General features: G+C 42.5%; 3 protein-coding genes across 3 annotated transcripts; all 3 read right to left on the reverse strand.

The window, feature by feature from the left end:
• Positions 1 to 12,741: 12,741 nt before the first annotated feature.
• On the reverse strand, positions 12,742 to 32,818 carry LOC308292824 (palmitoyltransferase ZDHHC18-B-like; the record flags this gene model as incomplete). The annotated part of the gene is made up of 10 exons (XM_080735245.1): positions 12,742 to 13,203; positions 17,864 to 17,966; positions 18,371 to 18,483; positions 19,767 to 19,859; positions 20,103 to 20,179; positions 20,962 to 21,099; positions 23,614 to 23,763; positions 28,517 to 28,677; positions 30,494 to 30,702; positions 32,678 to 32,818. 10 exons carry the CDS (start codon positions 32,816 to 32,818, stop codon positions 12,742 to 12,744), a joined length of 1,647 nt encoding a protein of 548 aa, XP_080591371.1.
• Positions 32,819 to 37,834: 5,016 nt separating this feature from the next.
• On the reverse strand, positions 37,835 to 47,012 carry LOC308292825 (fMet-Leu-Phe receptor-like; the record flags this gene model as incomplete). The annotated part of the gene is made up of 2 exons (XM_080735246.1): positions 37,835 to 38,660; positions 46,741 to 47,012. 2 exons carry the CDS (start codon positions 47,010 to 47,012, stop codon positions 37,835 to 37,837), a joined length of 1,098 nt encoding a protein of 365 aa, XP_080591372.1.
• A 7,372-nt stretch (positions 47,013 to 54,384) lies between these two features.
• Positions 54,385 to 55,563, reverse strand: LOC308292827 (chemerin-like receptor 1; the record flags this gene model as incomplete). Its single annotated transcript, XM_080735249.1, has 1 exon — positions 54,385 to 55,563. The coding sequence occupies one exon, from the start codon at positions 55,561 to 55,563 to the stop codon at positions 54,385 to 54,387; it is 1,179 nt and encodes a 392-aa protein (XP_080591375.1).
• Positions 55,564 to 63,678: the final 8,115 nt, after the last annotated feature.

Here is a 63,678-nt window from a genome sequence, read left to right on the forward strand (position 1 = left end):
TGGAATTGATCACGCTTTACTTTACAGTACAAACCAACAGTAACTACTGGGTAATTTCCCTGTAAATACTTTTTGGAGTTATTGGGTAAATACCAGGTAAGTACCTTTGTATATGCACAGATTATAATGGGTTACCTATCAAGGTAAGGACCAGGTAAATAACATGATAGTTAACATGAAATTAAACAGTAATTACCTAGTAATTTCTAAGAAAATACATAGGAATTACCTAGACATTAATAGGTATATCACATGGTAGTTACCATGTAATTATATAGTAATTGCATAAGCAACTACTCATAAATTCCTGGTAGTATCAAAGAAAATACCTGGTAAATACCAGGCAATATAACTTGTAATTACTATGTGTATTACCAGGTAGTTACACTATAATTACATGCTAAATACATAATAGAATACTTATAATTACCTAATAATTACCTTGTAGTATACAAGAAAATACCAGGTAACTCCGGGTAATAAACATAGTAATTGCTAAGTGTATTACCAGGTAGTTACAGTATAATTACATGCTAAATACATAATAAAATACTTATAATTACCTAATAATTACCTTGTAGTATCTAAGAAAATACCAGGGAACTACCGGGTAATAAACTAAGTAATTGCTAAGTGTATTACCAGGTAGTTACTATGGAATTACCAGGTACATGCTTTAAATTACCTAGTAATTACCTGGTAGTTCTCAGGAATGTATCTGGGAATTACCAGGTAACACCAGGTAATTACTATGTAAAATACATTGTAATTACCTTGTAATTACCTAGTTATTACTCAGTAAATACGGGGTGGTTACCAAGTAATTACCATGTAATTACTGTACCGGAAAGTAAAGGGTTACCATTACGTTTCACTTCAGTGTTCGCATCAGCCTGGGAAGTCACGGCCTTCTCTAGGATGGTCTCTGTATCACGTTTCAGTTCATTGATCGCCCCGGTCAGAGACCCCACAGCCCTACCAAGGTCAATTAGCATTGCGGGCAGCTTGTTGGCTCCTTGAAGTGCTGCCGTCTTGCGAATCTCACGATAAACCAGGGTAATGCCCGTGCCAATCAGCAAAAAACCTGTTATCAAAAGTCAGAAAATGTACAAGTCTTCAATATCTTCAACGGTCAAGACCGCCAGACACAGGACTTTGAAGTTGTTCAGATAATCTTGAGTGTACCCCGCGGCGTATGTCCCGTCCGGGCATGTGGGCTCCCCCGAGCCAGATTTTCTTGATGACCATAAGTAATCGAAAGCATTCAGGGACCAGGTAATCATATCCATATTAGTTGTTTGGTTTCGAAGACAGTGTAAAAGAAAAACTCTCCGTAAAGCAGCGGGTGGACACACAAGGGAGGGAGAGAGATAGAGAGAGAGAGAGAGCAGATTAGGTGCGACCGCCTTGTTTGAGAGCTGGAGCAAGAAGCAAGAAATGTCATGGGTTTACGAAAAGGTACTGTGGACATGGGAGCTGGACCCCAGAATTCAAACCTCCCAATAAGAAGTATTGACAAGAAAAAGTAACAAGAAACACAATACTTGTGTTGCAACTTTATTGAATACAATGGGTCATATTTTATGACTTTGTACCGTGACTTGTTTCTGAGAACTTATTCAGCGGCTTCTTTTCCCTGTAATGATAGGAAAACAATGTCAGATATTTAACACAAATCTTATTCTAAGAGTCATGAACCTCCATATTGAACATGTACCGGTATTACACCTTTAACCATTAAGACCATTTCATTATTTAATACTTTAGCTATTGAAAAATAGCTGATATACAAGCTCATAGCGCAGCACCAAGTGCCACGCTATGAGCTTGTAGAAATGCTATTTTTGAAAAGTTGTGAAAAGTGTGCAAATCTTATCTGTACAGTATTTTTAAAGCGAACATTTGTAACTCAAATGTTGCTTCTGGGGGTCCCTGGAACTAAATATTTTGAGATGGGGGTCTGTGTCCGTGCATCACTGACATAGAAACAGGTTTCATATAAATAGGTTTATCAGAAAATAGCAGATCTACAAGCTTGCAAGTGCGGCTCTCGGTGCCGTCCTGTGAGCTTGTAGATCTGCTAGTCAACATAATGAACCTTCGTAGTGAACATGAATTGTTAAAGAGAGTCAACATAATGAACCTTCATGTATTGTGTGTAACATGTATTACTGTATGTAACATGTATTACTGTATGTAACATGTATTACTGTATGTAACATGTATTACTGTATGTAACATGTATTATACCTTGGGGTCACGAGTTTTAGCTCTCATCTTGTTGACCTGGCCCTCAGCCATGTCTGCACGCTCTTCAGCCTCATCCAGTTCGTTCTGAATCTTTCTGCACTTGGACAGGTGAGCGTTGGCTGCTTCCTCCTACAACACGACAGAGATGGTTCACAGCCGCAGTATTTGAAAAGAGCATCTTATGATTACAGTCTACGTCCAAACAAGACAATTTCAGGAAATTGCAATGTGCAGTAATTAGCCTTGACATGTTTCAAATATATGATTTTAGTCGACTAAATCTACAGTTATGTTAGTTGACCAAAATGTATTTTTGGCAGGCCTTGATGGCGTCGTAATGGCAGATTTTACATGCTGAAAATAGCAAATCTAACACATTTTTGTTTAGTTTTTATTTTGTTTTCGTCAGGGGAAAAGATTTAGCCGACAAATATTTTTCATCATAGTTTTAGTCGACGAAATCACGATCGCTATTCTCTCATACTAGGACATGTCGTTTTGCAGGCGGAAGCATTCATGTTTTGTTTGTTTGCGGAAGCATTGCGACAACGAGGAAAACGCTAGACTCCGAGACAAGTTTGAGTAAACATTCATTTATTGGAAACATAATGGACTAACACAGTGGTTCTCAACCTTTTCAGGCCACAACCCCCAAAATAATCATATCTTAACTGAGGACCCCCTCCCACCTTGACACTCACTAAGAGTTGAGGCATTACATTTTGTATAACACGTGAAAACAGCAGATCTACATGCTCATGAGCATGTAGATCTCCTGTTTTCACAATTTCTGCCTCTAATATTTGACAAATTGGCCAATTTGTCATTTTAGATGTATTTAAGTCCTTAAATTGTCACTTAAGAAATGTGCAGATACCCTCCGCCCACTTAGACGTCATGCTGGTTTGTTTACTGTTGAGTGAGAAAACAATGTTGCACATTAAGGTAATCATCTGGGGACAACCCCCAACAAAAATTGGGGACCCCCCTGGGGGTCCCGACCCACATGTTGAGAACCACTGGACTAACACATGGCGAGGAGTTTGCGGGTCGGTAGAAACAGTTTGGACAATGCAGTGAGCACCGTATAATTGAATTTGTACATGTTTGGACAGAAGGGCTCTTCCAGCAAGAGCTTCCGCGATCGCTGTTAAAACTCTTGAAAAATAGGAGAATATAGGAACATCAACTCGTCTCGAAAGGTAAGATTAAGACATCATGCTTTATATAAACCCTATTATATTAAGCCTAAATGGTTCTGTCGCCGTGTAGAACCGTTTTTAACCGTTTTATTACTATATATGACGGGCCTGCCACCACATCTAAACCTGCATATTTCTCTTACCGCTTCCTCCGCCTGCCTCTTGTAGCGCTTCACCTTCAGCTGCAGCTTGCCCACCAGGTCATGAAGCTTGGCAAGGCTCTTCTTGTCCTCTTCAGTCTGAAGAGACAGTGAATTCATAACATCAGTTGTATGTCCATCATGCAGTCTATTCATTTAGTCAGTGTTATGATGGCTATTGAGGTGAACATGATAGATAGTATACCTGGTAGGACAGCTCCTTCACTCTCCTCTCGTACTTGCGGACGCCTTTGACAGCGTCCCCTCCGGCTCTCGTTTTCAACCTCGGCCTCCAGTTCACGCACCTTCACAATGGAATGATTTCATTGTGAAATTAATTTCTTCATATAGATAGATAGATACCTTTATTATCCCAAGGGGGAAATTTAGTTGTCCAGTAGTAGCACAGCAGTATACAGTTATTTACAAAGTTACAGAGACGTAAGAAAGATAGATAAGAGGGAAAAAAACAAAACAAAGACAAGAGCAGTACAGTACCAATAAGGAGAAGGTGCATCAATAGAGGGGTCGAATAATATATAAGAATATATAACAAGTATCTCACTGTCAATGTTAAACAAAGCAAAAAAATACTCAGAAACTACCAACACTAACAACCTAATAGTGCAGTGTCAAAAATCAGTGCGAAAAAAAGAAGAAACTAGGAAGCGTGTCACCGCAAGGCGCACATGAGCACTCTTCCTGGAAGGTCCTTAGAGGTCAAAGTCAATACAGCAATTGTTCCTTAGAGGTCAAAGTCAATACAGCAATGGTTCCGTAAGTCTAAGTTAGGAAGGGAGACCTTTTCAAGCGTCCGTTATGTGTCTCGTTGTACAGCTTAAGGGCAGCCGGTACAAAAGATTTTCCTAATCTCTCACATCTCCGTGCTGGGTAGGCAAAGCGGTCGTTTCCTCTCTTACTCCAGTAACTGGTGATCTCTAGATGGAGGGGGTGGGAGGAGTTCTCCAAGATGGAATCTAGCTTCTTCGCAGTGCGCACCCTGGTTACTTCCTTCACCCCCTGCAGAGAGGACCCAACGACAGAGCCTGCTTTCTTCACCAGTCTGTTTAGGTTAAACGTGTCACCTGCTCTGTTGTTGCCACCCCAGCATGTTATGCCAAAAAAGAGGACACTTGCCATGACAGACTGATAGAACATCTGTAGCATCCTATTGCACACCCCAAACGATCTCAGTCTTCTCAGGAGGAATAGCCTGCTTTTCCCCTTGCTGTGAATCGCCTGCGCGTTGTCCGACCAGTCCAGTGAACTATTCAGGTGTACTCCGAGGAATTTGTAGTTATCCACGAGCTCAACCACCTCACCGTTAATGGTGCTTGGCACCGGGGGGACTCTCTTGGAGGTGCGGAAGTCCACCACCATCTCCTTAGTCTTGCTTGCGTTGAGCTTGAGATGGTTGTCCTCGCTCCACTGCACAAAGTCCCTAACCACACCATCGTGCTCAGCCGTGTTGTCACCCGAGATCTTGCTGATCACTACGGTATCATCTGAGAACCTCTGCAGATGACAGGTCTTGGAGTTGAAGCGGAAGTCCGATGTATAGAGAGTGAACAGGAAGGGTGAGAGCACAGTTCCTTGAGGGGCCCCGTGTTGCTCACCAGCACATCGGACCGACAGCCCTGCAGTCTCACAGACTGTGGTCAGGGACGGACTGGGACTAAAATTCAGCCCTGGCATCTTGGCCAGACCAGCCCCCACAACCAACACGCGCGAAGATACTCTACCGGTCGAGGGCGGCACATATAAATACACAAGTGTTTAATACCACAACTTTTACAGACAACAAACTACACAACTACACAATCCATAAATTGTATAGCATACAGTTCTCACCACCAAACAGCGGAGTATGAACATGATTAGTGCCAAAATGTGTCAGAACTTTGGCTATTTTCTTTCTTTTTTCTTTTTACACCAGCCCCCCCAGCCCCCTAGCCTACCAGCCCACCGGGCAAATGCCCTGTATGCCAGATGGCCAGCCCGCCCCTGACTGTGGTCTTTCTGAAAGGTAGTCTGTGATCCATGCCACAAAGCCCTTGTCCACCCCCAGCGTAAGCTTCTCCGCAAGCAGAGACGGTTGGATAGTGTTGAAAGCACTGGAGAAGTCAAAAAACATAATTCTGACTGTGCTGCCCAGATCTTCCAGATGGGTGAGAGACTTATGGAGCATGTAGGTGATGGCGTCATCAACCCCAATATCAGCCTGGTAGGCAAACTGAAGGGGGTCCAGGTGATCTTTTATTTCATTGACTATAAAATAAATAATGGTTCTCAAAGTGGATTCCAGGGACCCTGTGGGTTCCTTTAGGGCAGGGGTCTTCAACAGGGGGTCCAGGACCCCTAGGGGGTCCTCAGAGTTACCATAGGGGGTCCTCCAAATCTTTGTGTGATAGAATATTTTTTTTCTCCTTTTTTATATTAACCACTTGAACCCTAGCGTCCCTCAGAAAGCAACTTCTCTGCTCCTATGCTCTGCTCCCACAGGGCTACTGGGCTAGCGCTAAAGCTAAAGCTAAAGACACAAATTTATATATAAATCTGTGCATATAAAAATTAGATTTCCACCCAAATCTGGTTGTTACTTCGCCATTGTTCATGTGAATATGCTTGTTTATGTTTAATTGTTGAATTGGCGGATTCGCTAAAATTCACCGAGAGGGGGTGTTGCCTCTCGCCGGGAGGCGGGGCTCTATAAATGCGGGGGGCTTGTCACATTTTCCCCCGCTGCCCGTAGCCCCCGTTAGCTGTCCTCACACACTTGTTGAGTCGCCTCGCACAGCGCCACACACACACGCCGTGTTTATCTTCCTACGGATTCAATAAGCTCCCCGGCTGGTATTGCGGGCAGTGGAGGGGTCTACGCTGCGGGCGATGGGAAATTTTGATTCAGAGTGTTTTCAAATAGACCATGTGACCTACTGTATCATACTATTATAATTTCGGGGCTGACAGCGGGCCTTTAACTAAATAATATTTAGGCCTCAGAGTTTCCGTTAGCCAGTATTTGCCGGCCATTGACCGTTAATTGGACGGTTATTCTATGGATCATCTGGGGACCCCCCAAAATGATCGGGGGGTCGTGTGTTGTGATGTGATGACGTCATCAAACGATAAAGTCGACTTCAACTCAACTTTTTACTGAGTCGAGTCGAATTGCAAAAAATCACAAGTCGTTAATGCCCCAATAAATACTGTACGTGGAATACAGACATACTGTACATACGTACGTACACAGAGTTGGTGCATTTATTGTAAGACAAAACACAGCTGAATTCAGCGATTGACCAATCAGAATCAAGCATTCAACCAAGCTGTGTTATAATTACACTTAACCCATGTACAACGACAATGGTGGAATGTATCTAAGTACATATCGTTGCATGTCTATTCTGGGGTAATAACCAAAAATAGCAGATCTGCAAGCTCACAACGCACCACAATATGGCACGTTGTGGGTTGGTAACAACACTGAGCTTGTGACAAGTGTTGTACTTTTGACTTCACAACAATTATTTGACAAGCTTTGGTTACCAGTTACTTTGCCGATTTAGATTATTATACAAAACATTCATTAACCAATTAAGCTTTATTTTACCCGATCTACAAAAATAGCAGCTCTACCAGCATGTACTGTAGATCTGCATATTTAAAACAAATGTAGTACTTTTACTGTGCTACTGCAAGTATATTTTGATGCCAATACTTTTGTACTTTTACTCAAGTCAGATTGCAAAGACAGGCCTTTTACTTGTCACAGAGTATTGTTTATTTATGTTGTTTATGGTATTGATACTTTTACTTACGGTAAAGTAAAACAAATCTGAGTACTTCTTTCACCACTGTGCAACCAACCACAAATAAGAGGTGGGATCAAATCAATCCAAAATGCCGCTCTCCAAACATAACGTCAGTGTCGGGCAGAAACCTCGTATCTCCAAGTTTCAAATGTGTACATTATTTCGCAAAGCATTTCTGCTTCATCATACAAGGCCGTCGCACAAAAGTAGTGAAAACAGCAGATCTACAAGCACACAACGCCTCGCACCGTTGTGTGCTTGTAGATCGGCTGTTTTCACTAGTTTAAATCATTTTTAAAATGATAAATACAAAACAAACGGCTTTGGACATACAAGGTTTCCACCCGACAACGACGATAAATAACATTCCTTTTGGATTAAGAGGGCGTGAGAGGAGCTCTGAGGTATATCAGGTGTCGTGAATGAATGCAAATTAAACTAGATCTCCACCAGGCCGGGTTGCTTACCCAGGCGCTGTGAAAATTGGTGGGCAGGTGTGTCGCACCAAATTCTGGGCCCTGGGTACAAGGATTCACTACGGGCTCCCAATGAATGTTCTTCATAAGGGGAGAGGTTTTAACCCATTTAGACTGGGAACGCATTATTACATGTTATTTTGTGCTTTGACTATTGAAAAATAGCAGATACACAAGCTCAGTGAGCTTGTTGATCTGCTATTTTTGAAAAATCCTTTCCCATCTTAAAATATTTAGTTCCAAGGACCCCCAGAAGCAACATTTGAGTTACAAATGTTTGCTTAAAAAATACATATATTCAAAATAATATTTGCACACATTTTCACAACTTCAAAAATAGCAGATCTACAAGCTCGCAGCGCTGCACTTAGTGCCGCGCTCGCACTGTGAGCTTGTATATCTGCTATTTTTCAATAGAATTAAGGCCCCTCCACCTTGGGCTCTAGTAACTCAGTCCCACTCCCCCCCCCCCCTTGTGACACCCTGTTGGTGGGTGGGTGGATGCAGCTGGCACTATCAAGGGTTGGATTGGGTGCAAGTCCCTGCGACAGGGGATGTAAGCTGCCTGCCTCACGCTACAGAAACAGCGAGATAGGCTCCTTCCTGGCCAGTGTGGGCCTCATGGCTCGGCAAGGCTTACTTACAGTATTTATCCACCTGTTTCCGCCAGAATTTACTGAAGAATTACGCGCGGGACACGTCCGGTAAACAGCAGACATACAAGCTCACGTCGCGTCGCAGATGCAACCGCTGTGAGCTTGTAGATCACACTCGGCTGCGACGCCGGAAATGCGGGAGTGTGTCGCTGTTACTACATGTCATCTTTTTGACACCCGACTCTTACCCTCACCCTAACCCTAACCTCCGTGGAGTGAGTCGCTAAACCTCCGGTCGAAATGATGGTCGTTCGAAAGAGCGCGATTTTCCCCGGAAATGCTGCACGCCTTCTGCGCAATGCACGATGGAACGTTGGAAATTTGTGGATATTTAATTGCAGGCAAATGGTATCAAAACCCTGCTTCGAGGGCATAGCAACACGAGAGCATCTGTGCCAATAGTTTGGTGGGAGTCCCGGCCGATCCGACCTGAGGGAGATCAAAAGAAATGCATGTTTTTGAACCATACAACACAACAATTCCGGTCAATACGGCATGCAGTTTGTGAATGTACCATGGATGGACATCCTCCTTGCTCTAGAGCTACTCCTCAAAGTGCAAAATAAAATCATCATTTATACAGAGAATGTGGGGGGGAAAAAAATAAACAAAAACTAAAAGGGATACAATTGTAAACATGCCCTTGTACCTGTACTTTTGTATGAATTCCACTAATATTAAAATATTGAAACGAAACAAAACAAAAAGTGCAGGGGAAAAAACTCAATGAAGTGTAACACACTGTACTCATTACAAAATGTCCTGCTTTACGCAAATTCAACCAGTCCCCTGCTTTGCAGGTGAATACAGTACAAGTGTTGGCCTTTTGGCCCTTCAGTGAAGACTTTTGAAGTGCGATACTGACGATTGCATAATCCCAGAGTTTGTCCCATCTACTAATTATGACAAAGCTACTGTTTTTTGCTACTTTTTTTGGTGATTCTGGCATGCTGGTAAATCGTGTTTTTACGTGAGATTTTATTCATCAGAAGACGATCAAATCCACTCGGCTCCTAAAAGGAATTGTTGTTTTGCGTGATGTGTGTGTTCCCTTGATGTTGAAAGTCTGCTTTCACCGCAAATGAATCAAGCAGTCATACTTTGTGTCGCGTGTCGAAAATAGTAGACCTACAACGTAACTCCGAAAGAAGGAAACACTGATAAATGGGTTTAAAAGTGACTAATTGTATATCTGTTTTTGATGTACTGTAATTGTTTATCCCCCAAAATCACGAAGGCCAATTTGAGCTTTGGGATACACAAATGAGTCGGCGTGACCAAAAACGAAGTTACTGAACTTTGTCTTCGTAGGGCAGTGTAGGTCTGCTATTTTCGGTACGCGCAAGCATAGATTAGCCTTAGCATCACCTTTATGCTGCGTTCACTCTTGCAGCGACAAGCGCTGTGAAAACGACCCCCAAGCGTGGCGGTTCTTCCACGCGTGAACGTCACCCCTTCCCAGCATGCCTTGCTCATAATGGTCACACCACTGTCACTGGGGTCCGGCACTTCCATTGGACTAACGGACACTTGTATCAAATGCAGCGGTGAGTTCAATCATGCGCTGCATCACAGCGTGCGCGCATCAAACTGTCCATTGTTCACTGAGGAATAATACTGTCCTTTACGCCAAAGGGCTTTTTGTCAAGGACCTCCAGATTGTTTCGTATTTGGCCGCAGAGCCCCGTTTGTAGATGTGTCGTACCCTGAGGAGGGTTAGGTCAAAAATAGAAGAAACATTAAAGGAGCGCTTTCACCCACTATATTCATATAATTGGTCCACACAGCATTTCTGTCTACTCAGTCTGTGTCTTTCTCTTCTTGGAAAGGTACAGTAGCATGCTGAAATAGAAACCATCAGTGGTGGAAAAAGTACTCACATTTTATACTTAAGTTAAAGTACCAGTAAGACTCCCTAATCGGGAGATAAGCGACCGTTGGTCGCTTATCTCCACAAATATCACAACCTCCACCTCTCACGTCATACGGGCAGCCATAGTTACACCTGGAATGTTGAATCTCCATATATGGAGATAACCTACGCATCACACAAAGTCTGACCTCACCAGCCCATACTTGGGCATGGACGACTTATATCTCCATATACGGAGATGGCCATATATGGAGATACGATGACATCACAGAGTCCACAGCTGATGATGTGGCGTGATGTCATACAATACACAAACAAGCCCTATATAAAGGGGCAATTCTCACCAGGGAAGAGAGCATTCCTCGACTCAGACCTTATCGCTAGGATCAACTAAGCTTATAGCTTATCATCACATCCAACCATCTTAAGATACTCAGCTAGTGGGGAATGCTCTCTTCCCTGGTGAGAAGAGAATTGCCCCTTTATATAGGGCTTGTTTGTGTATTGTATGACATCACGCCACATCATCAGCTGTGGACTCTGTGATGTCATCGTATCTCCATATATGGCCATCTCCGTATATGGAGATATAAGTCGTCCATGCCCAAGTATGGGCTGGTGAGGTCAGACTTTGTGTGATGCGTAGGTTATCTCCATATATGGAGATTCAACATTCCAGGTGTAACTATGGCTGCCCGTATGACGTGAGAGGTGGAGGTTGTGGATTGGCAGGCAAGGAGTGTGTGTGCAAAGTTTGGCATGTCTTGGGGCAACGGTGGCGGAGATATGAGTTGGGGAAAAGTGTGACATGACGGACAGACTGACAGACAGCCGGTGGAGGTTTTGGTAGTAAATGCGACCTGACGGTCGCAATCAATACTGCAATCTGGAAATACTCAGTTAGGGGTGCCCTCAGACCAAAATACCTATGAGAGTGGAATCCGCGTTCCTCCAATGCATTTGAATGAGAGTGAAGCGGTTTCATGCCAGCAAAGGATTTCTGCAAAAAACGCTCCCTTATAATTGAAATGCATTGGCGGAACGCGGATTCCACTCTCATAGGTATTTTGGTCTGAGGGCACCCTTACGTAAAAGTCCGGAATTCAAAATTTACTCGAGTAAAAGTACGAGTGTTGGCATCAAAATGTATTTAAAGTACCAAAAGTAGAAGTACAAAATGTTTGAAAATAGCAGAGAATAGCAGAGCTTGTAGATCGGCTATTTTCAAACAGCCAACATATATAATAGGGCTAAAGTGGTTTATGTATGTTTTATAATACTATAATTTATATCTGCAAAGTAACTAGTAAGTAGAGTTTTCAAATAATTGTATTGGAGTAAAAGTAAAATATTTAGATCCGAGATGTAGATGTAGTGGAGTAGTACCTCAAAAGTGTACTTATGTACAATACTTACAGAGAAAGTAGACAGAAGATGCCATTTTATAATTAGTGAGGACCAGTTGAAAATGGGCAAAGTGCTTCTTCAAGCGTTTAAACCAGTGGTTTGGAACCCTTTTCATATCAAGGTCTATTATGTTTTCAGCATTTGAGCCACGGACTACCATTTGATGAGATTTAGCCTCTCAGAACCAAGACTTTGACTATAATTTGTCGTCCATTCCATGCTGTATTGGTGTGGTGCCATAGGAGAGATAACAGGCAAACGTTGATCAAAATCAAATAACAATTCTTCTACATTCTCTAATTTGTGTAGACTTATGTAAATGATGTAACACAGATGTTTGACAGTAATTTAACTCTCATCTATAAACCTTTGCACACAGGACAGTTGCGTTTTTTTTCGTTTGCTGCATGAATAAAACGCATTGGATTTGGTGTGCAATGCTGTGCGGAATCGGCGCTGCGGATCCCAAAAGGAGTCATAAAAGGAGTGATGCGTTTTTTACCGCATGCGACAAGACGCACAAATCGAACTGGGTTCGATAGAGAAAAAAAAAACGCACGGCCGCAGCCACTCGTCGCACGGCTAATTTGGATCCGGCGTGCATGAGGTCGTAGAGAATCATTGTTTGAAATTGTCCGTTTTATCCGTGCGGATAAACACGCCTGTGTGCAAAGACCTTAAGGGTCCATTTGGTGACCAACTCTCCCTTTAGCTTGGGACCACCTGGAACCCCCCCTCCCAAGGACCACCGATGGTTCTCGGACCACTGCTTTAAACTGTTCCTCATTTTGCCCCCTGGAAACCCCCCTCAACGACCCCCCCACCCTCCCCTCCCCCCCTGGAGGTCCCAGACTCCCCGGACCCCAACTTTGACAACCAGTTGTGCAGTTCAAATCAGCACAGAAGGAGAAGGAGAGGTGTGTCAGGGTACGAAGCGGGCGGTCTTGTGTCCCCTGCCCTTGTACCCGCTGCCCGGGTGCGGGGTGTGTGGGGGGCGGGGCGGGGAGTCGGGGGAGGTGGGAGAGACGGGCGGCGGGGGGGACGACGCCGAAGCGGGGAGGTAAGCGGGGGGTCCCGGGGCGCGGAGCGCCGCCGCCCGCTTGCTCCGCCGCGGCGGACGGCTCTTCCTGTTGGCGCGTCGAGGGGAGGAAGGCGGGGCTTCGTCCGGGGAGCTGATGATGACGCCGGCGGTGTTCGGAGTGCGGCCGGCCGCCGGGAGGTCAGAGTTCACGGCCAGGCTGTTGGGCCCCGGGGGATGAGGAGCAGGGGGAGGGGCCTCCGGGGCGGCGGCGGGGGGGCGGGGCTTCCCCTGAGGACAGGAGGCGGAGACCAGGAGAGGCGAGCGAGCGGCCGACTCCAGCAGGCCTTTGGTTCCCTGTGTGCACTGAGATGAACACACACCACATGCACGTAAACACACTGTGTGCACTGTCACATACATGCACATACTGGCATGCACACACACACACACACACACACACACGCACACACACTTGCACACATGCACATGCACAAACTATAATACAAATACATATACTAGTAAGACACCTGAGGGTGGAATGCGACCTCAGGGTGACATTGACTATCTGGCCAACCACAGCGTTTCTCTGACGATTCTAGTTGTTATCATTCTGGGGGGTGTTTGTTCATGTTTTTGTGAGGGTATCAACCCTAGGAGACACGGGGAGAACATGTAAACTCCACACAGAAAGGCCCTATCGCCAACCCCACCTAGGGTGTGAGCGATAGGGCCTAAACATGGAGATGTGGAGAACACTATATATGGAGATAGTCCAGTCCATCATGTCATATGGGACTACCGTCATAGACAGTAGCCATTGTTAGGCCGGAGTCAATGGCTGTCTGTCTGTCTGACTGTCTGTACAGGAAGTGATGTGACATGACATACTTTTTATGCCCATATATGAGTCATTCTGTACCACATCTCCATGTTTAGGCCAAACAGGTTTGCTCCATTTCTCCATGTATAGGTCCAAATGACCTCGCCCTAAAGGGCGAGGTCGCGCCAATTCTTGACCATCTGGCCAACCACAGCGTTTCTCTGACGATTCTAGTTGTTGTCATTCTGGGGGGAGTTTGTTCATGTTTTTGTGAGGGTATCAACCCTAGGAGACACGGGGAGAGGTTGGGTTGGCGATAGGGCCTTTCTGTGGGGAGTTTGCCTAAACATGGAGATGTGGTACAGAAGGACTCATATATGGGCATAAAAAGTATGTCATGTGACATCACTTCCTGTACAGACAGTCAGACAGACAGCCATTGACTCCGACCTAAAAATAGCTACTGTCTATGACGGTAGTTCCATATGACATATTGGACTAGACTATCTCCATATATAGTGTTATCAACATCTCCATGTTAGGACTCATATATGGGCATAAAAAGTATGTCATGTGACATCACTTCCTGTACAGACAGTCAGCCATTGTCTCCGGATTAACAATGGCTACTGTCTATGACGGTAGTCCCATATGACATATTGGACTAGACTATCTCCATATATAGTGTTATCCACATCTTTATGTTTAGACAGCCAACGACTCCGGCCTAACAATGGCTACTTTCTATGACATTAGTCCCATATGACATGATGGACTGGACTATCTCCATATATAGTGTTATCCACATTTCGTGTAGCCGCCCTGTACAGTAAGTGATGTCACAACTCGCTGACATCACACTGACATCACAGAGGATACGGACGGTCACGAGGATACGGAAGGAAGGACACTCAAGCGACACGGTTCTTCAGAGTATATGCGACCTTCGGTCGCAACAACAAGAAAAACACAACCAACGGGAGGTCCAACAGTTAATCCAACTATCCCATTTAATATGTATTTTTGGTATTTTAAAATACAGTAGAAAAAGATACTGAAGATAGTAGATCTACAAGCACCCCAAAGTATAAACTGGTATTGTGTAGAAAACAGAGTAAGGAGTGCATTTGTTTGGCTGTAGAGTAAAAATCTCCCACGCAAGGTGCTCTTTGGTGGAAAGGTGACAAAAAATAGATGCAAAAAAAGTAAGACCAAGGCACTCTTGGGGGAAAGTTAAAAGCCTTTATTGCAGGGCTAATGCATATAGCAATCCTGCTATGCATTAGTCCTGAAATAAAGGCTTGTTAACTTTCCCACCTGGTCTAACTTTTTTTTGCATAAACTGGTATTATTGGATTCATCAAAATGGTTGCAGCACTAGACCACCAGAGGTCAGAGTTGAGGAGAGGATTGGAGAGGAGAGGAGATCAGTGAACAGCTGTGCGGTGGAACCAAGGCTCTGTGTGATGTAAACGGTTTGATCCTCTTATAGGGGAGATTAGATTGTAAAGACCAGGGGCGTCACAATGGGGTAGAAGTGGGACTGAGTTACCAGGGCCCAAGGTGGAGGGTCCTTAAATTATTTGATACTTTAGCTATTGAAAAAATAGCAGATATACAAGCTCACAGCGCGGCACTCTGTGAGCCTGTATATCTGCTATTTTGAAAAGCCATGGAAATGTGTGCAAATCTTTGAATATATGTTTTTTTTAAGCAAAAATTTGCAGCTCAAATTTTGCTTCATGGGGGATCCCTGGGACTAAATATTTTGAGATGGGGGTCCGTGGCCAAATACCTATCATTTTAGGGGTCCTTCACATGGAAAAAGTTTGAGCACCACTGACATAGAAACATAGGTTTTTTCAAAAAATATTCAAAGACTTGAATTTTCACGATTTTTCAAAAATAGCAGATCTACAAGTTCGCAACGCGGCACTCGGTGCCGCGCTGTGAGCTTGTATCTGCTATTTTTCAAGCGTTGAAGCACAAAATGTGACTGAATCCTTGTACCCAGGGCCCAGAGTTTGGTGCGACACCCCTGTTAAAGGCTATTGTCCAAGGTCCAGTGAAGAGCACTCACTGAGTCAACCACGTTTCTGTTCTACATATCAGTTAGAGCAGAACGTGGTTCTCAAACCTTTTCCCGACAGCTATTTCCAATAGAGTACAGTATAGGTTTAAATGTAACTTTTTTGTTCATGCTAAATTACATATTCTTTTCTGGGGACCCCCTGGATTCCCCTCAAGGAACCCTGGTGGTTCCCCCGGTCCCCACTTTGAGAACCACTATGTGTCATGACGTGACTAAGAAAATGGGGGTCCCCACATGTAGCTCGCTGGCATGTACAGTAGCTCGCTGACATCCTTCAAAGCTGCCCTGAAAACTCACCTTTCGGGAGGCCAGAGTAGGAGGTAGTTATCACTACTCCCATAGACATGCGAGAAGTGAGACAAATTATTGTTTTAGGAATGAGACTAAAACTAAAAAATATTATTGAATTCAAGTTTCCATGATGTGAGTAATTAATAGAAAAAAAGTCATTTTGGGGATGAACTACTCCTTTTAAGATCTCTGACTAAAACCAAGAACATTAGCCAATGGAGGACAGAGCGAAGTCCAGACATGTCTCTCCTGGTGGCTGATGGAAGAATAGCATGTGCGCACACGCACGCACACATGTACACAAACATATTACTATACTGTACTACCATACTGGCCATTTTAACCCTTTAATCCTAAAGCCACAAATGGCCAATCTACAAGTATGTGAAACCAGTGCACAACTAAGCATAAATCACACATAACTCCTCCAACCCCAAAAGAAAACTATGCTCTAAATGTCTAATCCTAACCCCAACCTGAATCTTTTCCTAACACCTATCTCCCCTTAGCAACGACGACCTCGCAGGCCAGAGTAATGTCAGAAACCTCCCGTTTAAATGGTGACCGATTAAGCTGATAACCTGATATGAGAGACTGTCCTTTAATGCCTCCATTACGTCAGCCGTTAACCCCCGTTAAGTGCATCCAGGGTTACGTTAGATATTAGATGTTCGGTTACATCATTTCTGCATAATGTTCAGATGCCTGTCATAAGGTATAGATGCTGCATTGCGTGTCAGTGTGACTGTGGACCGGACCTCTCCATGGAGCACTATACTGTAATACCACTATACTATAAATATATTAAACATTCTTATACTATGCCATCTACCGTTGTTCCCTATTGAGATTGGCACATTTCCTGGGGCAAGCTACCCAGATCACACATGTCACACGTGTCCTCTTATTTTTTCACTCTCAAAAAACACCTACAATGCAGTGCACATCATGGGGTGATCACTTCTTGCCTCCTGTGAATTGTTTAATTATTATATTTTCTGTTTTTTTTGTTGCTTAGTGAGGTCAGCAAACAATGTGACGGGAGTGAGATGAAAAAACCTGGGTGAAATGTGCCAATCTCAACAGGAAACATCGGTATATACTGTACTATCTAACATTATTGTTATACTGGTATTATATTGATAATATACTATCTTACACTATATGTATTGTGGGCTCGCTTTCCCAGTGTATTATCTGGGTAATGAATTTTGTCTTACCATTTATATTACTGCCACCCACATTGTTTGGTACTTACCGTAACACTAGTCCACATGCATGTTTTGAGCTATAAATTCCGTTCAAACTTCAACTTGTTCAGCTTTACACAGTTATGTGTGCTTGTATTTTTATCGTTACAATCTTTTATACTTTTTGAGATTTGTGAAAAAAAGAAAAGAAAAAACACTTTCCCAGTGAATTGGGAAAAAGATTTTGTCTTACCATTTAGTATATTACTGCCTTTGTGCCTGATCCAAACATTACCATGAAGGTTTTGGTGCCATGGCATTGGTCCGAAGGTTCATTAGTCCGAATCTGTTAAGAATACTATGCCTAACTCTAACTCTAACCCTAAACCCAACCTCAGTAACCCTAACTAAATTCGGACTAATGAACCTTCGGACTTATGGGCAGTCCCCGAAGGTTTTATGGTTTTGTAAGTTAGACTTCCATCAGTTGCAAATGTAACAGCTCTGCATGTGTACACACCATTTCTATTCCATTTCAATTGCACATACATTGTTTTATTTTGTATTGTATTGTTCCACTTTCGCTTTTGTCAATGTTAACGTATGTTTTCTCATGCTGATGCCTCTTACCACATTGGTGTGTTTTTTGGCGTCCAGATCGGGGGGTTGGGTCTCCGTGGTGCTGGTCTGGACGGCGGCGTCCGTGGGCAGCAGGCCTCGCCTGTCAATCAAACTGCAACACAAACACAGTGGCAAGCACTCCATGCTGAGCAGTCAAACATATTTTTTTTTTGATGCGATAGGCATGTTGAAAAATGTTCATATATTTTCAAACATTTTCAAAAATAGTGGAAATAGCAGATCGGCTATTTCCACTATCAATGTTCTTTTTTAGTATAAAGTATAAAGTTGTCAAATATGTCGATCATTTCTTTGTATAGTCTGTTTAGGTTATGTGTCATATCTGCCAAGTGCAAGTTCAAAGCATATAAGCCAAACAGAAATGTAATTGTCATTTGTCAACGACAAAAACACAATTAAATTGTTAATCGCAATTATATTTGAGTGACAATTAATCGTCATGTAAAATGTCCTAATCGTGACAGCCTTACATACTGGGAGCATGTAAGAACTGACCTGGGGGGCATGGGGGAACACAGTATGGATCCACAGTTGTAGAAGATGTTAGTGTGACTGTAGGGGTTGGTGGTGTCTTCAGAGCCACTCTTCCCCGACCAGGAGCCTTTGATCTGTCAACACACAACGCAGCAAAAACCCACAAAACAACACCAGTAAGACTGACTCAATGTGTCCATATATGGGCATTCCCAGATATGGGCTTAACACATCGGACGCCCACGTGGTGTCAACGCGCCAAACTCTTTGATGTTTACGTGCGCCCACGACGCGTTCGACGCGTTGTACAGTAAACTATACTGTACTGTAGCTACTGCACTTGGCTACCGCGGTGATGAAACAAACTCCATTTCCCAACATGCAGCGCACAATTACGTCACCCGGACGTGCTGTCTGTCTCGTTGACTTCCTGTTTAGCGGCTGCACAAAAATGCTGTTTACTCCGGATTCTCTTCCTTTTTTCATTTTTTTCTCAAAACGGCAGCCTCTTCTACCTGCCGTAACACAAACACTGTGGCTTAGAATTGATAAAAAACGGTCCTGACTGAAAGAAAAGATTTTCGCGAAATAAACAGGACATACTCGGATTACATTTACTCGGATTACTTTTCTCGCTAGTACTCTCGCCGGTAGGTAAAATGACGCGTTGCCATGGGCACCAGCAAATTAAAACGTCAAAACCACGTGGGCGTTTAATGTGTTAATATTGATGACATCAGGGATCTCCATATAATAAGAGTATAATTGGGTCAAGGACAGCATTTATTTTCAAGTGTGACTCACGTTGCGGTTGGTTGTTTAACTTGGCCAAAATGTGTCCATATTTTCCCAAATATGGAGATGACTGACGTCAGACATCTATGATGTCATAGACCTGAGGCGTGACGCTGAGGCTGAGGCGTGACGCACGCACGCACAGGATCTGCAGGCTTTCATACTAAACTAGTCCTGTGCCCGGGGGTGTGTAATTTGTATTTGAGGGAATGAATGTACGTTGGGCACCATCGATGTCCAGTTATGCAATACCCGTTGTATCCGTCTGTCTGGCTGGCACTCATTTATGCACATATATGGTTTTCCAGGTCCAGGCCAGTCTGTGATGTCATCTCCAAATTTGGGCACTGTAGTGATGTCAGTCAGTGATGTCAGTTGGGCTTTGTTGGGTATTGTTACCATGGTGGCGACACTGTTTAGTATCAGTGATGTCAGCACGCAGACAGACGGACGGCGGACAGACATTTGGTAAATTAATAGTTAGATGCAACCTATGTGGTCGTAATTACAGCAGCTTTCCTGGATTTAAAGGTATGATGATAACCTATAAGCCTTCCAGGTCTAAATGTTCAAGAAATGCGTTCAAGTTCAAAGCTCTTTGGGCCGTCAAGGCAGTACTCACATCTTCGTTGGTGGTGAGGTTGGAAGCCACCAGGTACGTGTGGAACCCTGACAGGCCCAGGATGGACCACACTGAGAAGAAGCAGATCGCCAGCTCCACCGCAGTGCACCGCAAGGACGTCAAGGACAACCACTGGGTAAGAGAACCCTCCACAAACACAGCCTCATCTTCCCAAATATCACACACACATGCATGCACAATCTCTCAGACACGAACATGCACACACACACACACACACACACACACACACACACACACACGCACGCACGCACGCACACGCACACGCACACGCACACGCACACGCACACACACAGGCGCGCGTGCGCACGCACACACACAGAATCCCGATGAAAAAGGATATCTGCCTGGACTCTCCTGAAGAGCAAACACCAAACCTTTTCCATCTTGAGCCCCTGAAGGAAGAAAGAAGACTAAGTCAAACAACCTCACTAAATGAATTAAGTTCTCAATACAAATGACACATGAAGGTTAAGGTACAGGCAGGGTCAATGAGGGTTGACATAGAGTAGGTGCTCACCAATAATATAAAAAAAAAACATACTGTATGTTTGTTTCTACATGGTGCTCAAACTTCTTTTAATGCCAAGGACCCCTAGAATTATATGTATTTGACTGCGGACCCCCATTTCAAAATAATTTGTTCCAGGGACCCTGAGAAAGAAATATTTGAGTTACAAATGTTCACTTTAGAAAATATATATTCAAAGATTTGCTAAAGTTTTCCAAATCTTTGCAAACAGTTAAAGCAAAAAATAATGGTTGAAATAATAATTAATTCCAGGTCTTCGAGTCTCTCCAGCTCTTTAGCAAAATCAATAAAAGGGACCCATAAAAAGGTGTCCAACATAATTAATGTCCACTGCTGCACTCTTTTCCACCGGCAAAGAACCGGTTCTGGTTCTTTCTCCCGCCTATGGGATGAACCAGAGGTGAGCTTTTCCACAGAGAACCGAGTTGGTTTCAAACCATAAAAGTTGGTTTGCGGCCCGTTCGCAAGAACGAGCCAAGGTTCCAAGAAGGTTGCCATCCCATAGGCGGGAGAAAGAACCCGAACCGTTTTTTTGCCGGTGGAAAAGACCCCTATAGTGTGGGTGCAGAATAAACAAGGGAAATGTATATTATGTGAATATAGGTAGTGGCATAGGTGTACAGTATGTTATGTAGAGATACTCACTCAGTGCTATGTGAGCCGTCACACAGCCGAAGATGAAGGCGGTGAGGAAGGACAGCGACACGATGAAGGTGTAGAAGAAACGATAGTTACGCTTCCCCACGCAGTTCCCCACCCACGGACAGTGATGGTCGAAACGCTCTGCAACGAGACACAAAAACACTCATAACACCTCCACCCAGGGACAGTGATGGTCGAAACGCTCTGCAACGAGACACAAAAACACTCATAACACCTCCACCCAGGGACAGTGATGGTCGAAACGCTCTGCAACGAGACACAAAAACACTCATTCATTCTAATGAAGGCTCTGTTCCATTTAGTTTAGCACAGCGGTTCTCAAATCCTTTTAATTTCGAGGACCCACATAACTGAAAGTGTACAAATAGAAACAAATGGACCAAATGGTTCCATTTATACACTCTTCGAGTAACACGCCCTTAAGGAACCATGAGGGTCCCTGGACCCCACTTTGAGACCCACTGGTGTACGTGTAGCAGAGTGTTTCCAGTGAGCCAACACGCACAATACCAACACCCTGACTCTGTTCAGTATTAGTATCATTGGTGAGACCTTTGAAGGAAGTATCCTTACTTGAGGCCCAGTTTATTAATAATATGGCTGAAAATATGACTACACGTCACGATTATTGTAAATGTCATGAAATAATTGCGATTAACGATATTATCGTATGCTTAAAACTTAAAATGGCAATATTTTGGCAAGGTATCCCTATAGAGCAGTGTTGTTTTTGACAACAAATTTTGATTTAGTTTTAGTCTTTTGAGTCTTAGTCTTTTGAATAAAATGTCTTTTAGTTTTAGTTCATAATTTTAGTCACCCAAACAGTTTTAGTTTTAGTCTAATTTTAGTCGACTAAATATCATAAGATTTTTGTTCGACTAAATCCACTGTTGATAGTCAACTGTAGAATTGTATTTTGGCAGGCCTTGATGGCATCATAATGACTGATTTTACACTTGGTTGCATGCTGAAAAATAGCCGATCTACAAGCTCACAACGGGTCACGCTGCGACGCGTTGTGAGCTTGTGGATCTGCTATTTTCAGCATGCAACACCTGAGAGCAACCAAACATAAAATGACTCTCTTCTCCTAGTCCCTCCCTAACGTTTTAGTCTAGTTTTTATTTTGTTGACGAAATTGTCAATATATTTAGTCTTAGTTTTAGTCATCACAGCTTAGTTTTTGTTTTGTTTTTATTTCGGTTTTGTCAGTGAAAAAAACGCAGTCGACAAACATTTTTCGCCTTAGTTTTAGTCGACGAAATCAACACTGCTATAGAGGGTATGTGCGTGACATCATCATCATACCCGGAGGTTATTTGGGAACACCTACTGAGTGGCAAAAAAACTACTTTATGGCCTTGGCAGCCCATGGAGAGGCACATCCAAACAGAAAAGTCCTATCTGATTTCATTAAACAACGTCAAGCTCACTTTGCCACTAAATTTGCCACTCGATTTGCCACTCGATTTGCCATTCATTTTATACATGCGCATACCCTATATTCCGGGGGGAACGTTCGCCCAAAAAATAGCTGACCTACAAGCTCACAACGCGTTGCTTGTAGATCTGCTATTTTTGGCGAATCGATTTATGTAGTGAAACAAGAGCGAACCAAATGTGCTCTTCACAGGTCTGTTTTTTTATGTGGTGCTGAATTTGCAGCTCAACAAAAGCAAATTCACCCTAGCGTACGGCAGTGGACAATTTTGTGATGAATTCAAATCTCTACGATTATTTCAAGCTTTTTTGGGGGAGGTTATTTTGCGATAAACGATAATACCGATTCGTTATTTGAAACGCCTCGTTTCAATCACCATGATATGCTTTTTGTGAAAATATGGTCCAATTTATTATGTTATATTTGTATAACATAATAAATTTTAAAGCAGTGTATGCTGTAGGAGGGGCTTGTGATCATAGCTCAACACCACATTCTCCCAAGTATCCCTGCGGTTGCATGTGACCATTGGCAGCCAATAGCATTTCTACCAATGAACGTTGATTTCTACAATGATGGCGGCACCCGTACAAGGGACAAAATAAGCGTCATTTTAGCAGCATAGAAACCAATGGCTTAACAGCGTCCATATTGTTTTTACATTCTATGTGACTCACCCACACAGTTGTCACACAGGCTGCAGTGGGAGGTGGAGCCCCCTAGTGGTGACTCACCCACACAGTTGTCACACAGGCTGCAGTGGGAGGTGGAGCCCCCTAGTGGTGACTCACCCACACAGTTGTCACACAGGCTGCAGTGGGAGGTGGAGCCCCCTAGTGGTGACTCACCCACACAGTTGTCACACAGGCTGCAGTGGGAGGTGGAGCCCCCTAGTGGTGACTCACCCACACAGTTGTCACACAGGCTGCAGTGGGAGGTGGAGCCCCCTAGTGGTGACTCACCCACACAGTTGTCACACAGGCTGCAGTGGGAGGTGGAGCCCCCTAGTGGTGACTCACCCACACAGTTGTCACACAGGCTGCAGTGGGAGGTGGAGCCCCCTAGTGGTGACTCACCCACACAGTTGTCACACAGGCTGCAGTGGGAGGTGGAGCCCCCTAGTGGTGACTCACCCACACAGTTGTCACACAGGCTGCAGTGGGAGGTGGAGCCCCCTAGTGGTGACTCACCCACACAGTTGTCACACAGGCTGCAGTGGGAGGTGCGCGGCGGTCTGAACATCTTGCAGGTGAAGCAGTACTTCAGCTTGACCACCTGCTGGTTGATCAGAACCTCCTTGGTGCGCGGCGGGGGGCGGTAGGACGAGTTACCTACGCTGTCTGCACGAGAGAGAGAGGGGGAGAGAGAGAGAGAGAGAGAGAGAGAGAGAGAGAGAGAGAGAGAGAGAGAGTTGATTGATTGATTGATTGATTGATTGATTGATTGATTGATTGATTGATTGATTGAAGAACTTATTGGAAGGTTGCATAGGGAAAAGATACAGTTTCATGACAGTACAAATCACTGGTACGAGGTCAGCTAAACGGAGATCCTAGTAAGCTTTTTGGCTCATTTACACAGGAACCACTTCATGTATCTCATATAACATTGAAAGACAGACGGATAGAACAGAGTACTTTGCGGATATCATCATCAGTAACAAAAGGGAAAAAAGCATTCAAAGACAGAGACTGAGAGAGCGCTCTGTTTACACAATTCTTTATTCCCTTTTAATCGTACACAATTTCTGACTTTTTTGCTGTTTTTATTTGACACTAGCTTTGACAATGTAAACGTTATGTTCTCTCTCACACCAATAAAGCTCTTTTGAAATTCAATGAGAGAGAGAGAGAGAGAGAGAGAGAGAGAGAGAGAGAGAGAGAGAGATGAGGAGATTTGGAGAGTGTGTGTGTGCCTGCATGTTAACTTGATACATGAAACCTGTTACACTCCTTTCACTTGTACATATTTTGTTCTAATTGTATTGTATTGTACACTTCTGCTTTGGCCATGTAAACGTATGTTTTCTCAGGGCCAATAAAGCCCTTTGAATTGAACTGAATTGTGCGTGCGTGCGTGCGTGTGTGCGTGTGCATGCGTGCGTGTGCGAGCAACAAGTAGTAGTGCTGACAATTTCCGAACAGCCAAAGTATAGAATAGGGCTTAAATTACTGTGTGTAAAGTCTTTGATGTGTTAAACACCACAACATGACACACATCAGCGTGGGACACAGCAAACACCAGTATCACTGTCGGCTATTTGAGAACGTTGTTTATGTTTCCCAGGATGTCAGGGAATTTAATAACCAGCTAAAACACCAGCCTCTCTGCTCTCCGGAAGGAGGCTGTAACAATGCATCACTGTCAGGCAGAAACCTGGTATCTCCATATTTAAACCTTTTGTTTTATAAAAAAGATATTGGACTTTTTTTTGCGACCAAGTTACTATGAAAAGCTCCACCAGCTGTCCCTCCCTCCCTCCCTCCCTCCCTCCATCCGTCAGTCAGTCCCTCCGTCTGTCCGTCACGCAATGTCACACTTTTCGTGACATTGCCCCTATCCATGCCAAACTTTGCCCCTATGCATGCCAAACTTTGCTCCTATCCATGCCAAACTTTGCTCCTATCCATGCCAAACTTTGCACCTATCCATGCCAAACTTTGCACACACACTCCTTGGCTGCCAAACCACAACCTCCGCCCCTCATTTCTCACATGGCCCTCTTCTAGCGCCACCATGAGGCCAATTCTTGCAAAACATATTTTTTGGACACTGCTCCTACAGATTTTGGCCTAAAATCAAAGCTGTACACAGTATCTCTACAGTCATGTCATCAACATGGATCTGTCCCATTTCCCATATTCCCTCCTGATTGGCTACGATTGCCTTCTAACGTTTGTGTATGCGACGGTCGCTTATCTCCCGATTAGGGAGTCTTGCTGGTAAATAAACTAGTAAGACACCCAAGGGTGGAATGCGACCTCAGGGTGACATGCAACCTCGCCCTAAAGGGCGAGGTCGCGCCAATTCTTGACAATCTGGCCAACCACAGCGTTTCTGACGATTCTAGTTGTTGTCATTCTGGGGGGAGTTTGTTCATGTTTTTGTGAGGGTATCAACCCTAGGAGCTCAGCACACTCACAGAATCATGGCACACTCACAGAATCAATGTTATGCCCATACATGGAGTTCCCTGACTATGTTATGTCAAAACATGCCCATATGTGGACATTACCAAATATGGGCATTTCCAGATATGTCCTTAATATTGATAACATTGGGACAGGGATCTCCATATATGGGCATGAAACATATGTTAATTAGTAAAGCCAAGCTTAGGTTTGATGCCTTGGGATTTCTATATTTGGACATAAGTGTGTACCCAATAGGTCATCATCTGGAAAGGTAGGGTGTAAATCAGAGTAAAGCAGGCTTTTGAGCTAGTTAGGGCCAGAGATTGATGACATCAGAAATCCCCATATATGGGCATAAAGGGATTTTGCTTTTGGGAATGCCCATCTATGGCATTTTTATTTTATTTTATCCTTTATTAATAAAAATACATGTATGTATCCATATACATATGGAGTTCAATATTGATGTTTTTGGAGAAGGTATGTTGTAAATGTATGCTACTTAGTAAGGGGCCTCGGGTTAGATACTCTTTGTATGGCCTCTGGAGGTCCTTGGCGTCGGTTAGTAGTATGCCCAGCACATAAGATGTGGGACGTCACAAAGCCTGCGGCCATGTATCATTTTCCATCAGGCCTGTTGGTTTTCACGCTCCAGTGCGGCGTTCATGCGCTGCAAGTCAATGGCAGACTTGGCAGTCAGACAGACAGCCATTGACTCCGGCCTAACAATGGCTACTTTCTATGACGGTAGTCCCATATGACATGATGGACTGGACTATCTCCATATATAGTGTTATCCACATTTCGTGTAGCTGCCCTGTACAGGAAGTGATGTCACAACTCGCTGACATCACACTGACATCACAGAGGCTTCGGAAGGACGGTCACGAGGCTTCGGACACTCAAGCGACACGATTCTTCAGAGTATATGCGACCTTCGGTCGCAATAAATGCCCTATTTCGTCATAAAGAATTGTCACAAAAAAGTAGCAAATACAAAGGCACATCAACCAGCGATGGGCCACATAGTGAGCTTGTACATAAGCTTTTTTTAGAGAGAGAGACAGAGAGAGAGAGAGAGAGAGAGAGAGAGAGAGATAGAGATAGAGATAGAGAGAAACAGATGAGGAGATTTGGAGAGAGTGTGTGTGCCTGCATGTTAACTTGATACATGAAACCTGTTTCACTCCTTTCAACCAGCGATGGGCCACATAGTGAGCTTGTACATAAGCTTTTTTTTTTTGCATTTGTGTCTGTGAGTTTTAGACTTAACCAATAACCAATAAGTTAATAACCATTGCATTTCCTGAAAAGTGATGATTTTGGACAAAGATAAGATTTTAGTCAAAGGTTTCCACTTGAGAGTGAGGACATTGCTCTTTGAAGAGAGTTACAGAGCATGTGTAACCGTTATGACAGACTCTTCCTCTGTAATTGACACCGCGTGTCCAGTTTAATTATTCACACAATCAAAACGGCATAGCAGTCGACTCGTGCCCAGAGGCGGGCTGGGCTGGCACCGTGCCAACGAGCTTCTAAGCATCCTTAATGAGGAGAGGCACCAGGCCACGTGACGTTACAGCTAGATGTTCATGCGCGTTATAGACAAAACTAGACCAGTTGTGCAATACCCGTTCATGCCCATACACTATATGGAGATCTCTTGTTTCTGTCTGGCTGGCTCTGTTTATGCCCATATATGGTGTTCCATGTCCGGGCCAGTCTGTGCCTAGGGCTGTCACGATTATGACATTATTATGTCAAATAATTGCGATTAGACGATTATGTAATAATTGTGACTGGCCTATCTGTGACTCAGTACTGTGACGTCAGAGCCTATAAAGAGACAAATCCCCCTGTCCTGTCCTGTCCTGTCCTGTCCTGTCCTGTCCTGTCCTGTCCTGTCCTGTCCTGTCCTGTTCATTCATTCAAGAGCCTATAAAGAGACAAATCCCCCTGTCCTGTCCTGTCCTGTCCTGTCCTGTCCTGTCCTGTCCTATTTAAAAGGATCCCTGGCCAATAAGCCTTATACTGTATGCCTTAATACATTATAATTGCCCTCGATAACTAAAATTACAATAAAAACACCTAACATTTTACAAAGAGTTCATCTTTTACTTGTAAGGGCGATAACACCCATGACAGATTGATGAGGTAATGCGTCCATGTGTGGTCCAGCAATAAACATCGTACTTAACCTAAACATACTGTAACTAAAAGCCAACTTAATACTTCCTGAAGTTAATACGATCATCAACATATTCTTTGGATCGTTTATACAGTATGTTTTACTGACTAGAACAGTGGTTCTTAAACATTTCAGGCCGTGACCCCCAAAATAATCATATTTGAACTGGGGACCCCCACCCTGACGAGCACTAAGAGTCGAGGCATTACATTTTGTATAAGATGGTTCTATTGTGAAAACAGCAGATCTACATGCTCACAATTGTGAGCATGTAGATCGGCTATTTTCACAATGTCTGCCTCTAATATTTGATCATTTGGCCAATGATTCATTTGTCATTTTAGAAGTATTAAAAAGTCCAATTGTCACTTAAGTAATGTGCATATACGCACTATACACTTAAACTTTATGTTGGTTTGTTTACTGTTGAGTGAAAAAACAATGTTGCACGTTAACATTTAACAAAATTAACAAGACAGCTTGAATTAAATTAACAAGAAATTTAACAAAGAATTACAAAAAGATTAACAAAGAAAATTAACAAGAAATCGAATTAACAAGAAAACAATGTTGCACATCATTTGGGGACCCCCCTGACCCACAGGTTGAGAACCACTGGACTAGAACATGCATTCCATACAGCTGTGTGTGTGTGTGTGTGTGTGTGTGTGTGTGTGTGTGTGTGTGTGTGTGTGTGTGTGTGTGTGCGCGTGCGTGCGTGCGTGCGTGCGTGCGTGCGTGCGTGCATGTGCGTGCATCTCTTCTGGTTACCGATCTGCCTCTCGATGTGCGCGGCCTCGTCGGGCGTGGCGCGGGGCAGGATGCCCGGGTCCGACAGGCTGGTCTGGAGCAGCGTGATGATGACGAACACGAACAGCACTGCACCAATGGCAGGGATGCATCTGGTCAGGTGACGCACCAGGAAGGGACAGCTGCCGCACCACGCCACGGTCCAAGCACAGAGACACCACAGAGACAGAAACGTTCATTTTTTTTGGTCCATATATACAGTATTTTCTCTCAATCTCAATTGCTACGTTCATCGTAGCCTATCTGCTGTCCTATAGTTTCAAGCTGGCTGGATCAAAAAGTCTAGTTTTTGACCGTGACCTGTCGTTTCAAATGTACAGTGTTATTTACAGTAGATAGCCCTGGTCGCCCCCTGGGGAAGAGTGTCTGCTAAATCAGGGGTTTTCAAACTTTATTGACTCAGGTCACCCTTGTGAATAATGTTTTCATTCATGGCACCCCTGAATTACACTGTTTTTAAAGCTTACATCATATTTAACCATTCCTATTCTAGGGGGGAAGGTTCACCAAAGATAGCCGATCTACAAGCTCACAAAGCGGCACAACATGACGTGTTGTGAGCTTGTAGATCTGCTATTTTTGGTGAAGAGAGTTGGCCGTAGATGGAAAAAATAACACATCAAGTGCAGTGCAAATCAAGTCTGTTTTACTAAGCATAGTGAAGTGATATTGATGAAGTGATATTGATGAACAAATGTTATACAATTATTCTGCAGCACCCCTGGACTGGCATTATGGCACCCTAGGGTGCCACAGCGCCCACTTTGGGAAACTCTGTGCTAAATGCCTACAGTTCACTTCTACCAGCAGAGGGTGCTGTAGGACTTCTGTACCCCACTGACTCTTGGGCAGTAGACTAGGGCAGCAACCAATATTGTTAGCTATCATTCTATGCCTTTTTTGATTCATTGAATAATTGAGAATTGTGTTTTTGTAACCAAATTTTTGTACCACCCGAATTTAGAACAGACATGGGACAATTCTACTACTCTGCAAACAAGATATGGAATATGCCCTGATGCACCATCCATTAAAAAGACGTGTACAGTATCACATGGTTTATTTCAAAATTGGTCTGAAAAAACATCTATCAGGGGAGCACAAGGGGACGTAAATGTAATTTACCCATCTCCTTTGTAGGCTACATGATAGTGTTTGTATTCGTTGATTATGTGTATTATTGTCCCCAGGACTTTTTGTTTTATCCTTTTTGCCTAAATGTATTACTTTACCACTCAATCAATTATGTCATATATATCACGATATGTAAGGGATAATGAATGGCTAAGCGGGGAATGACGATATATAACAGGCCGAAGGGATGTTATATATCGTTATTCACCAAGGAGCCATTCATTATCCTGCTTATTACCCGACTACTAAATACAATTAATAATTTGACTAAAAACTAAAAACAAATTTCCTTGTTTACAGACGGCTGGAAGTGTTCCACAAGTTTTGCGCTGGGCGTCCTCCCAGCGCGACACGGTCGCCTTGGAAAACAAGGAAGTGCTGATTAGATAAGGTCCATTTTCTGATATTATGTTGTCTATTTTTTGCTTAAAATATTTTTAAAAACATTCTTGAGAGCAACGTTTAGTTGTAAATGTCGCTGTGTGGTTGTTTACATGGCTGACATGTTGGATACAGCACAAGATTCACGCAGTGCAGTCTTTGATTAGGCAGCGGTCTGTTAAAGAGTGGAGCGGTCTGTTATCGGGGAATATCAGACCTCTGATTTCAGCGATTGACCAATCAGAATCAAGCATTCAAACAAGCCGGGTAATGAATCATAATATATCACAATTTCCAAAATCCAAGACTTGATCTAGCCTCGTACACAATAACATGATATCGATAACATCAATAAATGGCCCTGTCGGATTTCACGTCGGGCACACAAAATAAACATAGACGTTAGGAAAAACGTGAACTTACTCAAAAATAAAGAACAGTCCGCTGGTGACCAGGATCAGGCCGAGGGTGAGGGGCAGTACGCCGCTCTGTCTGGCCACCATGACGCGTCCATCGCAGTAGAAGCGGTTCTTCCCCGGGAACACCTCCCACTTTCTCCTGGGCGTTCTGCTGCTGCTCTTTGGGTCGTTGTGGTTGTGGTTCCTCTCAACGTCCCTCTCAGGGTTCACAACCTTATCCACAACCAGTGGAGGACAACACATGTATTCAAGTAAATACTTCAATTCAAAAGTACAATATTTTGCTGTATTTAGAAAGTGTGGGGTAGGGGGGATTCTAAAATAGAGAAAATAGCAGATCTACAAGCTTGTAGGCTACTGTAGATTTTAACTAGATTTGAAACAGCTAGGCTTCAGGCCAAGGACCCCTTAGTTGAGAGAGAGATGAAGCAGGGACCCCCACAACCTGTTCATAGATTCCATATAGTTTCATTGTTTGACAGCACAATGTCAGTATTTTGGATTCATGTCAATTTGTGTTTTCAGATGTTTAACCACTTGAATCGTCAATACTTAATAAACTTGGCCTTTCACTCTGTACTTAGTCTGCTCTTTTTACCCTCTACACCAAACCTCTTAGCCGATCTACAAGCTCACAACGCCTCGCAGTGCGAGGCGTTGTGAGCTTGTAGATCGGGTATTTTTGGCTAAAGTTCTCAGAATATGGACATTAAGGTTCAATTGGTTAATATAAAAAAGGAGAAAAAATGTTCTATCACACAACGATTTGGAGGACCCCCTGTAGTAACTCTGAGGACCCCCTGTTGAAGACCCCTGAGCCAGGGCTTAAGTGGTTATTCAATGTACTTTCCCTCCTTCCTAGAAATGTAGTGGAGTCAATATTTATATTGAAAAATGTAGTGTTTTGCGAGCACATGTGCTTGACAAATATCAGAATATATAGAGCTATTTAACACTTATTTTAAACAAACCAAAAGTCACTTAATGCACCAACAGTTAATGGTCAAGTTTAATCTCATGCCGGTCGTGACAGAACCAGAATCACTTCACTTTAAATCAATGTCCTATACTTACATATAGGCTGCATTAAGAATAATGAAATACCGTTTTCCCCTCAGCCATTTGCAATGCAACATTAAACTTCAAACCATCAACCGTGATAAAAGAAAAAGAAAAAAAACACAATAAAAAGGGCAAATCTATGACACACATTAATAGAAAAAAACAACGTAGCTAAAACAGTGGTTCTCACAGTGGTCTGCGGACCACCAGTCACTGGTCCGTGAGGGGGTTCCAGGTGGTCCCCAGCTAAATGATGGAGAGTTGGTAACCAAATGGACCCTTTATTAGACCTTTAACTCTTGAGAGCGTAAAATGAAACCAATAAGGGTCCATTTGGTTTCATTTTACACTCTCAAGACTTAAATTATCGTTTAACATCTGCAATTGTTACTTAATTATTAAGTACGCAATTAGAGAATGTAGAAGAATTGATATTTTGATAAGCGTTTGCAGTTTGCCTGTTCTCTCTCCCAGTGGCGTCAGTTCAGAAAAAGCTAAGGTATGGCAACATGACTGGTGTGGTGTCCAACAGGCATGATATATTTATTTTAAGAAGTACATTTTATTTCATTTCTATTTTTTTCGGTTGTTCAAGTGCAGCTAAACTTGGCATGTTAGTAAACGTGCCACAATTAACAATAATGCATTGCACCTGTGCAGCTGACCTGCGGAACCTGGGAATATACCATTCTGTCAAGATGGGGAGAATATAAGTGTGGAGTATATAATACCTTGTTAAAGTGACCATTTTGTTAAATTTGGCATGTGTAGTTATTTTACTGTAATTTAACAGCATAATAACCAGCACAGATAGACAAAGAGACATTAATGGATTTATATTTCTCTGGACCCAGGGTATGGCAGCTGCATACCCCTGCCATACCCAATTGACTCCCCTGCTCTCTCCTGTATGGCACCACACATCAATACAGCATGGCATTGTGGACAAAACAAAATCGTATGCAATGACAACAAAACATTCCAAGCTTTGGGTCTGAGAGGCTAAATGTCATCAAACGGTGGTCCGTGGCTCAAATGAATGCCCAATAATTATAGGCTAACGGACCTTGACAAGGAAAAGGGTTGAAAGCCAGTGCATGTTAAAATCATCCCTATACTACTATACCTGCTCAGGCTCAGCATCTCCTCCTCTGGTCTGCTGCTGATGCTGATGGTGCTGATGCTGTGCTTGAGGTGGGGGGGTGGGGGTGGGGGGTGTAGGTGAGACTGCCTGCGGTCCAATCTGCTGATACTCGCAGCTTTTCATCTTTTATTGTGGCGTCCGTTTGTTGTTGTTGATGTTTTTGTTGATGTTGATCTTCTGGTTCTCCTGGTCTGGAGCAGCATTATGATGTGAGGAGGAGGAGGAGGCAGCGGGCAGCATCACAGCGCAGCGGACAGACAGACGGACAGACTAGACGGACCGGCGGTGTGTCAGATGGATGTCTGTCTGTCCGTCCGGTGGTTGCGTCAAGAAGGCTGTGTTCAGCACAGCAGCACTAAGACCGTTGGTAGCCGATCTCTTCAGAATAAGAGTATCGTTGGAAATTAATCTCCTATTTCTCTTTATTAGGTGGCCTAATAATAATAATTAGTATAACTAGGCCTACTATTATTTATTTTTCCCTTTGTTATGTTATATTCTTTATTCTTTATGACTGCTATTTACCCTTTTGTTATAATTTCCTATGTTCTATATAATAATATAATTAATTATAATATAATTTCCTATGTTCTATCCGTGTTATATGAGATCAATCAATCAATCAATCAATCAATCAATCAATCAATCAATCCATAAAGTGGTTCCTGTGCAAATAAGTAGATAAGCTTAGCTCACTATAGGATCTCCTTTTAGTTGACCTTTTACTGTCACGAAACTGTTCTTTTTCTCAACCTTCTAAATAATATAGTAGAAGTAGCTACAGAAGTAGGCCTAAAAAGATGCAAGTGAATGTATTACTATTATTTTGAAGCGCTGGCGGAAGTCAAATTGGATTTAATTGAACCTGTCTTGATGCCAATTTGTCCGTTTTTGTCGTTCCATCAGCTGCAAACTGACCACTACACATGAATATGATCTATTAGCCTCGGAAACCCAGGCGTTTATTTTATACATCTATTTATACACACATATTAGGTTACATCTATTTCATATGCACACATAATATACGGCTCAAACTCAAAGTCGTGTTGTTCAAGGAACACAATAAGAGCCATGTTTCTGCACAGGCTAGCTTTCCCCGGACCAGCTGATGTTGATACCAAGGATGGTACAATGACGTCACGAACAATCGGAAGTGTGTGCAGCCTTCAGCTGAAGCACTCGCGCTTGAAGCTAACGTGACATCACGTTTTATTCCTTTTTTTTTCACCTAGAATCTAGATTTTCTGGCCAAACTGATTTCATAAGCTACAGTCCCACAGTATGCTACACCAGTGTTGCTTGCCGGACCCCAAACCTGCGTCCTGCCGGGGGGGGGGGGGGGGGGGCGGAGATAAAATAATAATCATTAGCCTACTTGACTGGCTACACATAATAGCAATGTGTTGTTCAGTAGGGGTCGCTCTTTAGCATACCAATTATATCAGGAGAGATAAAGTCAAGATACAGGAGGATAGACAAGTGAAATCAATCAGAAGTCATGAAGCAAAACAAAACAAAAAATAACCTAGGTTATAAATGTTTGTGTTTCTGCAGTAGGCAATAACATGGGAAGGCCTACTGTAAAATATAGCCTATGTTTGTTTTACACCTAAAATAAAAAAGTATGACATGATTTCATATTAAAGGAGTAGTTCACCCCCAAAATGACTTTTTTTCTATTGATTAGTCACGCCATGGAGACTAGAGTTCAATAATATTTTTTGGTTTTTGTCACATTCCTAAGACAAAATGTGATAACAATAAATTTACCCCCATTCGTTCCGGATGGTGACCCGTTTCGAAACGGGTCACCATCCGGTCTCTCTAGTCTCTAGTCTCTAGTCTCCATGGCGTGACTAATCAATAGAAAAAAAGTCATTTTGGGGGTGAACTACTCCTTTAATATTGTTTTGTTTTTAATTAATGCACATGTTTTCTTACGTTCTTATGTATGCCACTTATTGATGACTGATTGCTACATGAGTGTGCAATATAACTAAATATACAGTAAATTATACATAAATCAGTAAGACGCCTAAGGGCAAAAAGCGACCTCTCCTTAAAGGGCGAGGTCGCACCATCTGTCTTGGCCATATATGGATTATGTTATTAGTGTGGTTCTCCTGGGCTGTCAGGGCATCATCTGGGATACAATCCCTTTTATGCCCATATACGGAGATCCCTAACAGAATAAATGTTATGCCCATATATGGAGATCCCTGCTCTGAGCATCTGATATGTGATGTCACCTGTTTATGCCCATATATGGAGATCCCTGCTCTGAGTATCTGACTTCACTGTGTGTGATGTCACCTGTGATGTCACAGTGATGTGACATCCTTTTGTTATGGTGAAATGTGAGCTCACCTGCATCGCGTTTCATTCCATTCATGCGTTTATCGAGGGCATAAATATAATGATTGCATTCACCACGGCTACGAGCGCCTGCGGCGCTTGGGCGCGAAGATCAGGACCAAGGTCCGCTGGCCTTCGCGCCGCTTGCAATGTCGTGGACAATAACTGTGACATATAACCATTGTATTGCTAAAAATAAGGAGGCTTTCCTTAACGAGACGGCAGAAGATCACTACGGTAGGAGACCCGGGCAGTACATTTGCGTTTGCCTTATCAGCGTTTGCCTTATCGGCGTTTGACTTAGAGGGATTTCCCCGGTTCCCCTGACATCACAGTGACATCGGAGCATGATGTCAGAGCGACAAACCCATAGACCGTAAAAAACAGTGTACACGTGACGGACGTGGTAAAACTGCTGTTAAACCGAACCTTCTGCCACTGGCACTTCAGGGTTCTGTATCTTCACTCCAATGGCATGAGGTGGAAGTATTGATGCAGAGGATGACCAGTGTTATTTATTATGGAGAGTGCTAAGCGTGTGATGGCCTTATTGTTCATATCAGCAAGCGTGGATGTGGGAAGTCCAATGATCTTGGAAGCAATACGGGTGATACTGTAAAGGTTGTTTCTGTTAAGCAAGGATAGTGAAGAAACTGAAGCTGAGCAATAGAGTTTAATACCCTATATGAGTCATTCCACGAAACCGGTACGATTTGAGGTCCCTCTAATCCTTTTAGCTGTATTTTATCTATTTGGTCACCAAAATTGATTTTTAGAAGCTTTTATCATTAATTGAAATGTTCCCTTTAATATTGTGTAAAACTTACATACATTTTATCTTAATTCCAGAAATTATCTTCAATTAATTTAGTAGACACCACCTATTTTGTCCATTTTCTCATGTCCCCGATGGCTGCTAAGGAAAGTGGACTTGAGATATAACTACTAAAAATGTAAAATAATGCATAAATTATGCTATTCACATAAAACCAGCAATGTACTCTATTGCTGGTCATGTTTAGTATTTTAATAGATAGATGATTTATCATTAAAATCACATAATATAGCTCCGTCCCCCAATCGCACTCAACCCCGTTACAAAGTCATTCTCCTCTCTGTAAAAAGTATGAACTGCTCCTTTAGTGACATTAACAACATGCAATGGCATTCTACAAGTCTTCTGAGCAAGATGCTGCAGAAAGAGGACATTTCCCAACTTTTTACACCTATTTATAGTCATTTAAACTTTCATAGTGTGGTCGTAAAGCTTAACAACTCAACCCCGTTACATGAAATAAAGATAGAAAACAATCATTTGTGAAAAATATCTTTGTTATTTCAACAATGTATCTGATTTCCTAATGTCATGCATGCCATGTGGTCTCTTCTTAATCACCACAGGTAGAGGAAAAATCTCAACCCTGTTACACTCAACCCCGTTATCAATGTCAACCCTGTTAAATGGATTATTCCATATAAAAATATTAATTTAATGCCTGAGATGGGAAAATATGTTTTTCTGCATGTTAAATATGTCCTTAATGGTGTGGGCTATTCAGAAAAGTAATTCATTTCGATCAAATTTTCCCGAAAAAAATGTCCAAATCGTACCGGTTTCGTGGAATGACTCATATGCCTATACTGCCCTACAAAGAAAGAGTGCAGTCCTGAATTTCACCAAAAAATGGTTTTAAAAGTGTTACAGCTGATTAGCCAAATGAGATAAAGGCATTTAAGTGATATTACACTGATTGTACATCTGTTCTTGAGCTAATTGCTCATCCCCCAATATCATGAAGGCTAATTTGACCTTTGGGCGACACAAATAAGTCGGTGTGTCCGAAAACGTAGTTACTGCACTCTGCCTTTGTAGGGCAGTATAGGGTCAACTGTCCAATGCAATGTGGAGTTTTGAAGACAGGTGAGTAAGAGTATGTAATATCAAAACTCTTTATCAAATCAAATCAAATCAAACTTTATTTATATAGCACGTTTACAAACAGTCAAGCTGAACCAAAGTGCTGTACAGGTAAAAACAGAAACAATACAAGCAGGGGGGAAAAAACAGCAAAACAAAAGAACAACAGCAGGCAATTTACAAAAACAACCAATTCAAAAAATATGCTGAGTTAGACAATTAAGTGCAATTAAACGCCAACGAAAAAAGATGGGTTATTAGTAAAGTTTTAAAAGTCCCAATCGACTGTGCCGATCTAATATGGATAGGCAGACTATTCCAAAGCCGAGGGGCTGTGGCTGTGAATGAACGGTCACCACTACTCCTTTTAAATTTGGTGGCGGGAACAACCAACTGATGCTTGTCATTTATGGTGTGGTTTTATCTCATGGCCCCAGAGATCACGTCTGTCAATCTTTTATGTGATTTGGACAGAAATCTTTAGGAGCAAAAGTATTATTATTAATATTATTATTGTTGCTGTTTGTTTTATTTTATTTAGATTTTTTTTTCCAGCATAGACCACTGATTATTAGTTTTAATCTTGGAGCAGAATCTCTCTGAAAGCTATTTATACAATTGTACATTAAAAAACGTACTTAAGTACGGGGACTGCCCATAAGTCCGAAGGTTCATTAGTCCGAAGGTTCATTAGTCCGAATTTAGTTAGGGTTACTGAGGTCAGGGTTAGGGTTAAGGCATAGTATTCTTAACAAATTCGGACTAATGAACCTTCGGACTAATGAACCTTCGGACCAATGAACCTTCGGACCAATGCCATGGCACCCTTAAGTACTGGGGTTGAGTACTTTGTCAACCATTGCCTATATCTGTGTCTCACGCAAAGAACTGTCTTTGCTAGGACCGGTGATGGCTGGGTTTGTGGAAGACAGCTCCTCAGTGAAAGCGTTCTCCAGCACTTTCAGCAGAGACCTGTGGACCTCGTCCTTGAAATCATTCCCCATGAACACGTACAGCAGCGGGTTCAGGCAGCTGTTGAGACACGCCAGGCAGAAAGCGATGGGAAACGCCACGACCACCATGTCATGCATCGCTTCTCTGTGCTCTGCCACCGTGAGATTCACCAACGCCATCTGCTCCATGATTTGAAAGGGGGCCCAGCACAGGAAAAACACAGCGATAACGGCCGAGATGATCCTGAAGGGGCGACCCGATTTGCTGGCCAGCGAGCGCTTCCGCCTGAGCCGGCAGATGATGACAGAATAGCAGGAGACGATGACGGTGAAAGGAACCAGGAATCCCATGAGGAAGTCGGTGATGATCATGACGCCACGGCGGAACCTCCACAGCTGCATCGCGGGTGGACTGTAGTCGTCGGTGAGTGCAAAGTTGTCAAAGCACCAGATGATGTCCTTATCACGGAAGGATGGACGCGTGTCCTTAAAGATGAAGTATGGGGAGCTGAGAGCCAAGGCCAGCACCCAGACACCCAGACTCACACAAGACGCCTTTCTGGCGCTGCGGTGGTTCTTGGCCCACACTGGCCACACCACGCATGCACATCGGTCAACGCTGATGACCATCAGAATGAAGATGCTGGCGTACATGTTGGTGTAGACCACGGTGAAGTTCAGTTTGCACATGAATTTGCCAAAAGGCCAGTGGACGTCCAGTGCCGTTTCTGTGATTCTCAGGGGCAGGAGCGCTGCAACGAGGAAGTCGGCCACGGCCAGGTTGAGGTACCAAACGGTGTAGATGGTTTTCTTCATCTTGAAGCCTGTCACCCAGATGACGACACCGTTCCCCAGCACACCGAGCACAAAGACTAGGCTGTAAATGACGAGGGACACCATCTTGAGCGATTTGTTGTTGAGTTCAAGTTTGAGTTCCCAGAAAGAGCCATCCGACAGATCCATGGTTTTATTGTGATAGGCAGAGGTTGTGGTCATGATCCCCATCGTCCTAAAAATTAAAATGTAAACGACAAAAACAAAGTTATGTGCTTTATTTTATTAAACTATTCTTTAGTGTTTTAAAAGTTGCATAGGGTGATATTCCAACACATATTCCTTATGTGAAAGGGGCCTACCAGTGACATCACCGGTAGGCAGGTTCGGTCATTTAATTTAATGCAAGAACTCAGCATGCTAACTTTTCCGGGAAGAGAAGTTTCTATTAGCTTGGATTCCCCATGGATGATGTCGTTGCCAGACAGGTTTCTGAACTGTCCACAGCCCAACAATGAGACACCTCGTGAGTAGAGGAGTGTTTTGTAGGGGTGTAACGATATAGTAACTGCATCTGAATATCGTTTTTAACTTAAAAAATGGAAGTATATCGAAATGAAAACAGCTAAAATCGAATCTATCGTTTTATTTTGTATCGTATTGAATCGGCAGTGCAAAGAATGGATTGTATCGATACTACCTGTATTTAGCATTTTTAAGAAGAAGAAATGAAAAAAGAGGGGTTTAATTACTTTTCCTTTCCATATAGGGTGTGCCAAATGTAGTTCTAAGAGCGGTCATTTCTTGGGTAAACACAGCCTTACACAGGTGTTCTGATTAGACTATAGCATTAGTTCTATGCAATCAAACAATTGAAACACCTGTGTTTTTACCCAAGAAATGGCTAAGGACTACAATGACGTAGCCGCTGGCACACACTATAGCTACACTGGTCTATCAATAAATGTGTGTAATCTCTGGGTTCATGTCAAGGTGCAGGTTTGTCAATATACAATGTTCATGTATTTTGCAGATAATCACTGTGTTTACTTATTTATATCCATAATAATACATGTTTCCCTTAAAAAACCTGCACTATCCACACCTTTCACACAGATTAAATGTCTTTGCTAAATAGTTACTATATCGATTTTAAATCATTGAATCGAATCGTATCGTCATGAATGAACCAATATTGTCCATGTATCGTATCGTCATTCGTCAACCATGTATCGTGATATGTATCGAATCGCTATTAAAATGTATCGTTACACCCCTAGTGTTTTGCCATCTTGTAATGAGCATTACTGAGGACCAATCTATACTATAATTTTGCGAATGTCTGAGTGAGTGAGTGAGTGTCTGTCTGTCTGTCTGAAACAGCGTTTCTCCTCAGTGGCTGGAGCAATTGATCTGAAATCGCATCACCATTAGCATATGAACACACCTAACATAACTGTGAAGCCCGTTTGTCACTTTCACAAATCATATACTGTATATTAGCATTTTTATGGTTTACCTACTATCTATTCTGCATCTAGCATGAGGCACATCTATTCTGCATCTAGCATGAGGCAACATGTTTAACCAGCTCTCTGTGTGTGTGTGTGTGTGTGTGTGTGTGTGTGTGTGTGTGTGTGTGTGTGTGTGTGTGTGTGTGTGTGTGTGTGTGTGTGTGTGTGTGCAGGCAGGCGGGTGTGTGCGCAGGCGGGTGGGTGGGTGGGCTGGGGGGGGGGGGGATGGGGGGGGTAGCCATTAAACAAAACGGGTATTTCTTACATTGATGCTCCTACATATTATCATGCAAGCACCAGTTAAAGTTACTTTCCATCCCTCATATACTGTATGCACAGTGCACATCCCATAACCCACACACTGCACATCATTTTGGAGCTCATATCTTTGAACGGGTAAGGGCTAGTTATATAAAAGACAAGGTTAAAAATGGCTCTTTAGTAAACAGAAAATACATTTTCAGCTCAGGATACCAATTGTAGCCAATCAGGAGAGAGACCTTATAGAGGATACAGGATAAACAAGTGAAATTCACACAGGAAATGAGCAGACAAAATTGGAACTGGGACACTACGACATTTTAATCTGATAAATGGGTACTCTCTCCTGAATGGATGAATGTTGAAACCCACCTGTAAATGTATTTTCTGTTTACTGAATGGCTGGAGAGATGGGGAGACCTCTGTTGCTGAACAAACACATACAGCAATGATTACTGGAGCTTAGAATATTGTCATTGTCGAGCAGAAACCTCGTATCTCTAAGTTTCAAATTTGTACGTTTTTCTTGTAAATCATCATACGAGACTGTCGCACAAAACCGAAAATACTTGTGTGCTTGTAGAGCGGCTATTTTCACTAGTTTTATCATTTTTTAAATGACAAATACAAAACGAACGGTTTTGGACATACAAGGTTTCCACCCGACAACGACGATATGGATGTGTCCAGCTCAGTCAGTAGAGCACTCTCCACTACAATAATCCATCTCCCCAGGGTCTAGCACATTGGGATAAATAAATGTATGAATATGTAAGTACCTATGCATGTTTGTTTGTATCTGTTTAGGCGTACGTACAGTAGGTGAAATTGAGATTATTGCTTATTTATTTTTAACTTGGTCTTCTATTTATTTCATTTAATTTCTGTATTTATTTACTGTTTCCTATAACTGGAGACCTGTTCATCGAACTTGGGATTATGAGTGAATCAATGGTATACCTGTAGGCAAACAGGTAGTCCGTAGAATATAGTGTTTAAAAAAAAACATCTGAAATGTACTCCTTTTATTGTACTGCCCTGCCCGAACTGCTTGTCGTAAAACAAAAATAATAAAAAGAAAAAATAGGGGAAAAAAAGTAAAAAAAATAAACTTGTATGGCCCAGCAGCCAATAACATCAATAAGCCACTCCGACCTATACTGTATATAGAGCTTTAACCTTCTAAAAAAAATAGAAAGAAAAAAACTGTACCGGTATCATGTTTCATGTATCAGTAGCTCTCAATAAGACATAAGCATTTATAATGACCCAAATACATTCGATGAAACATTCACACATCAACGTGAACAACTCTTAATTAGCCTACGTTAAAATAAATGTGAAATAGCATTCCCACAACTCTCATTGCTATCGACTGTTTAGATTGAAAATAAAGAAAATATACCTGTATAAATGCAGTTGAAGTGATGTCAGCCAGAGAAGTGTCTTCTTCAGACTGTGGTCGTGAATGCTGGCTGAGGAGCTCACCTCTCTATGGTCTGATGAACTGTCTGACGTCACGTCAGCCGTACGCAGGGCAGGGCTGGAAAGACAACTCAGCATGGGAAGTTTAATTACAGAAGCCTACAATACGTAACAATGAACATAAATGAATGGACTAAAGCAGGGGTCTTCAACAGGGGGTCCGGGACCCCTAGGGGGTCCTCAGAGTTACTACAGGGGGTCCTCAAAATCTTTGTGTGATAGAAAAAAAAAATATCTCCTTTTTTATATTATACCACTTGAACCCTAGCGTCCATGTCCTGAGAACTTTAGCCAAAAATAGCCGATCTACAAGCTCACAACGCCTCGCGCTGCGAGGCGTTGTGAGCTTGTAGATCGGTTATTTTTGGCAAAGAGCTTTGGTGTAGAGGGGAAAAAGAGCAGACTAAGTACAGAGTGAAAGCCAAAGGTCAAGTGTATTAAAAATTGACGGTTCAGAGGGTTAAATATCTGAAAACACACATTAAGAATCCAAAATACACTGATGATTGTGCTGTCAAACAATGAAACTATATGGAATCTATGAAAAGGTTGTGGGGGGTCCCTGTTTCATCTCTTTCTGAACTAAGGGGTCCTTGGTCTGAAAACGTTGAAGACCCCTGGACTAAAGGACCCCAGCATGCTAGTTTAGTATATCATTTATGGAACCAGACCCCTATTTTTCAAACCATATATTGTACTGCACAGGCTTGTCAAACTATCTTTACTTGCAATTTCCTCACTCTTAGCATTAGCATTTGGAAATAACGGTTCAATTACATGATGAGTACAAAAGGACCCCAATGTAAACTAGCCATGGTGCTTTCTTGGGTTTTAGTAGACCTCTGAACTGTACTGTCTTGTGCTTTTCCTATGCCAACAGATATTCAATCAATAAATCAATCAATTAAAGTGGCCCATAGTGCAGGAGCCTATCTCCTACGGGGTTATACACTATAGCCTATCCCCCGAAGATACCTACACCCGTATGTAGTTGAAGTCATTTTCTCTAATACACAGGTGTGTTTAAGCTACAGTACCTTTGGCTGATTTTCACAGGGCAGTCTTCGCCCCATTAACTCTCACTTATCATGGAGTGTGGGTCATGACCGAAATAATAAGACTTTTATTTGTATTTTTTTTTCCAGATGGGTGGCTGGCGTCTCCCTCAGGGATAGGGTAGGGTGAGAAGTTCAGTCACCCGCGAGAGACTCAGAGTAGGGCCGCTAAAGTAAGTTCATTTAATTATTTATCTTTCCTTCCACTCCAGAAATGACAGTTGACTAAAATGCTGAGCGTTGCGCATGGCGGTGGTAGATGACGAGGCTGCGGTGGTGTAGAGAACAGCACTAGAGCAGAGGATGTGGCCACAGAGTAGGCCACACGTCATGTTCAGTGATGAGAACTAACACATGTGACATCTTCACCTGACCACAACAAGGGCAGTAACCTTTTACACCCTAAATAGCAGGGTGATTCCACGGTATATTATTGGGACATGAAAGTGGGACAGCAACAGTTAATGCTATGTAATGATCCCTCAATGTGCTAAGTGATAAATCTGTTGGTGGGGATTGAAATGACTGATTACATAATTAATCCATAGTTGATTCCGCTTATCAATCGATCACAGTGATTTGGGTGAGAACCTGCTTTAGCACAAACTGCATACTTAGTAACACCTAAAATAGACAATGCAAAAGAAAATGTTCTGAAAATAATACAGGTGTTTAAATTAACATAGCCATTAACAACCATTAACCATTAACCCTGTGTAAACAATAATGTTACATTAACAATTGTCAACTTTAAGATATTAACCTGTAATATCTATTCCACTAGAATTCAGTGAAAAGAGATTGAACCATTTGTGGACATTTTCAGCTGCTCATTGTTGTAAGTCTTGACCATCTATGTACATTCAGTATAAACCCCTTAGTCATTCATGAGCCTTGACTTACACCACATATTCATAGAGTTCATATACTGTAGATCAGTGGTTCTCAACCTCTGGGTCCCATTATTTTGGGGGGTCCCCAGATGATTAACTTAATGTGCAAAGTTGTTTTCTCACTCAACAGTAAACAAACCAATAAGTGTATAGATATCTACACATTTCTAAAGTGAAAAATCTAGTACTTTTTAGCCTAGTAAACAACCAACTTCCGCAATCCAGTAACAAATGAAATGGTTTCCGGAAGAGGGCGGGTACGAGGCTAGGGTGGGGTGGGTCTCCAGTTAAAATATGATTATTTTGGGGGTCGCAGCCTGAAAAGGTTGAGAACCACTGCTGTAGATGCACGTATGGGGGACAATTTATTTAGCACACCTAGTAGTGACAGCACAGCACTTTTCGACTCAACAGATGTTGTGATTTCTGAATAATTGGAAACCGTGTGGAACACCGTGTACATGGCCGGGGGAAGATCCCCAGTGGGCCCTGTGCTAATAATTTAGCCCACACAGCTGACACACTTTCGTTTGAGGACCATTCTCTCAAACACAGCATCCCTGACCGCAGACAGTGTCACAAACTCACCAAACCCGGCCTAAATTACTCAAATAGGCTAGACTACACATCACAAAGACCAGTGATGGAAAGTACATATACTCAAGTACTGTACTTACTACTTAAGGACAATTTTGGGATATGATTTACTTTACTTTAGTATTTTTTACTTTATACTTCTACTCCAGTACATCTCGGGGGAAAATATAGAGGGTATGCACGTCGTGACATCATCTTCATACCTGGAGGAAGTTATGCGGGAACGCCTACTGAGTGGCAAAAAACTACTTTCTGGCCTTGACAGCCCATACATCCAAACAGAAAAGTCCTATCTCATTGCATTAAACAACGTTAAACAACATTAAACTCACTTTGCCACTCACTTTGAATCTTTAATTGCGACCGTACTGTAGGTCGCATTTGTATGAAAACCTGCAGATGATGTGCGTGCGTGCGTGCGTGCGTGCGTGCGTGCGTGCGTGCGTGCGTGCGTGCGTGCGTGCGTGCCTCCGTGCCTGCGCCACGCCTCAGCCCCATATATGGACATACTCTGTATTGTGTGTGGTGTGGTCTTATGTTGTCGATGTCAGACATCTATCAGACGTCAGCCAACTCCAAATTTGGGGAAGATATGGCCACATTTTGTCCAATTTGACAAAACAACCATCCGTGATGCGAGTCACACTTGAAAATGTATTCCATCCTTGTCCCTTTTATGCCCATTATGGAGATCCCTGATGTCCTCAATATTAAGCCCATATCTGGGAATGCCCATATACGGACATATTGTGTCAGTCTCTGTAGTTTCAAGGCGACCTCGCCCTTAAGGTGTCTTACTGGTTACTAGTTACTTTGTACAGTAGATTTTGATTACTAGAGATGTGCGCCCGCTTCTCCATTTTTATAGAAAGATATTACTGTATGATGACACGACACCAATCATGGAGATTGCCCCATTTATAGTCTGGTTGGCTAAAATGTTATCTGCCATATGCCCGTTTATGTCCTTTATCACCCTTTTCCCCTCTCAAATTGGCTACGGCACAAAAAATACAGGTTTAAAAAATGTAATTTCAACATATTATTTAGGATATCTTTCATCATTGTTTCAATCTGCCTGTCAGAGCATAAGGACCAGAGCAGGGGTTAAAGTTGAATTAATATGGTTTTATTCAGACTCCATGTACTGTACATATGAGGATGAACAAATGGTGGTGATGATGATTTAACAAAAATAAAAGGGTAGAGGAAAAACAGTAACAATCAGTAACGCAAAATAATAAAGGCATGAACAAATGCTTGAAGCAAAATACCTAATGAACAGAAAACATACTTTTAATCAATGAATGCAACAAGTGGTGGACACATACACTGTTGCTCTAAGACGTCCACCCACCACTAATTGAAATGGTTGGCTGTGCTGAACCCAACTTCACCCACTTTTGTACAAGTTGTTTGAATTAAAGTACATTCAAAGATAACCCTAGACATGTATCTCAGACAAGGCAGTCTCTTGACTGGTGATGGCTAGGTTTGTGGAAGAGTTGGTCCGAGGCACTTCAGTGAAAGAGTTCTGCAGCAACTTTAGGACGGACACTTTACCAACTTCCTTCCTGAAATCCTTACCCATAAACACGTACAACAGCGGGTTCAGGCAGCTGTTGAGAAATGCCAGGCAGGTGGCTATGGGCACCCCGATGATGATCACATACTCAGTGGACACACTGTCCTCTGCCACTATGAATTTCACCCACAACACAATCTGTTCCATGATGTGAAAGGGAGCCCAGCACAGGAAAAATGCAGTGATAACAGCCGCTATGATTTTGAAGGGGCGACCGGATTGGCTGGCTAGTGAGCGATTCCTCTTGAGCCGGTAGATGATGACAGAATAGCAGGAGACGATGACGGTGAAAGGGACCACGAACGCCATGAAGAACTGAGTGAAGACCATGGCCACAAGTCGAGACATCCACAACGGACTGTTTCTATCATCGAGTGCAAAGGTGGGTAAGCATATGATGGACTCATCCTGAACTGTGTCCATAAAGAAGATGTAAGGGGAGCTGAGAGCCAAGGCCAGAACCCAGACACCCAGACTCACACAAGACGCCTTTCTGACACTGCAGTGGTTCTGGGCCCACACTGGCCACACCACACGTACACATCTGTCAACGCTGATGACCATCAGAATTTAGACGCTGGTGTACATGTTGAGGGAGAGAAAAATAAAGTTCATTTTGCACATGAATTGACCAAAGGGCCAGTGGTCGTACAGAGCTGTTTCTGTGATGGTCAGCGGCAGGAACGCAGTGAAGAGGAAGTCGGCCACAGCCAGGTTGAGGTACCAAACACTGTCAATGGTTTTCTTCATTTTGAAGCCTGTCACCCAGATGACAACACCGTTCCCCAACACACCGAGCACAAAGACCAGGCTGTAAATGGTGCAGGACATGATCCTGAGGGAATTCTTGAGTTCAGCATGTTCATCCTTGGAGTCAAAGCTGATTCCACCAGACATATCCGGAGCTGTGGTCATAACCTCCATCGTCATAAAACCTAAAATAACAAAACAAAGGTACATGATTTGTTTTAACCCAACATGTATTAGTATCCTCTAGGAACAGATCTGCAGACCCTCAAGCGATGTGATGGTTCAACTGAAGTTACAAAGTTTAAAGTCCCAGGACCAAATAGTAGGCTAATAAATCATTAGGGTGCTTGAGCACCTTCGCCTTTGATGCCCAAAGTGGCCTTTTCCTTGTAATGCCCAACACCCATGGACCTTCAAGAATAACATTTGACAAATAATACAACTTTGACTATCATAAGTGCCCTGAGGTTCTAATGTTGCAGCTGCGTTGCAAACAACTTGAGACATGCACTCAACAAGCATCACTCCCCCACTACATTGTTTCTTTTCACTTTTGTGCAGATATAGCTACAAAACTGTAATGTGTTCATTTCATGCGCTTTTGTTAGTTTGTTTTGTCAGGTTAATTGTTTCCCCCTATTTCCTATCAATGTGATACATTTTTGTCGTACCTCAAAACATCAATTATGCATTACATTTAAAGGCCCTCATTTGTGGAGCTCTCTAGATACATACACGTACTGTAAGTCATATTGTCAATATTTAAGAAACCTCTGAAACAATATCTTATTTCTTCCTTACTGTCCACATGATTTCATCTACTTATGTGTTATCTTACCAAATGTGTTTTTGATTGTTTTGTCTTTTCCTGTCTTTTGTGGAGTTTCTGTGTTTTTATTTCTTTATTGCACAGCTGCTCTTACATAACTTGTATATTGTAGTGTTCCTAGTGAACTTTTATCCGTTAAATGAATGACATCTTTCATTAAGGAAAGGATTCCAAAAAAGCCAGATGGCTTCTTCCTCTCAGATTATTTTGTATCCTCAATTATGTTCAATGTTTTTATAATAATGGGCTAATAAAACTAAACTAAACTAAAGCAGCACTATCTAACTTCTATTCAGATTTCAATCATTGTGTCCTGTGCACAAATGTTTACCACTGATAATAGAATTGATCTTCAGGTCGGAATTTGTGTCAACCAGTTCACACAGGATCTAAATGTCTCAGTAAAGAAGAGAATGCCAATCAAAACACAACCGCCCCAACAGTATGACTCATATTACTGACATGAATACAGTTTGGACAAAATAAAAATGTAATCGCTAAAGAAAAGTTACAATACAACTTCAAAGGACAACTTTGTTTTTTTTTTTTACAACAAGGGTTCATATTTTAGATTAAAGAAAATAAAAGATGAGTGTTATAAAACAGAAAACAGCAGATCTACAAGCACACAACGCCTCGCGGTGCGAGGCGTTGTGAGCTTGTAGATCGGCTGTTTTCACTAGTTTAAATCATTTTTAAAATGATGAATACAAAATGAACGGTTTTGGACATACCGGTACAAGGTTTCCACCCGACAACAACGACAGACTGTATGGTGTAGATAGGAACAGAACAGATACCTGTGTCAGTGTGTTGGAGTGATGTCACCCAGAGAAGTGTCTTCTTCAGACTGTGGTCAGTGAACACAGAGGAGCTCATATCACTGTGAATGTCTCTATCTATTGATGTCACGTCAGAACTACAGTACACAAGGAGGGCTTCAGGAAAGACCCCGCAGAATGATAACTAGAAAGGTGCAAATTCCAGGGAAATTGCAAGTGTGGTTGCCTATAGCAGTGGTTCTCAACCTTTTAAGGCTGTGACCCCCAAAATAATCATATTTGAACAGGAGACCCCCCCACCCTGAAGAGCTCTAAGAGTTGAGGAATTACATTTTGTATAACACTGTTGTGAAAATAGCAGATCTACATGCTCACAACGCCTCGCAAGCAACGCGAGGCGTTGTGAGCATGTAGATCGGCTATTTTCACAATTTGTAGTTCTAGAGGTATTAAAAAGTCCTTAAATTGTCACTTTAGAAATGTGCAGATACCCTCTATACACTTAAACGTCATGTTGGTTTTCTTTACTGTTGAGTGAGAAAACAATGTTAACATTTAGCTAAACATCTGGGGACCCCACCAAAATAATTTGGGGACCACCCTTGGGTCCCGACCCACAGGTTGAGAACCACTGGCCTATTAGCCGTAAGTGATGTCATGTGGCGCTTGACCAATCCTCAAATCCATGATTCAATCAGGAAAAGGGACATGGTTTCAATAGAGTTCAATGGAGGACACCACTCCTCCAGTGAATTCAATGTACTTGTGAGATTTTGGGGTTACTCTAAATGAAACCTTTATTTATTTATATTTATGTATTTATTTCAAATTATTTGTATTTTGACACACATCATCACAAGTTCATGGTGAGAGAATGGAAAGTGTGTGTGTGTGTGTGTGTGTGTGTGTGTGTGTGTGTGTGTGTGTGTGTGTGTGTGTGTGTGCGTGTGCGTGTGCGTGCGCGTGCGCGTGTCAGAGTGTGATGTCTTAAGAGGGAATGATGCAATAAAATGTGAGGAAACGTGTCAACATTGGTTTCTCAGAGCTTGTGTAAATAAACAACACAATAACGTGTGTGTCACGCAGCTTGGACCTACTCCGATATATGAGATAATATAAAGACTAGAAACGTTACATGTTTGTAATATAAAGCCCTACTCACAACGTGTCGCCATGACATGTGGGATCCTGTAGATCATGTTTTTTTTTTTTATTAACTAGATTTTCAGCCCAGTTAGCTGCGGATGGGATCGACGGTAGTCTGGGATCACTTCACTTTTCGGGTTTGTAACCGGTCTGGAGCGGAAACCACCACACGTCATGTTGTAGTCCCCAAAGGACTACAATTTGCCGGAAAGATCAAACCGGATTCAGTTTTAACCCAAACTATTCCCCTGCGCTCAAGGACACGCTTTTAGGGCCTACCTAATAAACTCCTTGATGCGGAGTAGTTTTGCTTTTGAAAAAATCGTTTGGTATAGGCCTATGCATCTTTTAGTCCAACTTTTAGCGACTTGCAAGACTACACTAGGCTACTCGAGCATTTTAATAGAGATTGGGGAAACAAACGGAGGGAACCAAATCAAAGCGACGCCGCTTCTTCTAGTGGTTTCCGTGCTTTAGGCGGAAACCAAACGGCCTGTTGTGAACGAATACCAGGCTTTCTCTCAGAAAGCCTAGTAGGCGAGGTTAGATCGACGGTGTGCCTGTGGCAGCCAGGGGGCCACATGGGGCCCCTGGTGTGGCTATTGTGATGGCAGACCCCTGACCAGTGTTGGGGCAAAGTTTGGGACAAAGTTTGACTTAAAAGCTAACATTCATCAGTGCCAACATTAACGTTGATTGGTGCCAGTTTGGCATTCACCGACATTTTAGGTGATAAGCTTGTTCTGGCAGTGTCACCGACGCTCAGCGAGGGGGAGAGGGAGGAGCGCGTGAGGACTGGTGAGGCACTGAGTCAGTATCAGGTAAATGTCCCTATAAACCAGGCATGGGTGACCTTGATGGTGGAGATGATGGCCACTATACAGTATTTATACACTCACTTCAGGGGGCAGAAACCTGTTATCTCCTTATTTAAACTTTCGTAAATGAATGCCGTACTTTGTCACACACTATGTCACACAAAAGTAGCAAAAATAGCCAATCTACAAGGTCAAAACGCGTCGCAATGCGATGCGTTTTGAGCTTGACGATCTGCAATTTTTTTGCCTCTTTTGAATCCTGAAACATTTTGTGATATTACTTTATTGGAATCCGGAAAAGTCCTGTCCCTTTTTATTTCATTTCAAATGCATTTAGTTACAGTATACTTACTGTATGTTAACTTTATGAACTTAAATACAAATTACATTTTAATACAGTCATTAAGCTACTAATATAGACTAAAGTAATTAAAGCGGGTCTTGTTTGCATGTTTGGAAAAACATGCAAACAAATATATCAGTATTCTGATATTAACCTGCGGGCCACAATAACTGAAGGTGGGGGCCGCATGTGGCCCCCGGGTCGCCAGTTGCCCATGTATCACACTCAGGAATGGACCCTCTTCCTTTGCTAAGTCTAAATTTGGCCATTGACTAACATTATGAAGTTGCAGTTAAATATGTATTTATTAAGACACCCTAAGGGCGAGAAGCGACCTCACCCAGTTGAGGGGGATTCGAATGACTTAAAAAAAGGGGAATCTCAATGATCTCCATATACTTTTCATTTTTCTATTACTATTTTCTTTATTTGTCTTTTTTTACACACACTTAGCATGTTGTATATTTATACATTATACAATTAATATGATGTGTAAGTGTGTACAATTACAAACTCCCACCTGAGCAAGAGAATGAAGAATACACTTTATTTTTATAGAGACAAGAAAAAAAGGAGGGGAGTGTACACAGAGAGGGAGAGCAGGGAGGGGGAAGAAAAAACATATCATATTATACCATACTGTTTTTGCCCCTGATCCGATCATATACAGTACATGTGCTTTGTGTCTGCAGCACAACATGTAAACAACATATTACATTTAAATATCCTGAACAAACTAAAAGACTTCTTTAAAATATAATTTCAGCAATTTCACCAAAGGAACACAATAACTAGCAGTAGTACCTTGTCAGTGGCAGATTTTAGATTTTTTGTTTCACGCACCATTATAACGATACATTTTAATAGAGATTCGATACATATCACGATACATGGTTGACGTTGCGATACATGGACGATATTGGTTCATTCATGGCGATAGGATACGATTCGATTCAATGATTTAAAATCGATATAGTAACTATTTAGCAAAGGAATTAAATCTGTGTGAAAGGTGCGGATAGTGCAGGTTTTTAAGGGAAACATGTATAATTATGGATATAAATACCGGTAAGTAAACACAGTGATTATACCCTAACCCAAATACATGGAAATTGTATATTGACAAACCTGCACCTTGACATGAACCCAGAGATTACACACATTTCTCGATAGACCCGTGTAGCTATATGGAAAGGAAAAGTAATTAAACCCCTCCTTTTCATTTTTTCTTCTTAAAAATACTAAAGACAATGCACACGTAGTTAGTATCGATACAATTGATTCTATGCACTGCCGATTCGATACGATACAAATTTAAACGATATGATTAGATTTTAGCTGTTTTCATTTCGATATACTTCGATTTTTTAAGTTAAAATACTATATTTCGATGCAGTTACTATATCGTTACACCCCTAATTATAATGTTCTTATTTTGATCACAAGACCCAATTACTGAATGTCAAGTCTCCAGGCTTTCTTCTGAATATGTACAGTAGGCCTACAGTATGACACTTATTCACTACAACACTATGGCACATTAGAAGATATGATATGACACTTATTCACTACAACACTATGGCACATTAGAAGTCCGACTTGTGCGTCTCAAATGTTTTGCATGCCGGCAAGAAATGCATGTTGACAAGAATGTCCCTGTGTGTGAGTGCTCTCGTGCTTGCTGACGCTGTAAACAGGCTGCGCCAGTCAGAGACGCACGCATGCACGCACGCACGCGCACGCGCGCGCTCGCGCACACACAGACACACACACACACGCACGACGCACGCACGCACGCACGCACGCACGCACGCGCGCGCGCGCACACACACACACACACACACACACACACACACACACACACACACTACAACAGTATGGACTGACAGTGAAGTGGAGCATGTGGGTCACAGGGTATCAGGTCACTTCGTCAAAAATCCAACTCGTCAAATTGTCAACGCTCATTGGGCAGCCTTGTCAATGCTCCTGGATTTTCCAGGATGATTGGAAATTACATCTACTATGTTACATTTTTTCTGGGGGAGGATCCCCAAATGAGAAGTCACATTATTATAGTCTTACTTTGCTTCAGTCATCAAATCTGTACACCTACATTTGGCATTTTAAGGCTGAAAAGCAAGCCTGATAAAAGTATCAAACATGCACAAAATTCAACAGAACACAGGAAAATATATATCTGTTAAGAAGTTTTGGGGGGAGGACCACCAGACCCCGGTTGGGGAGTTCCGCACACCCCCTAAAAATAAATCTCCTGGATTTTCCTGATTGACAGTCCAATGTTGACAACCCTGCTCATTGGCGATGTGTCCTAGCAAGTTGATTTGACGAGTTGGATTTTTTTTCGCGAAGTGACCAATATTGGGTCACAGACATCAGGATAGGTGGGCATGGGTTCGTCGGGGCACCTCGATGTAAAACTGTCTTTTTTGTCCAAAATGTTGGAAAACAGAATACTCAACAGGTGGTCTACGTAAAGTAGGCCTATACACATGATTAGAACATGCTTTAACATTAGACAATTAAGCTCTAATATTTCTATGATTGCTCTCACTAAACATAATCCCCCCCAAAAGGTTATAAAAGTCAAGTGTAAAGGGATGTTTAACTTTCAAAACATGACCCAACGCCAACGTTCCAATGCTTTAAGTGAAATATCCCTTTAAATTATGGTGCATTTCACAAAGCTCACAGGTGGATGTATTCATGCACGGTTGGGCACAACTGTAAGAGGCTGTTCTTTTCCTTCTAGTGTGGAGGAAGGCGGGCAGAAACCTCATATCTCCAAGTTTCAAATTTGTAATTTTTTTCGCAAAGCAAAGCCCTGCTTCATCATACAAGGCTGTCGCACAACAGTAGTGAAAACAGCAGAACGCTCGAGGCGTTGTGTGCTTGTAGATCGGCTGTTTTCACTAGTTTAAATCATTTTTAAAATGGTTTTGGACATACAAGGTTTCCACCCGACAATGACGAAATATAACTCATGTAATTGGCCCATTGGCTTGTCACTTGTCATGATCTGAAATGGCAAATCTTTGAGTAGCAGCAGCGCTATAGAGAGAGATCTCTCTCTATAGCGCGCATTGAGGGCCTCTCCAACTCTTGTTCCCGGGCTGAATCAGGGTCCCTGTAAGCAATAATAGTTATAGTTGTTCTCCAAACCCACCCAAGTCCGGGTGCTCCCTATGATCCCGAAAGCAGAAGCTGTCTGCTCTGAAGTCAATCAGCTGCTGCAGAGCAGAGAGTACGGCCGTTGGCAGTGTTGATGCCATAGTCTGAGAGGACGTTCGGGTGGCACTGACTTATTCAGTCCCTCAGTGCAGTGATGATGCAAAACCACCGTGCAGAGTATGGGAAAGTACTGCGGAATCACCATTGGCTTAACCCATTCAGGCCGGAACACATTTTAGTGTAGTACAGTACATGTACAGCATGTAATTTTTTGAATAATATTTGATGTTTTTCAGAAAACTTAGATCAGGCCTAGGACAGCAATGATAAAAACGTGTTGACAAGTTGCGCAGCAAGTAAATATTGATCTTCAAGCAAGCTGGTAAAGACCCAACCATTAAGAAGAATGTCAAAGAGAACAAAAAAAAAAAGAAGCCATTTACAGTTGCACAAATTGTGCACCCGTCAAGGCAGTCCCTTGACGGGTGATGGCTATGTTTGAGGAATCGTTGTAAGTGTTGGTCCGAGTCAGCTCATCAGCGAAGACGTTCTCCAGCAATTTTAGGGGAGACAGTTTGCGAATTTCATTCTTGAAATCCTTACCCATGAACACGTACAACAGCGGGTTCAGGCAGCTGTTGAGAAATGCCAGGCAGGTGGCTATGGGCACCCCGATGATGATCACATACTCAGTGGACACACTGTCCTCTGCCACTATGAATTTCACCCACAGCACAATCTGTTCCATGATGTGAAAGGGGGCCCAGCACAGGAAAAATGCAGTGATAACAGTTGCCATGACTTTGAACCAGCGACGTGAGAGGGTTTTCCTCCTGAGCGAGCGATCCCTCTTGAGCCGACCGATCATCACAGAATAGCAGGAGACGATGACGGTGAAAGGGATCACGAACGCCATGAAGAACTGAGTGAAGACCATGGCCACAAGTCGAGACGTCCACAATGGACTCTTTCTATCGTCGAGTGCAAAGGTGGGTAAGCATATGATGACGTCCTCATCCTCCACTGTGTCCATAAAGAAGACGTAAGGGGAGCTGAGAGCCAAGGCCAGAACCCAGGCCCCCAGACTCAAACGAGACGCCTTTTTGACAGTGCGGTGGATTCTGGCCCAAAATGGCCACACCACACTTACACATCTGTCAATGCTGATGACCATCAGAATGTAGACGCTGGCGTACATGTTGAGGGAGAGAAAAATAAAGTTCATTTTGCACATGAATTGACCAAAGGGCCAGTGGTCGTTCAGAGCTGTTTCTGTGATGGTCAGCGGCAGGAACGCAGTGAAGAGGAAGTCGGCCACAGCCAGGTTGAGGTACCAAACGGTGTTTACTGTTTTCTTCATTTTGAAGCCTGTCACCCAGATGACAACACCGTTCCCCAGCACACCGAGCACAAAGACCAGGCTGTAAACGGTGCAGGACATGATCCTGAGGGAATTCTTGAGTTCAGCATGTTCATCCATGGAGTCAGGACCGTTTCCACCAGACGGAACCATCCCTGTACTGTGAGCATCCTTGTAGGCAGAGCCGTTTCCACCAGACTTATCCAGAGCTGGGGTCATAACCTGAGCAGTATGAGCAGTTGTGTTCATACTCTCCATCGTCCTAAAACATAAAATAACAAAACAAAAGTCATTCACCACACCATGTCATATAATCCTTTAGGACATCATGTCATCAATTCTACGCATGTAACGGTTACCCAAAATTAACAATGCAATAATGTCACGATAACGAATCCAATAAGTTGTGAAAATCTTTCACAACTTTCACAAGAGATGCACTCTGCTTGATTCATTGATTACAAAACAAATTTCACGAGTTCTCTCACTAGAAAAGTGCCTCGACCAGGCTTCGTCAAATACCCATGGCACGCAGTCTTATAGCCAATTGGAATTGAATCATAAACATCTAACAAGTACATTTAATCACATGACTCCTGAGAGAATGGGCCTAATTCACTAAAGCCCCTTTTCGACCGCAGCTTTAGCACCACACGTCCACACGACACGACACCACACCACACTACACGCCCCACATAAAAATATCTACATTTTCCATTACACAAAAGTACCCCTAGCAGTAAGAAGCAAATTGACCATTTTAACTGTGATTATAATACAATATAAATTTGTATTACAACTATCCTTATTATAATACACTATAATGGATTATAACTGTGATTATGATACACTATAAATTATTATAATGTATTACTATGATAGTTATAATACACTATAATAGATTATAACAGTTATTGTAACACAATAGAATCTATTACCATGTATTACAACTATATCCTGGTGGTCTAAATGAAAAGTCAGTGAGTGATCAGTCATTATGAAGTGTTTGGCCCTGTTTGGCCTAGCGCAGACCTACTCTGGAATGGATACTTTTTAGTACGACGTTTAGTACCACTTTCACACCACTCTACCCAGGTCCTTGTAGTGGAAAGCCTGGCACAAGTGGGTGGTGTGGTGTGGTGTTGGGCCATGTCAGGGGCTTAAGCTGTTCATTCTCCTATAGTAGAAGTTTGGAAACTATGTAAAGACCCATTCAAAGGGTTTGTCAAGAGCAACATTTAACAAATAATAATCATTTCTCTATCATAATGATTATTTTAAATGATGTTATAATAAAAACGCAGGCTGTTGGTTGGTTGGTTGGCTGGCTGCCATCAGTCAGTTTAACCTTTTTGCCTAGTGCAGTGCTGTCCAGTGCCCGCAGGCTCTCACAGTGTGTCACCCACAGTGGTGTAAAGTACTGTAATTAAGTACACTTTTGAGCTATTTGTACTTTACTTATTTCCAATATCCTCTACTTTTACTTCTACTCCACAACATCTCATAGATCCAAATATTGTACCTTTACTCCACTACATTTATTTGAAAACTTTAGTTACTAGTTACTTTGCAGATATTAAATTATAATATCATAACACATACATAAACCAGGTTAGCCCTATTTTATAACTTGGCTGTTTGAAAATAGCCGATCTACAAGCTCACAACGCGTCGCAATGCTCATTTTGGGGGTGAACTATTCCTTTAAGTGATTTGATTATTATATGAGCTGCTGATCCATATTATCAATAAGTAATTACACATCACTCAACTCCCCCAAATTGACTTACAATGTCAAAGATACACAACCAAAGTAGAGTATGAATATAAACCCATAGTGAGGACATATAGTCTTACCTGGCTGTGTTGTTGTGCTGGAAGAAGACGTCTGAAGACCCTCTGTGCAGGTATGCAGCTGACCAGTATCAACTCGTCCTCACAGCACTCTCAGGACCTGAGCAGGGATACAGAGATAGATGTGTTGCAATGCAAGGAAACACATTCTCAGTTCAGAATGCTAGCGTATGACTCACTATTATGATGACCATGAAGACATATCTCGGCCACACGTTCTCATGTTGGTCTGTTTTTGTTGTTGAATGGAACGTTATTGAAAAGACCATGACCAAGACGAAATCTTGAGGAAACTGGCACTTATAGTAAGTAGCACACGGCACACGCCAGGCCTGACCTGAACCCTCGGGGGAAGGGGAAGAGAGAGGGTCGGCCTACAGAGGCCAGACACTGAGGCAGAGCTAGAGAGACAGTGGCGTCAGTTCAGCAAAAGCTAGGGTATGGCAAAGATGGGAGTCCTCATGGAAAAGAGGCATTACATTTTGTATAACACGGTTCTATTGTGAGAATAGCAGATCTACATGCTCACAACGCCTCGCGCTGCGACGCGTTGTGAGCATGTAGATCGGCTATTTTCACAATGTCTGGAAAAACGTGTGTAAAAAAACTGTTTTTTACACGTTTCTACGGTTTCTTGGGCTGGATATGGCAGCCTGGAACGGTTGTTCAAGTGCAGCTAAACTTGGCATGTTAGTAAACTTGCCACAATTATAACAATAATGCATTGCACCTGTGCAGCTGACCTGCGGAACCTGGGAATATACCATTTTGTTTCACGATGGGTAGAATAAAAGTGTGGAGAATATCATTATAATACCTTGTTAAAGTGACCATTTTGTTAAATGCATTTGTAGTTATTTTACTGTAATTTAACAACATAATAACCAGAACAGATAGACAAAGAGACATTCATGGATTTTTATTTAAAAGTAACTTTTATTTTCCCCCCTGGACCCAGGGTATGGCAGCTGCATACCCCTGCCATACCCAATTGACGCCCCTGTGAAGAGACAGGGAACCAGCCCGGCAGGAAGGACTGTAGACCCAGAAAGGTAGACGCCTCCTTGGCCTGGGGCCTGGGGCCTGGGGTGGGGGATGGGGGACAGGGGGGACAGAGGAGGGGGGGCAGATTCCACGTGCGTCAGAGAAACGGAGGTGCGGTAGTCCAGAGTAGTCTGGGATCACTTCACTTTTCGGGCTTGTAACCGGTCTGGAGCGGAAACCTCAAAACGTCATGTTGTAGTACTCAAAGGACTACAATTTGGCCGGAACTATCCACCGGAAACAGTTTTAACCCAAAATAATTCCCCTGCACTCAAGGACATACTTTTAAGGCCTACCTAATAAACTCCTTGATGCGGAGTAGTTTTGCTTTTGAAAAATGTGTTTGGTATATGCATCTTTTTTTAGTCTAACTCGTAGCGACTGGAAAGACTACACAAGGCTACTCGAGCATTTTAAAAGGGATTGGGGAAACAAACGGAGGGAACCAAATCAGAGCGACGCCGCTTCTTCTAGTGGTTTCCGCGTTGGGCGGAAACCAAATGGGCTGTTGTGAACAAACACCAGGCTTTCTCTCTGAAAGCCTGGTGGGCGAGGTTAGTCCAGAGTGATCTAGGTAGGCCAATCAGAGGCAGGTGGGGGCGGGTCTTTGTCGTAAGCCAGGGTGTGTTCGAATATAGGAACTGAGGGCACTGGTGTGCGTTCCCTGCTCCTTTGTTCCATTGCAATTCGTTGGGCTATAAATGGCCCCAGAAAACTAAACTAAACGACTGTTATGGGCAGTCCCTGGAAGAAGCCCATGTCACGGAGGGGAGCTGCTCAGTGGTAGAGCATTTGACTGCATTGTTCCTCATTGTGGAAATTGACACCTTAGTGTTTCATAAACTAGAACACAATTATTCCAACACAATTAATAAACATAGTCAGCTGAACGAAGTAGTATGTTTTAAATAATTATTAAATCGTCACAGCTATGGATATTATCAATGAATTGCTGTAGGCTACAGATTATATCCACAATTCATAAACGTGTAACTTTTTCCTGCTATGCATGCCTTGTAATTTGTATATGTATTAGAGCTGGGATCGGGCCCATTTTTTCTGTCCGTCCCGTGTCCGACAGTTTTTTGTCCGACCCGAATCGACGTCCGAGCATTAATCATTAAAATGCGTCCGACCCGCGCCGAGGCCCGTACCTTATGTTTCCAACGCCTTTTCCCCTCCATTCTTTTTCTTTGAGGAAGCCACTGATTTACACTCACTAGCAAACTTGTTCTAATGTGCAGTGCATGCAGCGTGCCTGCTTGTTACCCTTAATGTGAATATTAAGCCACACTGTGGCTTGTGAAAGTGTTTAAATAGTAGGCTATGTCGATTATTAAATAATACAAATAATATTGTGCGCTGCGCTGGACGTCTGACTGCAAGTTTCTGCGCCTGGAAAATAGCAGATCTACAAGCTCACAACGCGTCGCGGATGCGAGGCGTTGTGAGCTTGCAGATCAGCCACATTTTGTCACGGAACACGCGGTGATGAAGAAGTATAAGCCAGGATTTACTTGAGTGATGTGATGTGTCATGTGTGTTGAACGGACGGACGGACGAGGCTGGCACAGTGCACTGCGACTGCACACAACAGCGCTGAAAAATAAACATCCAATGCAAGGTAAAGTAGTCGGAACACAAGCAGGGAGCTCCATTCAGCGGCACGCCACTTCCAAATCAAACCAACAACGAGTTTACCTCAGCGAGGGACTTTTCTCCATGGTCAGAGTTGTCTCCGTGGCTGCAGCATTAACGCGAGCAGCACACACACACACGCAGTTCAGGCCAAAGGTGGTACTGCAGCTGAAAATGCTCTGAGAGCCATTCAAAAATGAGAGGCTCTCTATTCAGGAGTGGTAATTTAGCCTCAAACCTTTTGAAAAACGTTTTTTGGGACATAAACAATATGACATAAATACTTTTTAAATGCATGGTGTATCACCTTTAAGTTCATAAAGTAAGAAGTATTAAGTAACATAAGGACCTGTACTGTACATGCATTTGAAATTAAATTAAAACAATACTTTTCAGGATATCAATTGAAACATTTTCAAAAAAATAGCAGTTCTACAAGCTCAAAACTTGAGCTTGTAGATCTGCTATTTTTTGCTATTTTTGACTATATGCATTGTGGCCCTCTGGAGTGTGTGTGAAAATATAGTGGCCCTTTCCAGCATCAAAGTTGCCCACCCCTGAGCTAGTCTGCACATGAGGCGACTGCCATCCCCATCTGCTGGTATACAATCCGAAAAGCTATCTTCACATGTCCAAATGTATTTTCCCTAGGGGAAATGCTGGAGCATGGAATGGTCGGTGTGGTGAACCAACCAGTTTAGAGTTCACCTTCACGAGGAATCAGCTACACTTGTTCAACAACTCTCATGATCATGTAATTCTCACATATAGAAAAGTGCTTTAAATACAATGGAAATGAAGACAAACCATGAAGCATTCAAATGATTAAAAACAACAACAACATCTAATATGTTACTTACCTTTTTGTTTTTGGGAGCAGTTAGCTGTTAAATATCTTGCTCTACTTCAAACCATATAGGCTTCCCAGGCGAGCTCACTAGCCATTCAACTAACAAACAACAACATTTAAGACATTCCACAAATGCTTGTTTAAACCGTGGTGTTTTTTAAATGGTTCTTAAAAATTTCCAGAGAGGCTGTAGCTCGACCTGCATGGGGGGGGGGGGGGGGGGCATTCCAAACATTTTTGTAGTATGGAGAAGAGTTGTATCAATTCACTTTTACACATTCCCATTTAGAACGGGTACACATTATTGCGTATCATTATTTTATGCTTTAACTATTGAAAAATAGCAGATATACAAGCTGCGAGCTTGTAGATCTGCTATTTTTGAAAAATCAGAATAATTAGAATTTTGAAGCGATTCTATAAGTGTCTTTTGAATCCTTCTAAGATTTTTTTTAAAATCTTTTCTATGTCAGCAATCTGGCCAGCCATCGTCAAAGAAAAGGTCCATTTCACTTAACTGGAGCTCAGTTAGTCTGTTCTCGAGAGACTACTATGTCAGTGGTTCTCAAACTTTTTCATGTGAAGGACCCCCCAAAATGATATGTATTTGGCCACGGACCCGCATCTCAAAATATTTAGTTCCAGGGACCACTCAGAAGCAAAATTTGAGTTACAAATGTTTGCTTTAAATACATATATTATTATTATATATAAGATTTGCACAAATATTCACGACTTTTTCAAAAATAGCAGATCTACAAGCTCGCAGAGCGGCACTTGGTGCCACGCTGTGAGCTTGTATATCTGCTATTTTTCACCTGTTAAAGCATTCAATAATTCTAGGCCTAAAATAACACAATGTAACACAGTGAGTGTAGCATTACATTTAATTAACAAAATAATTAAGATTAACATACAATAAGGGAAACATAAGAAAATCTGTGAACTAAATCGTTACCAAGACATTTCTTCACCAGTGTGTTTCTAAAGGTGTGTAATAATATGTACTAAAAGGTTGAAATTCAACTCCCGGGGGAAACCTCATAAAAAAACTGATGAAAGTGTGTATGCCATTAACCTTACAATACAGGATGAAAATACAAAAAATAAATCTGCTTGCCTTTAAGTAGCATGTGAGGGGTCAAACTAGGGGTTTTTCACGATGCTGAAGTGGAGGTGGAGTTGCTATTAGAACCTTGACGTGGATTGATTGATTGAAGAATTTATTAGAAGTTTGCAATAGAAAAAAGTACAGTTTCATGACAGTACAAATACTGGTACAAGGTCAACTAAAAGGAGATCCTAGAAAGCCGAAGCTTATTTCCACAGGAACCACACTTTAAGTATCTCATATAACATTGAAAGACAGACGGATAGAACATAGTACTTTATTTAGGATAATATCAATACAAAAAAGCAGAAAAAGCATAACATCAAATACAAAGGTAGAAAAAAGGGGGGGGGGGGAGCATGGGGGCTTAGTCTATTTAGAAGTCACGGGTAGCAGCCGCCTGAAGGTGACTTTTCATACCGATGTTGAAGGAGGCTAGGGATTTGCTCTCCTTTAAGGCTTGTGGGAGGGCGTTCCACATGTTGATGGTATAGCAGGAGAACGAGTTAGAGCCTTAGGGCCCTATTACAGGTCTTATGCCTTATGCCTTAACTTCTTTGCCTTTTTTTACTATTTTGTTTTTGTTTTTTAAATATTTCAAATAGCTGATCTGCAAGTTCACAACGTGCAGATGTAGATCAGCATTTGAAATATTTAGAAATGTTTTTCAAAATAGTGAAAAAAAGGTAAAGAAGTTAAGGCATAAGACCTGGATCATAATAGGCCTTAGTGTTAAATCTACGTTGATGATGATTAGTGGCGCTGCCTCTGGTGTTGTGATCATGAACATCCTTGACCTTTAAGAAGTAGTTTGTCAGGTACATGGGTATCTTGGAGGTGTAGTGTATCTTGTACACCAGGCCCATTGCAAGATGCTATACTCTGTCAGCTACTTTGAAGAAGTACCTGAAGGACCTTTGAAGAAAGGTAAAAAATAACAACCATGTAAAAACCATGGGGAGGTTGCATTCGTTTATTATTAGAAACAAGTTCAGACATAGAATACATTTTAGTTGTTCACAAAATGACTAAACCACAAAACATAATATTGAGTGTATTCATAAGTATAAAAAAAATCACACCCGTGTGAACTGAGCGGTGGTCGTGGAGGCTGCGCAACAGCAAAACATATATAGGCCTATATATACCTGTATATATATATATATATATATATATATATATATATATATATATAAAACATATTAAAACAATATTAATAATAAAATGCATGTCACTCAGGCCGCCACTGGTATCCATCCATCATCCATCCATGTGTGTGTGTGTGTGTGTGTGTGTGTGTGTGTGTGTGTCTGGTCTGGCCTGAACAACAGCGCCCCTCCCTTAACATGTGTGGTCAAAAAAGGTACTGTAGGCTACAGACAGACACGCAGACAGACAGACATACCCACACACACGGCCACGTATAGGAGCGTTGTGACCACCGCTCAAAAAAGTCTGTCTGTGTGTGTGTGTGTGTGTGTGTGTGTGTGTGTGTGTGTGTGTGTGTGTGTGTGTGCGTGCGTGCGTGCGTGCGTGCGTGCGTGCGTAGGGTTAGGGTCACAGAACAGATCACTGAAACACTGTCACACATCTTGAATGGCTGTTATACCGTACATAGCCTACAAAAAGGGATGTAGCCTACATAGCACACCATGATAGAATAGTGGAACTCATAAAAGGACATCAAAATATCATGCACCCTCAGTGAGAAACAAACAAACATTCCTGTGTCATTCCATCCATGTTTCATCTTCGACAGCTACGTAATGCACAGTAATAGAGATGACCTGCACCTTTGACCCCAACTCTACCCTGCAAGCCAAATGCCGTCATGATGACGTTATGATAACGGCCTCCGGTGACTCCGGTGACGCTC

Source organism: Nannobrachium achirus, assembly GCF_963921795.1.
Source record: "Nannobrachium achirus genome assembly, chromosome: 10".
In the NCBI taxonomy this organism is placed as follows: Eukaryota; Metazoa; Chordata; class Actinopteri; order Myctophiformes; family Myctophidae; genus Nannobrachium; species Nannobrachium achirus.